Source organism: Chenopodium album, chromosome 20, assembly GCF_948465745.1.
Source record: "Chenopodium album chromosome 20, dcCheAlbu1.1, whole genome shotgun sequence".
Lineage (NCBI taxonomy): Eukaryota > Viridiplantae > Streptophyta > Magnoliopsida > Caryophyllales > Amaranthaceae > Chenopodium > Chenopodium album.
In genome coordinates, this window is record NC_137853.1 from 30744404 (window position 1) to 30816492 (window position 72089).

General features: G+C 39.2%; 2 protein-coding genes, 1 long non-coding RNA gene and 1 other non-coding gene across 4 annotated transcripts; 1 reads left to right on the plus strand and 3 right to left on the minus strand.

Annotated features, from left to right (window-relative positions):
- The first annotated feature begins 7349 nt into the window (after positions 1–7349).
- LOC145599406 (uncharacterized) lies at positions 7350–8008 on the plus strand. The gene is made up of 2 exons (XR_014103744.1): positions 7350–7522; positions 7772–8008. It is a non-coding gene; the product is annotated as an uncharacterized LOC145599406 (long non-coding RNA).
- A 25748-nt stretch (positions 8009–33756) lies between these two features.
- LOC145597018 (protein FAR1-RELATED SEQUENCE 5-like) lies at positions 33757–34841 on the minus strand. Its single transcript, XM_081653200.1, has 2 exons — positions 33953–34841; positions 33757–33863 (listed from the first exon to the last, which is right to left on the minus strand). Exons 1-2 carry the CDS (start codon positions 34839–34841, stop codon positions 33757–33759), a joined length of 996 nt encoding a protein of 331 aa, XP_081509326.1.
- Positions 34842–39446: 4605 nt separating this feature from the next.
- LOC145598251 (U1 small nuclear ribonucleoprotein C-like) lies at positions 39447–50718 on the minus strand. Its single transcript, XM_081654582.1, has 7 exons — positions 50584–50718; positions 50191–50275; positions 50042–50084; positions 49520–49561; positions 49127–49376; positions 40176–40514; positions 39447–39835 (listed from the first exon to the last, which is right to left on the minus strand). The coding sequence occupies exons 2-6, from the start codon at positions 50196–50198 to the stop codon at positions 40180–40182; spliced, it is 678 nt and encodes a 225-aa protein (XP_081510708.1). The 5' UTR covers positions 50199–50275; positions 50584–50718; the 3' UTR covers positions 39447–39835; positions 40176–40179.
- Positions 50719–57970: 7252 nt separating this feature from the next.
- Positions 57971–58074, minus strand: LOC145599882 (small nucleolar RNA R71). Its single transcript, XR_014104135.1, has one exon. It is a non-coding gene; the product is annotated as a small nucleolar RNA R71 (small nucleolar RNA).
- Positions 58075–72089: the final 14015 nt, after the last annotated feature.

The window sequence follows — 72089 nt, forward strand, 5'->3', positions numbered from 1 at the left end:
TTATTTAATATCAAATTCTTTAATCTTTATCTTTCAGAGAAAGGATAAATTAGAACCTTCTAGATGATTCTAGATGCTCCTCAATAATCCTAATTGGTTTAGGATTGGGATTAAAGTATTTGGACCCTCCACATGATCATTGGGTCGTAGGTAAGGTGGACCTAAGTCCGGTTTGGGCTCGGTTTAGTATTTTGGCCATAACTAATCCGTTTTAAGTCGGATTTGGGCTTATAATATATCGTTGGAAAACTCTTTTCAAGCCCCATCCAACTAAACAATAATTGGACCAGGATTATGGACCAAAATAAACTAGTTTTGACGTTTTTATGAGTTGGACACGAAATGAATGATTTTGGGTTTAAAGACACGAAATGAATGATTTTGGATTAAAAAAATTTAGTTAAGGTTAGGAATATGGTCAAGGCCTAAGGGAACTTCACGAGACTCTTCAACTCTTTACCGAACTCGTTAATCAAAGACGTGAAAGGTACTCATCACTGGGTTTGGTTTTTGGGAAGACACAATCAGGGTTCTACAAAAGCCCCTACTTTGACTGAGTTTGGAGAAACGCAAGTTTCGAAAACAAAAGTCAAAGTAGATCGAAAGGGACGGAGAATGATCTAGAACGTTATGCGATCCTAAATCATCCTTTTTAACGCCGATACCTGCAGAAAGTGTCAGTTCTACAAAAGGAGTTAAAGAAAAGAAACGCGTATCTAGGTTTGTCGAGCACACGTCTCTGGGTGACATCTTGTCGAATCAAAGTTGTGTTGTTTGACAACCTCCACATTCTCAGGGAGCGCTGTCGAAGACCACTACATCTTGAACCGTCTTCTCAAATCAAGGGGAACAACCTCCACATTCTCAGGGAGCGCTGTCAAAGACCACTACGCTTCGACCGGCCTTCAAAAATTGGGTGACAACCTCCACATTCTAAGGGAGCACTGTTGAAGACTACTTCGCTTTGAGCCGCCTTCAAAATCTTCTCGTCTTCACGCCTTGGAAGTGATAGCTTCTCATGTATCGGAAAATCTACCGTAAAACCTTACTCTTCAAGATCTTACCAAGCTTCAAATTGATTTTCGTAGAAATCCTCCATCTTAGAAATTTGTGACCATAATCAATCACTTCTCAATCAATATGCTCCATCAATACTCAAACGTGCTCAATCAAATCAATACATTATCAATAATGTGATCACCATCAGGCCGATCATCAATCAAATGTGATCGTAATCGGGCCGATTACTAATCTAATCAATTTATTTGTTCATCAATTGCCCATCACGAAGCTCAATAGATCAATTGCTCATCATAAGGTTTGAATGGATAATTATGGACCAACAATTCGACTTGTGGGACCCCCAAAATGCTGACGCAGCCACGTCAGCTTCCATCGCGCAACGACAGAAGTATCGCGCTGCGATACGATGACTCTGTCATGCCGTGATGAAATCGCGAATCTGGCTTTTTAAATCCTCCTTCTTCCTCATTTCCCTTCTGCTCATTTTTCGTTCGTTCGTCGCGGAACATCAAATCCTTTGTTCTCCTTCGTTTCTCAACCAAATCAACTCAAGTTTGCTTCAAATCTTTGCATTTTCAATCACCTACACCGATCTATGTAAGTTTTCTTTTCTCAATTTTGATGAAATTCAAGCATGTTCTTCGCGAATTTTCCGGAAATCTGAATTGGGTTTTCGTTGTTTGCTCAATTTTTGTTGAAATTCTTGTCATGAATTTGCTTATATATGTTTGTATGTTAGTTTGTGAGCAATTTGAAACTATAATTGCTTGATTTGGTGAAGAAACGAACAATTTGCCATTGTTGAACACCCTAAGGTCGCAAATACAATGTGGCTTATTCTTCATGATTTTTCTTGCTTCTTTGTTCTTGATTTGTTGCAATAATTGTCATAGATTTGCAAGAAACCATTTTAGCATGCAAAATCTTCGTTGTTGTGCGAATCAAAATCATGCTCTGTTTTGTATTTTCGTACTCTGTTTTTAACGAACATAGTATCATGCGGCTAGGCAATTTAGATACTCTTAAACAATTAATTTATTGTTGTTATGCCAAACAAATAGCATGCCTCGACGTCATGGCTCTGGTTCACGTTTCTGCTCTTCGCACCGAGAGGACGATCCCTTTGACGAGGGTGGCGCTTCTACCAGCCGGGCGTGGTCTCTTCCACCTTGGGACGAGCACGCTATGGCTTTCGAGCCTGCTCACCACATTTCGTAACGAGTTTTGCTGGGTTCGGCCGAGGAGAGCATGCGTTGCCATGGCTCGGGCAACGATATGATCTCATCTTTGTACCACCACCACATCGCCAGGGATGATGTGGTGAGAGCTCTTTGGGAGTCATTTGGGTTGACTTCCCTACTGCGTACTGCTAAGGCCTTCCAGTCTTTTCGGGAGAGCCGTTTCATTGTTCGTGGTGTCGTAGAGTTCTTCTGGGATACCACGAACACTTTCAACTTTCCACTTTCCGTAGGGTGAGATGACTATCACCTCACTTGACTTCTCAGTTATCAGCGAACTCGAGTTCCGCTCGACTCTGGTTCCTATGGATGAGCCACTGTCGTTGACGTCTCCGGAGACGACATTTCTTCTAGGTCCTATTGTTCATAGGGCCACTGCTGACGCGAGGGAGAAGAACTCGAGTATAAGATCATTTCGTACTCGGCTGCTAGCTCGCGCTTTTGACGATGCCGGGACTATGCCAGAGCAGCGGGTCCGCATTTTTGTTCTCATCCTCTTGTCGAGGACTATCTCTCCTGACAGGGGGAGTCGTACTTTGCTGCATTATCTGCCAGCTTTGCGTGATCTTACATAGGTCGGCACTTTTGACCGGGCCAGCATCGGTTATGGTGACCTTTTTCTGAGTCTACGGCAGGGATGCCGTTAGTAGCATAGCGGGGTGAAGATCTCCGTCTGCGGTCTCTGGAAGGTCGTAGAGGTATATCTTCCTCCAATCCTATGATTTTAACTCAAGTCTCGGTGTTCATTAACTCTTAGAATTCTTCGATCCTTCACAGGTCTAGCTCTATGAGTACTTTCCTTCACTGGCTCCGAAGAGACCTAGAGGCAGAGGGCTTCCGGTGACCGTATTGCTGGTCCAGTCTTTTCTACAGCTGCTGTTAGGGATGCCATTCTTGAGGTAAGGATATTTCTTACTCCCTGTTTTCTTTGATATTATCACGAGTTCTGACATGTCCTTATTATTTCAGCGCCCAGATGTTCGATACCGTCCATGGCTTGACTTGGGCAATTTTTGACGGGCTTTTTAGATGACAGCTGAGAGGCGCGTCTTTTGGGGCACCTTCTAGGCGGTGTGGTACCTGGGCAAGAGGGTGGCCCGCCAGCACTCTTCTGATGTTCCTCTGGTTCTTGAGGATCTGCCTTCTTCGATGATGAATCAGGAGGCGCTCAGAGTGTATACCATGGACGACGTCTTGGCTGCAGACTTTCAGGGGCATGTCTATCCTGATCGATCTTACGTGGAGGTGTTGCTCCCTCGACTGGCTCGTCCGCCTTACTGCGAGGAGGTTTGTGTATCATAATCATTCATTTTATCTTTTCTATAGCCCCCAGCGGTGCTAATTATTGGATCATCTTGCATGAGGCGAGGGAGCCTGAGGTGTTCGAGCCCCCACGCATGTCCATTCGTTATTAGGGGTTTAATGACCCCATCGAGGAGACGATCCCTCCAACTCCCGCGGAGTGGCAGTTGGTGGAGCGATCCATCCCTTGGTCGACGAGATGGGTGAGTGTTCATCTTTTCTTTAATTTCACGCACATGTCACTTTGTTTTCTGACCCTCTTTGGTCGTTGCAATTCTCTCGAGAGAGCATGGTGCGGATGGCAGCTGTTCTTGACGCCTATCGATATCAGCTGGAGAGGTGGAGCCACCGGGTGTCTTGTCGTCGTTCGGATGGCGTTGAGCCGGTATGTCTATATGCATTTTTTTTCTTATTTTTTCTTATTTATTTGTTTTTGATGACTAACTCATATTTCTTTGTATTTGTTTCAGCCGGGTCCTCGGCTCGAGAGAGACTGGAGCGAGGCATCGTCGTACCTCCTTGGAGATCCCGAGCAGACAGGAGACTGCTGGCCTGGCGGAGGGCGATGATGGTGATTGCCCGAGTCACGATTCTTCATCGACTGAGGTGTTCCCACCTGGTTTTGGTCCTGGGGTTGTATGACCTCATGTCGTACCGGATTCGTTCGAGGTTGGTTCATCGTCTCGGCACGTCAGGCCTCCTCCTCAGTTCACTGGTGGGACGTATGAGGTAGGCTCATCGTCGCAACAGCCTTTTGCTGGTGGGAGCTTCCACCACTACGGCTTTCATGGGGTCCCACGGTTGACACAGTGGAGCGGTCCCACTATTGTGGTCCCCGCGACGGGTGGTGCCGGCTCTAATCAGGTAGTGGCTCCTCGTACTCGGGAGTTTTACGAGTACCTTGGCCTTCCTCCGGAGACTCGTCTGCCAGCGCCCTAGTTGTACCTGCATTTCATCTTATTCTGGACTATTCGGACTTTTGCTTTGATGTATTTTTATATTTTATCGACTCTTATGACCCTTATGTACATTATTCAGACTTAAATCCATTTTATGTACTCTATTTAGACTAACTTTATGTGCGTATTGGTGTGTGATTTTGTGACAAATTTTGCGAAAAAAATCCGTCATCTTTATTATCATTGGAGGGTGTCCGACTTTCTCCCCAAAAAGAAAAAATGAAAAAAGTAATTGAGGAAAAAATAAGTGTGTAATTAATTCGAAATTCCTGAAAAAGAAATTCCAAATCAAAGAGGATTATATCAAAAAGGTTGAATTATCATAGGAAAAGGTGAATATTTTTTGGTTAAGGTAGGAAAACAAATTTGGGTCACAATCGAATTTATCAAAATACGAGTTTTATTAGAAGTCAAATCAAAGAGTGTTGTTCGCGGCGACTATATCGCAGACGCCAGGAACCATCGCGGCGCGATAGCTTTATCGCAGCGCGATGGTTCTGTCGCGGCGCGATGGTTTCGGGAAAATTGTCTCCGAATAAAAAATCAACTCTTGCTTCAATTTTGCTTTTAAAAAGCCCCCGAATTCATCACATCCGGCATAATTCGAGTTATTAGCTTTCATATTTCTCTAGCTTTCATATTCTAGCAATCATGTCTAAGAACTTTTGTGAAATCACTCGTGAGTGGTGTCGGTCTTTGACCAACAGTGAGAGAAAAAAGCTTGAATATCTCGACATGAATGGCCTATTGGGTATTAAGGGTGTAGATTTCGATAGTGATTTTATCCACACTGCAATAGAATATTAGGACCCCCACACTCACTGTTTTAGGCTAGGAAATGATGAAATTAGCCCCCTGCAGGAAGAATTTGGAGCTATTTTTGGCTTTCCCTCTTTGCACCGTAATTCCCACAATATGTGAATATTATTATAAGGATTTTGAGCGTTTTTATAATCTTAGGGAAACTGACTTAAAATCTATAGTTCATGGAAAAGAGGTAGATCTAAGAAAATTTGCATCTTTTTTCTTTAATAGACCTAAGTATAGTTCTTTTCACATATATAGAAGAAGAGCTTTTCTATTTTGCATGTTTAGTCAATTCTTGCTCACTAATGGTAGTAGCCATACGGGTTAAGCTATACTAGAATCAGTTATGGAGCAAATTGATGCCGAAAGAAATCCTATGCCTTTAATTGTTGGAGAAATAATGATGAGTTTAGATGAATTGAAAAAGGATCCGAAAGCACCAATTCGAGGATCTCCTATATTATTACAGGTAGAAAATCAATACTTTTAATTACAGAAATCAAAAATATTTAATTTTGTAATATAAAAACAATTAATTTTTATGCTTGCAGATTTGGCTAATGGAGAGATTAGGATTATTCAATCCTCCTGATGATGTTGAAAAATACACTCCCAACTGCCTTGTGAGAAGGAAGAGACGCTTTTCTATAAGGATGGGACGTTGGGAGTGGAGCAAAATATTTGAAACTCGCGATTTCTCCATCAAGTGGGTTGTACCATGGTGGAAGATTAAGAAGATGAATGGAGTCAATACTCAAGCTTTCTGTCGCATCCCAAGCCTATCAAAGTTGACTTTTTACTTCCCTTCTAGAGTGATGAGGCAGTATGGACTTGCTCAAACTATCCCTTCTGGTGATGACCGTCGTCCTCATGAGTACTCTTTATCAAAGAATGTTGAGAGGTTCGACGATTATTGGTACGGTAGACCATTATGGAAAATTGTATCTGATAGAGTTCCTCCTCCATTGTCTCGAGAATATAAACAATGGTTACTTGCTCGAAACCAAAAGGACAGAAACAAGACTCGAAATTCAAATTCTAAGGGTGTAGGGAAGAGTAACATAAAAGACCGCCTAAGGGACAAGAAGGCTCCTCCTAAAGATCGTCTGGGTTCAAGAGTTGAATTCAAGACTCCTATCATGCCTAAGAAAAAGGGTGTCATGGAGGGCAAAGGGAAGAAGAAAGCTACTCCTATAGAGAAGGAAAAGAAAGTTTGGGTTGAGAAAAAGGTGGGGGTCTTTGCTAAAGGGGAAACTTCTTCCTTAAGGTTTCAGTTCGCTCATCTAAGGGTTCACTTCTGGTAAAGGAATTATCAGACAATGAAGATGCAGACAAGAACTGGAAAAGGGCTCGAAAGGAAAAGGTGGATTAGATTTAGAGTATTGCTTTGCCTTTAATTTCTGTTAGACAATTTTCAATTCAAAAGTTACTTTTATTTTTAAGCTTTATGTCATCGATAATGTAATTTTAATTTCTAATAAATGCAATTTTCTTTTAATTAAATTGAGCTTGTGCGCGATGTAATTTTTTTATTAGAAACAATTTTCCAAGCAATGAAAACAACTTGAATAATTTCAAAATAACCCGAGTACCGAAGTCGGGAAATTTTTGAGCCGATTTAAACGCAAAATATCGCATTTATTCATAGCGGAACTCAAAATTTCATCGCGGCGCGATGGTGCTGACGCGGCGCTAGGGCTGGCAAAAGCTGACCCGACCCAAACCCGACCTAAAAATAACGGATTAGGGTTGAGATTTTCGACCCGAAAACTTAAATGGGTTGACACGAACCCGACCTGAAAATTAAATGGGTTAGGTAAAGGTTGAAAATTCCAACCCGAAAATGACCCACTTAACCCGAAATTATTTTCGGGATAAAATCAGGTCAGGTCAACCCGAACGTGACCTGATAACCCGAACATGTATTAGTTGGATAAAAAAAATAAATAAAAAAATAAATAAAAATAAAAAATTCGGCCCAACCTAATATAAGTTCTAATAATATCTTAAACCCTAAAATACCAAATGGCTTTCCTCACAGACACTCAGCCGTTTTAGGCTCTTTCTCACTTATATTTCAATTTTCTCTCTCTTCAACTTTCACCTTCTCAAGATTTCAAACCTTAAAATCCTTTGTGAGTCGCTCTCCATCTTTGGATTTCCTCTCGTTCACGGTTTAAACGTTCAATTAAGGTAATTTGCTGATTTCGAATTTTCTTTTATACGTTTTTGATTTTTTTTTCTTTCTAAAATACGGTTTTGTTTTTAGAATTTTGTTGTTGTTCTTGTTAATATGCTTAGAATTTATGTTGTTAATTTTTATTGTTGTTGATTTGTTGATATAAATTATACGGTCTTGTTCATATAATTTTTTATTTAATTTCTTTTATATGGTTCTGTCAAATTTTTCTTTGATAGTTATGTTTGATTTGTAATTTGAAGCTACTTTGTTGAAGAAGCCAGTTAGATCCAAAGGTAATAGGTTGATGCATGTGCGAAATTTGGGTCAGATCTTAAGCTACTTCAAGTGGAAGCTCACAAATTCAGAAGTTCTGTACATTAGAAGAATATATGTAAATTATTTATTTATTATTTGCTTTGAATAAATGTATGTAAATTATACGTATGTAATTTGTGAATTTATACATCTATGAAATTACCATATTAAATTGATTCTAATACGAATTAACAATGCCAAAACTGCAAAAAAAAAAATAAAAAATAAAAAATAAAAAAACAAAAAAAATAAAAAATAAAAATAAAATAAAAATAAGGTCAATTTAGGTAAAATTCGGGTTGACCCGAACCATAAAAAATCAGGTTCGGGTTGAGCTTTCTTACCCGAAATATTAAACAAGTCAGGTTCAGGTCAGGGGTTTTCAACCCGAACCCGACCCGACCTGATCTGTTTGCCCGCCCTACGCGGCGCAATGGTCCTATCGCGGCGCGTTGGAACCTAATGCGTTGCGATGCTGAAGCTTCGATTCGATTTTGCAGCTCTGTATCGAATTACTGTATTCAAAGCCAGAATTTAAGATTTTTAAAGTGGCCGCACCCTACGAAAGGGTTGCATTCGTATCCTTAGTATTAAAGAATCAGGCCAAACATAGCTCTCTTGTGTACGGAACTCATTAAATCATGGGTAGAACTTCTTGAGTTGGTCAAGGTTTTTCATATTTGAAAACTCATTGCCATCCATATATGTCAACTTAGCTGCGCCTCTAGACAGGATGGTTTTTACAATGCATGGTCCAGACCAATTAGGCCTAAATTTTCCCCTTGGATCTAGGACAATCTTTCTAAGAGCTTTAAACACCAAGTCTCCTTCGTTGATGTTTCTTGTCTTGACCTTCTTATTGAAGTGTCTAGCCATGCAATTTTGATAACATTGGACATGATGTAAGGCTTCTAGTCGTTTTTCATCGAGTAGAATTAGCTCTTCATAAATTGCTCTTGTCCATTCAACTTCATCGAGTTTACTTTCCAAAGCTATGCGCAAGGAGGGTATTTTTAACTCTACAGGTTGTACGACGTCCATTCCACATACTAGGAAGAACGGCGTGGTTCATGTGGAAGAGCGGATTGACGTGTGATAACCCTAAAGAGCAAAATGGAGTTTTTCAGGCCAATCCTTGTAATTTTCCGTCATCTTTTCAATGATTGTCTTTAGATTTTTATTGGCTGCTTCTACTGCACCATTTGCTTGAGGTCTATATGGAGAGGAGAGATGATGTTGAATACCATACTTTTTCAGTAGGTCTTCGCATTCTGCTTGAAAGTGAGTATCATTGTCACTTATCACTTCATGTGGGACTCCATATCGACATATGATATTTCTTTCGATGAAGAGTGCCACCTACTTTGCAGTGAGTTTTGCATAGGATGCAGCTTCAACCCACTTGGTGAAATAATCGATGGCAACAAGGATGTATTCATGGTCTCCTAATCCAGGTGGAGTGACTTTTCCGAAAATATCTATTCCCCAAGTTGAGAATGGCCATGGAGATGTGTAAGTGTAGAGAAGAGACGGTGGAACGTGTTGCAAATTGGCATATATCTGGCATTTTGCACACCTTTTCACATATTGATGGCAATCTCTTTCCATGGTAGTCCAATAATAGCCTTGGCGCATGACCATCTGGGCTAGCATTTTACCATTCATGTGTATTCCACATGCTCCTTCGTGGATAATTCTCATTGCCATTTGAGCCTCCTTTTTGCCTACGCATAGGAGAGCTCTACCTTTAGGTACTCTTTTTTGTAGTTCACCATCTATCAGTACGAATTGGGAGGCTAAGAGTCTCAAAGCGCGTTTCGCTCTTTTGTCAGCATTAGGTGGATATTCCCCTTTGGTGACATAGTTGAGAATGTCTGTGTACCATGGTTCTTCTTCGTCCTCCTGGACTTCTTCTTCATCCTCAAGAGCTTGAACATAGGTAGGTTCATGCCTTTTCTCTATGGTTAGAGGCATTTGCTCGACTTCCTTAGGAATCCTGACCATTGAGGCTAGTCTTGCTAAGGCAACGGCGAATTAGTTTTCCTCTCTTGGTAGGTATGTATATTCTACCTTTTCGAGTTGATCTGTGAGAGTTTCCAAGTAGGTTTGGTATGAGGCTAGACTTTCACTCCTCACCTTCCATCTCTTGGAAATCTGGTTGATGATAAGGGATGAGTCTCCGAATATTCAAAGTTTTTTGACTCCTAGTGCCACTGCTGTTTCAAGGCCTACCACGCATGCTTCATATTCTACAGCATTGTTGGTGACGTCGAAGTCAAGTTTTATTGAGATTGGGATGTGCTCTTCAATAGGTGACACTAATAAGACTCCTACACCACATCCCTTTTGATTAGATGCACCATCAAAGTATAGTACCCAAGTGTCGTCCTCAGTGACTTATAATTCTTCGTCTGGGAACTCATTTTCTTGTACTGGCGTTGAGTCTTCAAGTGGAAAGTCAGCCAAGAAGTCAGAAACAGCGGATCCTTTGATAGACTTTTGAGGCATAAACCTTAGGTCGAATTGAGCCAAGGTGACTATCCATCTTGATATTTGTAGAGAATTTTTCAAACTCAACCTTGAGCCCCACTGTGTTCATGCTTTTAGGCATGGTGGCGTCCAAAGGGAAGGAAGCTAGAGATAAAAGAGTCGTCAACAAGTTTTAGGAACTTGTAAACCGTTCACGGGTGAGAAGGTTACACCCCATTCACGATCACGGAGATCGCTAACTCCATAGTGGTCCGGAACCATGACTGGATATTCGGGGATGATGGTACGAATCCAACCTAAAAGAGACTGAACCCGCCCTAAATCGGCCTCTACTTAATTCTTATGATATTCATGTGCGCTTTCCGATCAACATACATACAATAAGTTAATCCTAAGCATATTTAATCTATGTTGGTTGATTATTAATGCACAAATAAATCTATTATTGGTGATCAGTTGAATTAAAATCATATTAGCCTAAAGCAAATCATTAATTATCTTATTAGGCGTGATTTCAAGTACAAATTCCTTTCAAACCTGCAAGAAGGGGAGTGATCAAGCAATAACAATAAATTATGAATAATCAAGCAACATAATTATTGACACAACAGTCATCATCATAATAACATCATCAAAACATGATTAATAGAAAGATCCTAGGCATGATACTAAACGGATTAATAACAAACCCTAGCTAGCATGTCACTAATAAAAATCATAATGAAAGCATTGGCCTGAACATGATACTAGGAAGCATAATATTAGAAATATTAATTAACACCCTAACATGATACTAGGAATCAAAATCAACATCCTAACATGATACTAGGAATCAAATAAGCATCCTAACATGATACCAGGAAATTAAAGTAATATTCTAAGCATGATCTCTATATCAAAGGAATAAATATTAGGGAGATCAAATTACTCACGTTGATGCCTCGTATTTCTTTCTATCAAAACAATACACACGTTAGTAACTTCAAGAAAGATTAAATCAAATAAAATAAATCAAATAAGAATTGTAATATAGATTTGGGACCAAACCCTCAGAACTATCAACCTTTCACGTCGAGGTCGAAGGCAACTTCGAGCTTGGCTTGGAGTATTCAAGGCTCGTGAAGGAGGTATTACCCCACGGGGGAGAAGTTTACAAAAAATCGGGATAGACAGCTTTTTACCCTTGCGCCCTGTGAAAAGGTTGGTGCCCGACAGTTAAGCTATTTCAAGTTTGTAATATTTTGAAATGTTTGTTTTGGAAAAGTATCAAAGGATGTGTGTTTGGGAGATGTTGGGATATGTTTAGGCTAAGGCTAGAAATCAAGAAAGAAGAGAGGGAGAAAAGCTTTAGCTTAGAGAGAGGATTAGATGATGATTGTTGGTGATCAAGCCTGTTGATGATTGAAAACGGGGTGAAATGACCTCTATTTATAGGGAAGAAAGAGGGTCGAAGGATAAGAAAAGAGTCAGAATCCGACTCAGAGTAAAACAGATTCCATCGCGGCGCGACAAGCTTGTCGCGGCGCGATGGTGCTGTCTCTGAGCGATTGTTTTTGAAAGATTGAATCCGTACGGAATTCTATTCCCAATCGGATTGGGTTAACCGAATATCCGTAAGTATTCTATTTTGACCCAGATTAGGATCATTAAACAACTGATGTTTATCCGATGTAAAATTTTTAAATCTTTATCTTTTCAAAAACTGGATAAATTAGAACCTTCTAGAAGATTCTAGAAGTTAATAATAAAATCCTAAGGGATTTAGGATCGAAAACAACCTTCTAGAGGATTCTAGAAGCTTGTAATAAATCCTAATTGGTTTAGGAATGAGGTTAAGGTTAATGGACCCTCCACATGGTCATTGGGTCGCAAGTAAAGCTTGGTTCGGGCTCGGTTTAGTATTTTGGCCATAACTTCTTCTTATAAGTCGGATTTGGGCTTATAATATATCGTTGGAAAGCTCTATTCAAGCCCCATCCAACTACACAATAATTGGACTAGGATTATGGACCAAAATAATCTGGTTTGGACGTTCTTATAAAGAGGACACGAAATGAATGACTTTCTAAGACATGAAATTAATGATTTTGGTTTAAAGACACGAAATGAATGATTTTGGTTTAAAACATTTAGGGAAAGGTTAGAAATGGTTAAGGTTAAAGGGAACTTCACGAGACTCTTCAACTCTTCACCTAACTCGATAATCAAAGACATGAAAGGTACTCATCAATGGGTTTGGTTTTTTGGGGAGACATTATCAAGTGTCTACAGCAGCCCCCACTTTGACTGAGTTTGGAGAAACGTAAGTTTCGAAAACAAAAGTCAAATTAAGTCGATAGGGACGGAGAATGATTTAGAACGTTCTGTGATCCCAAATCATTCTTTTTAACACCGATACCTGCAGAAAACGTCAGTTCCACAAATAAAGGTGTTAAGGGAAATAAATGCTTATCTTGCACCGTCGGGTACACGCCTCAGGGTGACATCTCGTCGGATCAAACTTGTTTTGACAACCTCCACAATATTAGGGAACACCGTCAAAGATCGCCATATCTCGTGCCATCTTCTCAAACCAAGTGACAACCTCCTCAATCTTAGAGAATGTTGTCGAAAACCGCCACATCTCGTGCTGTCTTCAACATCAGGTGACAACCTCCGCAATCTTTGGGAGTTATCGAAGACCACCCCATCACGAGCCATCTTTAAAAAATCGGGTGACAACCTCCGCAATCTTAGGGAGCTATCGAATACCACCTCTTCACGAGCCATCTTTAAAAAATCGGGTGACAACCTCCGCAATCTTAGGGAGCTATCGAATACCACCTCTTCACGAGCCATCTTAAAAAAATCGGGTGTTAACCTCCGCAATCTTAGGGGAACGCTGTCAAAGACCACCTCATCATGAGCCATATTCTCAAATCAGGTGACAACCTTCTCAATCTTAGGGAAAGTTGTCGAAGACCACCTCATCTCGAGCCGTCTTCTCAAATCAGGTGACAACCTTCTCAATCTTAGGGAAAGCTGTCGAAGACCACCTCATCTCGAGCCGTCTTCTCAAATCAGGTGACAACCTTCTCAATCTTAGGGAAAACTATCGAAGACCACCTCATCTCAAGCCGTCTTCTCAAATCAGGTGACAACCTTCTCAATCTTAGGGAAAGTTGTCGAAGACCACCTCATCTCGAGCCGTCTTCTCAGATCAGGTGACAACCTTCTCAATCTTAGAGAAAGTTGTCGAAGACTGCAGTGCTTAGCCATCTTCAAATCTTCTCGCCTTCACTCCTGGAAGTGGTATCCTCTCCATCTTTGGAAAATCTACCGTAAAAACCACATCTCTCAAGGTTTTACCGAGCTTTAAATTGATTTCCGTAGAAATCTTCTATCTTTGGAATCCTTTGTGATTATGCTCAATCACTAATGTACTCCACCAATGCTTAGGCAGACTCAACCAATGCTTAGGTGTATGGAAATGTACTTAACCAATGCTTAGGTGTTACTCAAATATGCTTTGCCAATGCTTAGGCGTACTCAATCAATCAATAAGATGATCATCATCAGGCCGATCATCAATTAAAATTGTAATCAGGCCGATTACTAATCACAGGTGTGTAATCAAAATGTGATCGTCATCAGGTCGATCACCAATCAAGTTGTAATCGGGCTGACTACTTAATCAAATCAAATCATTTATCGCTCATCACGTTGCTCAAAAGGCTCAAATGCTCATCAAGAGGCTCAAATGCATAATCATTTTCTTTGGAAAGAATCGATTGCTCATCACGAGGCTTGGGTAGATAATTGTCGTCCAGCAAATCGATCTGCAAGAATTCAAGTCTGACGTGCCATGTCAGGTTTCATCGCGCGGCGACGGTGCTGTCGCGCCGCGTTAGTGTATATCGCGCCGCGTTGTTTCTGTCGTGCTGCGCTGGAATCAAGGTCAGACTCATTCTGCCCGTTCGGCTTCGTTGCTGTTGCTTGTGCCTTTTTGCTCAATCAAATCGCCTCAAATCTCTTGTAAAGCTTACTCGTCCGTCAGGGACTTAGTGTACCTGTATCTACATTTTGGACTATAGGACTTTGCTCGTATTTATAGCTTTCTTGAGGTTGACCCAAGGCTTGGTGTACTCAACTCATTGTGGTTGACTCAATATACTCAACTTGACTCGATGGGTTATGACTTGATGTGTGCAAACTCAACTCAACGTGATGACAACCCAATGTGCATGACTCAACTCGATGTGATGATTGTGTTGTGATTGTGCTCTTGCAACTCGAAAATGCAGAAAAGCAAAAATTTTCCGTCATTTTTGTGGAGGGTACCGACTTTCTCCCGAAAAAGAAAGACGTGAACAGAGGATGAAGTGTTGGTGTAAGTGTTGGTGAAAAATCAAAAGGGGTGAAGTTTTCGAACTTCCTCAAGATGAATCAAGCAAGAGATGGTGCATGTTGAGTGAGCTTAATCAAGTGTATGTATTAATCATTGTATCTCATGGTGCAAGGATTGATGATTCGATGATGAAAGTATTTGGGTAACTTAGGCGCGGAGGCTAAGTACTTCATACTTTGTGATTCGATGATTATGATAATGAGTGATTCTAAGATTTCAAGGCGTGCTTCGAAGTTGTATCAAGGTTTCATGACAAAGGGTTCCTAAGGGAAGGATTATTTGGCTATGTATGTGTGATGTGTGTGAAAGTGACACTAAAGTTAGGCTGCAAAGGCTAAGAATGTGGAAAAATATTTTGAGAAGAGTCAAATGATGGTGACTCTTAAGCTGGGTAGGCTAATGAAGTAGGGATCAAGCCCCCAAGTCTAGCTTTAAATGGATAGGGATCAGCATTGGAGATTCTTGATATGATCACGCATGAATGTGAATATGAGTGAATGCATTTTTATTACGGCTTGATAGAGGTGTCTAAACACGTCGTTAAATTCTTAAAACCTTATCAACAAAATTTATAACACTCAACCAAACCTAAACCGAGTATAGGGTAAGTCGAGGGTCGATCCACGAGGAATGGGGGGTCAATCACTATAGTCTATGCGTTAAGCTACTTCGAAGAGTATATGAATGTGTAGTCAAATGAGCTAATCAAACAAAGCAAATTGGATTAAAAATCAATATCAAAAAGCACTAGGGATTAGGATCCACATACAATCATGATAGCTATGCTAATTGAAGGAAACTCAATCAATCAAATGTTGCAAAGGAAAAAAGCAATTGCAATCAAGAGAATCCAATAGGTTATCTCCTAGAAGTCAAGCTAGGTTTCCTCTATGAATGACTAGCAAGAAGAATCACAAATCAAATTCAATCGATAAAATTAATCCCTAAATCAATGGTTCGTGTCATTAGAGATCACAATGCAATCTAGCTTGAAAATCAAGGTTAGCTACTCCTTAACAATTCAAACACATGCACAATCCTATCAACTAATTTAATCACATCATTCAATCAATCAAATCCAACAATTAGCAATGATCCATCATTCATGCATGTTTTACCATCACCCTAGCGACGAATCTACTCACTAAGCATGGTGGAAATGAAGAACAAAACTAAACTAATCATCAATATCATCATCATCATTGCAAACAAACTATTAAGAATCAAATCAATCAATAAACTTGAAAATGCAACAAATGATCAAAATCAAATGCAAAAGATTGAATTAAGAAGAAGAAAATTCTTACAAACTTTGATCAAAACAAAGGAATTGTACTTGCATTCAAAGTAGAAGGAAATCAAATGTAGAAATCATCCAAATCTCTCAAATTTCTCTCTCTAAAATCTAAGAACTTTCTCTCTCTAACCTCTCTAATTCATTCTCTCTCCCCCTCCCCCCTTCCCCAGAATAACTAACTAAGGGGAAATAAAGTAGACGTCCAAAAGAAACCCGTACAGGCGCGCCCTCACTCCGGAATGCGCGGCCGCGAAGAAAAGGGTACGGAACTGGGAACTCAGGTGGCGCGCCCGCGCCTCACGCCTGCGCGCCCGCGCCCCTGAAGCAGGGGATCTCCTCCGTGCGTCCATCAATGAAAGAGGTGCGCTCCTCTTGATCGTCATTGGGGATGGCAGTCCCAAAATGAGTTTACGGTGGGTTCAACACCATACTCTCATGAGAGCGCAGCATGAGGGCGCAAGCATCAAGTCTTGGAGTAAGCCATCCCTTGCTTTGTGAGCCATAAGAGAGCATCCACCTTGCACCTTAAGCATGTTCTATCCCGAGGAATCACCATGAAGGGCCTTGGACTCCACCTTCCTCCTGAAATTAAAGAAAAGCAACCAAGTAAAAGGGAAAAGACGATAAAAACTACGAAACTACAAGAAAAAGGGAGAAATAACTAGAATGAGAGCAACTAGAGAATAAAAGACTAAAACTAAGGAAAAAGGCATAAAGAAAGCTATAAAATCAACTAAAATCATCCCAAAATAATGCTATTTGAGTGCCATAAATGGCACTCATCAAACTCCCCCAAGCTAAACTTTTGCTCGTCCTCGAGCAAAAACAGAGGCAAGTAGGAGTAGGATGAAAGACTTATTCAAATAAGAAAAAGGAAAGAAAAGAGACAAGAATATACACTAACTCACTTTCGTAGGAATCACGGTTGTTTTTAGCTACAACAAGCCCTTAAAACCCCAAAGTCTCCAATGACGACGAGTGAGGTCTCGTAAGGGTTTCCAAAGAGTGGAGGTTTTCTCAAAAATAAGCCCCCAAGGTGTGCAACCTTGCATCTGAATCTTGGTATTTGTATGCTTGAGGTTTTCTCACTTTTGAACTCTCTTTTATTTGTTTTTTGCATTTGTATTTTATATTTGAATTTTCTTTGGATAAGTGTGGGCAATCTCGATCATGCGGTCTATCACTCACTTGGCATTCATGTTTCTCAGGCACGGTGCTGAGCACTCGATAAGAGGCGCAATCCAAGACATGTTCATATCAAAGACATTCGAACACTTGCCCTTTTGCACACTTTTATTGTTATAATTTTTTTTTGAACTTTTGAAATTTTGGTAAAAATCACTCAAGCTTTTGCATTTGGCTTTGAAAATTGCATAAGTTGCACACCATCCCATCCCTAAGTTAGGTAGATGTGGGTTGAAAAAAATGAAAGGTCAATCGTTAGGCGAGGATCAAAGTGGTTTATCAAGAAAGGATTATATAATGAAAAAGGGAAATATGATATGATATGGCTACAAGAGGTGCCTCAAATCATTGGTATACATTGTGCTAAACTCAGCAATTTTTTTTTTTTTTTTTTTTTGGAAATGTAATGCTATGATCATATGCAAGGAAAGAAATTCTCATTTTATTAAAATGGAAAGCGTAATGAAATGGATCCTTTGATAGACTTTTGAGGCATAAACCTTAGGTCGAATTGATCCAAGGTGACTATCCATCTTGATATTTATAGAGAATTTTTCAAACTCAACCTTGAGCCCCACTGTGATCATGCTGTTAGGCATGGTGGCGTCCAAAGGGAAAGAAGCTAGAGATAAAAGAGTCGTCAACAAGTTTTAGGAACTTGTAAACCGATCACGGGTGTGAAGGTTACACCCCATTCACGATCACGGAGATCGCTAACTCCGTAGTGGTCCGGAACCATGACTGAATGTTCGGGAATGATGGTACGAATCCAACCTAAAAGAGATTGAACCCGCCCTAAATCGGCCTCTACTTAATTCTTATGACATTCATGGGCGATTTCCGATCAACATACATACAATAAGTTAATCCTAAGCAAATTTAATCTATGTTGGTTGATTATTAATGCACAAATAAATCTATTATTGGCGATCACTTGAATTAAAATCATATTAACCTAAAGCAAATCATTAACTATCTTATTAGGCGTGATTTCAAGTACAAATTCCCTTCAAACCCGCAACAAGGGGCGTGATCAAGCAATAACAATAAATTATGAATAATCAAGCAACATAATTATTGACACAACAGTCATCATCATAATAACATCATCAAAACATGATTAATAGAAAGATCCTAGGCATGATACTAAACGGATTAATAACATACCCTAGCATGTCACTAATAAAAATCATAATCAAAGCATTGGCCTAAACATGATACTAGGAAGCATAATATTAGAAATATTTATTAACACCCTAACATGATACTAGGAATCAAAATCAACATCCTAACGTGATACTAGGAATCAAATAAGCATCCTAACATGATACCAGGAAATTAAAGTAATATTCTAAGCATGATCTCTATATCAAAGGAATAAATATTAGGGAGATCAAATTACTCACGTTGATGCCTCGTATTTCTTTCTATCAAAACAATACACACGTTAGTAACTTCAAGAAAGATTAAATCAAATAAAATAAATCAAATAAGAATTGTAATATAGATTTGGGACCAAACCCTCAGAACTATCAACCTTTCACGTCGAGGTCGAAGGCAACTTCGAGCTTGGCTTAGAGTATTCAAGGCTCGTGAAGGAGGTAAGGTGTTTGTCTGGGAAAAGTATCAAAGGATGTGTGTTTGGGAGATGTTGGGATGTGTTTAGGCTAAGGCTAGAAATCATGAAAGAAGAGAGAGAGAAAAGCTTTAGCTTAGAGAGAGGATTAGATGATGATTGTTGGTGATTAAGCCTGTTGATGATTAAAAACGGGGTGAAATGACCTCTATTTATAAGGAAAAAAAAGGGTCGAAGGATCAGAAAAGAGTCAAAATCCGACTCGGAGTAAAACAGATTCCATCGCGGCGCGATAGGCTTGTCGCGGCGCGATGGTGCTGTCGCTCAGCGATTGTTTTTTAAAGATTGAATCCGTACAGAATTCTATTCCCAATCGGATTGGGTTAACCGAATATTCGTACGTATTCTATTTTGACCGGGATTAGGATCATTAAAAAACAGATGTTTATCCGATGTAAAATTCTTAAATCTTTATCTTTTCAAAAACAGGATAAATTAGAACCTTTTAGAGGATTCTTGGAGCTAATAATAAATCCTACGGGATTTAGGATCGAAAACAACCTTCTAGAGGATTCTAGAAGCTTGTAATAAATTCTAATTGGTTTAGGAATGAGGTTGAGGTTAAGGTTAATGGACCCTCCACATGGTCATTAGGTCACAGGTAAGGCTTGGTTCGGGCTCGGTTTAGTATTTTGGTCATAACTTCTTGGTTATAAGTCGGATTTGGGATTATAATATATCGTTGGAAAGCTCTTTTCTAGCCCCATCTAAATACACAATAATTGGACCAGGATTATGGACCAAAATAATCTGGTTTGGACGTTTTTATAAAGAGGACACGAAATGAATGACTTTCAAAGACACGAAATGAATGATTTTGGTTTCAAGACACGAAATGAACGATTTTGGTTTAAAACATTTAAGGAAAGGTTAGAATGTTTAAGGTTAAAGGGAACTTCACGAGACTCTTCAACTCTTCACATAACTCGATAATCAAAGACGTGAAAGGTACTCATCACTAGGTTTGGTTTTTTGGGGAGACACAATCAGGTATCTTCAATATTCTTCCACTAAGTGTGGATTTTTCGAAGAGCTATTTGAGAGGATCCATTCGAGACACCACATGGACTGTGTGAACAAGCATGTAATGTCTTAGTTTCATTGTGGCCTACACGAGTGCGAGGCACAATTTTTCAAGTGGTGTATAGCGAACTTCATATTCAAGCATCTTCTTACTTAGATAGTAGATGGAGTTTTCTTTGCCTTCTACTTCTTGTGCGAGCATAGCCCCCATTGTTTCCTTGAAGACTGTCAAGTATACACGAAGAGGAATGTCTGTTAGTGCTGGTGCTAGTACGGGAGGATTTGTAAGGTAGGCTTTGATCTTGTCAAAGGCTTCTTGACACTCATCGTCCCATACTACTGGTACATTCTTCTTGAGTTTCTTGAATATTGTTTCACATACTGTGGTGAGTTTTGATATGAACCTACTTATGTATTGCAACCGGCCAATGAATCCTCGAATTTGCTTCTCTGTCTTGGGCGGCGGCATGGACATGATAGCTTTGATCTTAGTGGGGTCTATTTCAATTCCTCTAGAGGTAATGACATAGCCTAGAATTTTTCCTAAGGTAACCCCAAATCCACACTTGGCTGGATTTAGCCTCATGTTGTATTTGCAAAGCCTTTCGAAGAATTTTCTCAAGGCTGTTTGGTGACCATGGCGATCTTTAGATTTTACAATCATATCGTCCACGTACACCTCGAGTTCTTTATGCATCATGTCATGGAGTAAAGCAGTTGCTGCTCTTTGGTATGTGGCACCCGCGTTTTTCAACCCGAATGGCATCACCGTGTAGCAGTAAGTACCCCATGGTGTTATGAAGGTGGTCTTTTCCATGTCTTCTTCTGCCATGAGAATCTGATTGCAACCTGCGTACCCATCCATAAACGAGAGAAGTGCGTGATTTGTCGTATTATCTACAAGAATGTCGATGTGAGGTAGAGGGAAATCGTCCTTTGGGCTAGCCTTGTTGAGATCCCTGTAGTCGACACACATTCTTACTCTACCATCCTTCTTGGGAACTGGTACCACATTAGCGACCCATTCTGGATACTTGGATACTTTAATAAAACCTGCAGTCATTTTTTTTTGAATTTCTTCTTTTATTTTAAGTGCTACGTCGGGTTTCATTCGACGTAACTTTTGTTTTACAGGTTTCATTCCCGGAATTAGTGGTATAGTATGTTGAGCAATTTCTCTGCTTATACCTGGCATAACTTCATATGACCAAGCAAAGACATCGATAAACTCAGCAAGTAGATTTATTAATTCAACTCTTTCCCCTTGATTTAGAGTTAGTCCAATTTTAACTGCTGTTTTAATGGTGGGATCCTTTGAGATGTCAACAGTTTCAGTTTCTTCAATTACTGCTATTTTATTCTCAAGTGCTTCCATTGCTTTACTTATTTCTTTGTCATTTTCATTATTATCAAAGCAATACTCGTCATCTTGGGTAAGAGAATAACACGAAGAGTAAGCGGAAGAAGTCATATTATTAAACTCTTGAACCATTACATCAAAAAGAGAAAGGTCTGCGGGGACCTGGCTACTAACTATTCTAGGGGTAGATTTTAAGCTAGGTTTGATGGTAGGAGGTGCAACTATAAGAGTCTTAGAAGACTCAAGGGTGGAAGACTCTAAAGAAGACTCAAACTCAGACTTAGACGACTCAGACTCATCAAACATGGGGCTTTCTCCCGTATTTATGGATATCTTTCTTCCACTTGACGTAGTCACTTTCACGGTCTTGCGCCATCCCTGGAGTAGTCCTTCCGCTGGAGTGATGAGCTTGGAGGGGTCGAAGTCTTCGCTTTGTAAGGCAGTCTGTATAAGTGTGGAGTTGTCGTCGACACACTTAGGCTCGATTTCTCATACCCAAAGAGGAGACCCGTGACGTTAAAGTCAAAGCATGGGAGTGTTCGTTCCTTATAGGTTGGATTGGGAATTTCTTGTAGAAAGTTGCAATCCAAGAAGATCTCGAACCCAGGTAGGCGTATTCCATTCCTGACGAGTGGTTCGGGGAATTCATAGCATGGGTAATCTTCTCCTTCTTTTATAAATTGTCCATTCAAAGTAGGGGATATGGAACTATTGGTATCGCGCCCTTCTGGATACGAGTTCTTCTTCGTGCATTGGACTTTTCCAAGGCTCGCTTAAGGTCTTCCGGAGTTGGGTCGAATCCAACCAAAAGTATCCCTCTTAGGGAGGCTAGGTAGTCCCATGTGCTTAGCTATTTCTTTCTTCTTTCCTAGAGTCATTCCGGGAAAGTGTCCTTGTCTTTTAAGAATAGCATTGACGACGAGATTTGAGTGGGGGTTATAGTCAAGAGGGGTCTTTTCATCTTCTTCGATAAAAGAGACCTCTTCGGTGTTAAAGCCCCACAAGTCTTCGTCATACTCATCGTGCTCCGCATGAATTATTGGTCTGTCAACCGCTTTGATTCTCATGGGGGATGCATCGATTGTGATAGGAATTCCTCCAATTATAGCCTTTACTTGTTGGTGGAGAGATGAAGGAACGGCCTTGAGGTCATGGAGCCAAGGGCGTCCCAACAATAGGTTGAATGAAGCCTTAATGTCCACTACTTGAAAAGTAGTGCTATGTTCAATGACTCCTGCAGTGACATTCATAGTAATGGTTCCAAGGCTTGGCGACGAGAGTTGTCATAAGCCCTTATGCCTTGTGTGGATGGACTCAAATCCTCATCCTTTATTCCCAACATTCTGGCAGTGCGAAGTAGGCATACATTAATTGCTGAACCATTATCTACAAGGGTCATTGGCACATTCATCCTTTTGCATACCACTGTGAGGTTTAAGGCTTTACTGTGTTTATCACCCTCTGGTTGTAAGTCTTTGTCAAAAAAAGTGATCAAATTATTTGGACTAGAGAGGTCACTTGTGAGGAAGTTGGCCAACCCTTCTGGAGTAGTTTCGGAATCTACTCCTACTTTTGCTAAAGCATCCATCACTGCAACTCTATGCTCATGACATGAGGCTAGAAGCTTCCAAACATTCATTTCTACTATAGTATTCTTAAGTTGCTTGACTATATCAATGTCTTCTATGATGGATGTTGGAGCTTGTTGAGTTGCAGGTAGAGGCACAGTTGTGACTGGTTGTTGCAACCTTCCGGACCTTGTAAGCACTGTAATTGAGGAACCTTCATCCCACATATCATCATTTTCATTGTATGGGTAAAGTGCAGCGAGGGGTGATTCAATCATGTCCTTGAGGTATACATCTTCATCATCACTGTCCCATATTCCATTGACAATGGTATCGTTGAAGGTTGGGATAGTGTCATCTTCTAGTGGAACATTTGTCCTATTAATGAAGAGCTTCTTTTCATCTATGAGCTTTTGGACATATTCTCTGAAGCGGAAACAGTATTCAGTTGAGTGGCCTCCAGATTGATCGTATTTGCAATAGAGGACATCTACCTTCATAAGGGATTCAAATGGTTTTGGTTCAAGAGGCTTAACCATACCCCTGCTATGGAGCATGTCAAAGGCTCTTTCATAGGTAGTGCCTATAGGAGTGTAAGCCTTTCTTTTCTTTCTCTCTTGTGGCTTAATAGCGTTGAAGGTGAATGACTTTCTTTCAACGGTATTTGGTTTACGAGAGGAAGATGGAGGGTCACACTGGCGTCCACGGTTTATCATTGAGTCTTGAAAGGCGGACTTTCTTTCATCACGACGGCATTCTATGATTGAATTCCGAGCAGGATTGCATCAATATGTTCACTGAGGTTAGCAATGTCTTTATTAGTGTCCTCGCTTTGGAAATCGGTCATGGCATCAAAGAAGAACTCCTCTTCTTCTTCAATGGCATCAATCTCTTCCATGGACATATCTTCAATAGGCTTAATAAGGAGTGATGGATTGAGCAAGATTTGATCATCAGAAATAGCCAAGGTGTGAGAAAGTGGAGAAGTGTTGATGCTTGGCTTTTTGCCTGCATGAGGCACGGGAAACTAGTTGTTATCAATCAAATATTGAATGGCTTCCTTTAGCTTCCAACAACTCTCAGTAGTGTGGCCCTTACCTTGATGGTACTTGCAATGGGCATTGGGATTCCAGTTAGATGACCTCTTCTCGGGTGCAGGATCTTGGATAGGTCCAATAGGAGTGATGATTCCCTTGGCATGGAGACGATCAAAAGCGGTATCATAGCTCATCCCAATAGGGGTGAACTCCTTCCTTAGTTGCCTTCTTGGCCTTGGTTATCCATGGCTAAGACATCATTAAGATTAAAGGTGCTAACATTGTTGCTAGAGTGGGTGTTCTTGGATGAAGAAGGATGGTCGTTCTTCTTTCCTTTCCAGCCACTGTTATTACTATTGTTAGCAGCTTTTGATTTTATAAGGTCATCTTCGATTTCAATGCCTACTTTATAAATGGCTTTGAAGGTACTTAAATTGCATTGATATTTAAATGCTTTTGATATTTCTCTTGAAGGTTTCGAATGAACATTCTCTCAGATTCTCTTTCATTTGGGACTTCAATCATTCTAGCGGAAGTTTCTTTCCATCTATTGTAAAATGCAGTGAAGCCTTCATTTTCTTTTTTCTTAAGAATTTCAAGTTCTCTATGATCAGTTTCTACTTGGATATTACAATTGTATCTATCGATAAAAGCATGTGTAATATTATCCCAATCGGCAATTTTCTCAGTACCTATAGAGAAGAACCATTGTTGACATACTGGTTCAAGTGAAAGAGAGAAGAGCGATGGGAAGACTTTCTTGTCGATGCCCTTGATCTCCATGATTGTCTCGAAAGCCTTCAAGTGAAAGTAAGGATTGTCAGTAGCTTTGAACATAAGGATGTCATTGGCAGAGAACTTCTGCGGAAGAAGGTCCTAGTCCAGTGAGATCCCTTTAGAGCTTATACCTAGGTACTTGTAGTCATTGGAGATTTGACTTAAGCTGTCTTCGATACGCTTGATTGTCCCAGTTGGTACTTGCTTATTAGTGTCCTCAGCCTTCTCCATTCGAGTGTTAAGTCCCTTGATCAGTTTAGCAAGACCTTCCACGGTCTTTTAGAGTTTGTCGACATCTTCTTGCTTAGCTGCCATTAGTTTTGCTTTGCTTCTTGTTCTAACCGGGCTCTGGAAAAGGAGTACTTGAACAAAAGTGTTGTCTCGAATCAAACGTCCTTCTTTCCTTGACCAAGTGCCGTAAAATTAAACCATTGACTCTTTTAATGACTTGACTCTAATTGACTCGTACTTTCATTGGGTTGAAAAACAAAAAAAAAAAAAAAAAAAAAAGATGTATATTTTGTGGGAATCAAGTAAGGGAGACAAGTTTTTTCAAACAACATAGTTAATGTTGAGAGGATAATATCCGACTTACCCCCAAAAAAAATGACGGAAAAAACGCACGCAAGACTCTAAGCATGGTCATGGTGAAAAAGGGATATGTACAAAGTGTGTGCAAAGACTCGTGAGTGTAAGTGATATTTACAAGACTCGCGTAATGACCATGGGACTAGACATGCAGTTAGACTCAAACAAGACCAAGGAAAGACCAAGTATGTACATTAAGCCGGTTAATCGTAGCAGTGAGACTCGACGCGAAGGCTCGAAAAGAATCAGCCGAACCATCGCATGGCGATGGAACCATCGCGGCGCGATAAGACTATCGCGGCGTGATGGAGACCAGCGTTCTACGCCATAGACCAAATTTATGCGTCGATATTGGAACGTCAATATGATCTATTTCAGTTATCCTTTCGAAGGTTTAAGCCTATAGTCTGCTAGGTCGAGTATAATTAGACTTCGTGGGTTCAAATTAATTAACCAATTTAAATAAGCAAAGTCCTTTTTAGTCCTTGGTTAGTTCATTAGACTTTATTTACAAGAAACAAGTCAACATAAAGGGTTAGTTTAATCACAAATATGGTATGCACAAATAAGAGATGCACAAGTAGTCAAGTAGTCACAATATGATGCAATGAGTTTGCCACCTAACCATGGCTCTAGTTCTCTAAGGTCAAGGATTATGGTGTCCAAGAGGGTCCATGGTTATGAGTCCAGATGCATCGCGCGAAAGCCTTACCTTAGAAGGGTTGGCACGATGGACGGGACACCGCAAGTTAAACTCGCTTCCATGGTTTGGTGAATTCACAAACTCTGATGCACCCATTGTTGCACTGAGCGTTCATTAGGGTGGATGGAGCGTTAATTCCCAAGGGCTAAAACCATATGTAGAACACATATGGGTTCAAAAAAGTCGAAAAAACTCAATCAGGAAGTAAAATCGTCGAGACGATACTAGAATCAGGCAAAACAGGAAGAGAAAATTCTGGCATAATGTCCCCAGATCACATCGCTGGACGGCAGGAACTATCGCGCAGCGATAGCTCCATCGCGGCGCGATGGAACTATTGTCTGGCGATAGTTTCTGACGTCCTTCGATGGTCCTGACGCGCTGCGGCAGTTTCTATGTTCATTATTTTTCTGATTTTTCGTAGCGTCTTTTCGATTCTAGTTGTGAAAGATATTTCCGGCCTTTCCTACGTGTATATTCCTATGTTTTTGACGCATTACGGATGATCTTTCCAATGCGAACCTTTTTATGCTTATGCCACAATGTTAATGAAAATTACACACAATGAATATCTAGAATCTTTCAAGTCTCATCCACTCATTCTAAATCAATTGCCAAACTAAATTTTAGGAATCAATATAGAAATCCTCCCCAGTGGAGTCGCCAAAAACTGTAGGGAATTTTTCAAACTCAACCTTTTGAGCCCACTGTGTTCGTGCTTTTAGGCATGGCGGCACTCCAAGGAAAGGAAGCTAGAGATAGAAGAGTCGCCAACAAGTTTTAGGAACTTGTAAACCGCTCACGGGTGCGAAGGTTACAACCCATTCACGATCACGGAGATCGCTAACTCCATAGTGGTCCGGAACCATGACTGGATGTTCGGGAATGATGGTACGAATCCAACCTAAAAGAGATTGAACCCGCCCTAAATCGGCCTCTACTTAATTGTTATGATATTCATGTGCGCTTTTCGATCAACATACATACATCAAGTTAGCCCTAAACCTGTTTAATCTTCATTAGTTGATTATTAATGCACAATCAAATCTATTATTGGTCCCCCCAAAAAAAAAATCTATTATTGGTGATCACTTGAATTAAAATCTTATTAAGCCTAAATCAAATTATTAATTATCTTATTAGGCGTGATTTCAAGTACAAATTCCCTTCAATCCTGCAAAACAGGGGCGTGATCAAGCAATAGCAATAAATCATGAATAATCAAGCAACATATAATTGACACAACAATCATCATCATAATAATATCATCAAAACATCATTAGTAGCAAGAACCTAAGCATGATACTAAACGGATTAATAACAAACCCTAGCATGTCACTAATAACAAAATCAAAGCGTTATCCTAAACATGATACTAGAAATCAATATAATACCCTAAACATTATACTAGAAATTAAAATAACATCCGAACATGATTCTAGGAATTAAAATAATATCTAAACATGATTTCTACTCCAAAATCAAAGAATAAAGATAGTAGATCTAATCACTTTGATGCCTCGGCTTTCTTGCTATTAAAACAATATACACGTTAGTAACTTCGAGAAAGATTAAATCAACCAATTAAATAAATCAAATATGAATTAAAATATAGATTTGGGACCAAACCCTCAGAACTATCAACCTTTCACGTCGAGGTCAAAAGCAATGTCGAGGACGGCTTGGAGTATTCAAATCTTGTGAATGGGGAATGGTGGATGATTTGGGAGAATATCAAGGATGTGTTTAGGCTAAGGCTAAGAATATGGAGAGAGAGAGAGAAGTATTAGAAAGGGTATTGATGATGATTGTTGGTGATTCAAAATGGGGTGAAACGACCTCTATTTATAGGGAAAAAAGAGAGTCGAAGAGATTAGAAAAGATCAGAATTTGGAACGGAATAAAACAGGTTCCATCGCATGGCGATAGACCCATCGCGGCGCGACGGGGTCTATCGCGGCGCGATGGGACTATCGTGGCACGATGGTTCTATCGCTCTGCGATTGATCCAAAGATGACTTAGCCGTACGGAATTTGATTCCTAATAGAACTGGGTTAACGCAATACACCCATACGTCTTTTAATTCGATAGGGATTAGGATTATCAGAAAGGGATGTTTTATTCAATATCAAATTCTTTAATCTTTATCTTTCATAGAAAGGATAAATTAGAATCTTCTAGAGGATTCTAGAAGCTCCTAAGGAATCCTAATCGGCTTAGGATTGGGGTTAATGTATTTGGACCCTCCACATGATCATTGGGTCGTAGGTAAGGTGGACCTAAGTCCAATTTGGGCTCGGTTTAGTATTTTGGCCATAACTTATCCGTTTTAAGTCGGATTTGGGCTTATAATATATCGTTGGAAAGCTCTTTTCAAGCCTCATCAAACTAAAAAATAATTGGACCAGGATTGTGGACCAAAATTAACTAGTTTGGACATTTTTATGAGTTGGACACGAAATGAAAGATTTTAAGGACACGAAATGAATGGTTTTGGGTTTAAAGACACGAAATGAATGATTTTGGATTAAAACATTTTAGGTAAGGTTAGGAATATGGTCAAGGCCTAAGAAAACTTCACGAGACTCTTCAACTCTTTGCCGAACTCGTTAATCAAAGACATGAAAGGTACTCATCACTGGGTTTGGTTTTTGGGGAGACACAATCAGGTGTCTACAGCGTAGCACCATGTCCATTAACCACTGTCATTTCGTTCGACAAATTAATAACAAAAAATTCGTCTCACTCCAATTACACCCCAAAAATTGCTTCTACTTCCAAACAATCAGGCCAAATAAACTTGAGCTCGACTACACAGATTGCAAGTACTATGTTAACGAAACAGCTGCTATGTTAGATGACGCCATTCTAGATGAATATGTCCGTGATGAAATGGTAGCGACGATGGATGGGAAGGATTTGATAAGGTTGTTTGGTAGGAGGGCCAAGTTCATGAAGACATGTGATGATAAGGTCACTCCTCCCCATGTACCACACATGGAGGACCTAGGTGATTATACGGGAAAACTTGTAGGTTTTTTTAACTGCTGCTTCGCTCATAATGTGGAGGATACTCTGGTTCCTAAATTTTGACTCCCTGTTTGATCTAGAGCCCGTAGTTCGACCGAAGTTGACTCCTTCTTACAGGTTACCTCAAGCGCCCGCTTATTTGTTCATTGGATCATTCATAGGTACGCTGCAAGTAATGGTGTTGGACACCAAGGTTTATGACCTGTACATCAAGGTGGAATCACTTGAACTGAGCAAGACAAAGAGAAGGTATTTTGCCATTGAGGTGAGTTCTAGTTCAGTGGTTGCAGAGAATAGAGACCCTTTTTAAATTGAAGACCACATTGTGTTCTGAAATGCTAGAGGCTTAACTAGGCGGTCTTTCGTAGACAATTTCTTGAAAATCGATGAATACTTCAACCCAACAGTCATTATAATTACAGTGAGCCGCTCTCCAGCTTCATTACTCAAGTGGTTGTAGAAACAACTACCTCCTAGTTATGATTTTCAAGCATTCGGAGATGATGATGGACCTGGAGGTGTTGTTATGGGATGGAATGCAACTGGTTTCAAGCTCCGGTACTTGCATCGAGGTTTTGGAATCACATTTGGTCTGCTGCTGGAGGTAGAGCTTAAGGTATTTGTTAATTAACATTTTGTTAGTTTATACTTTGAATCAAATTTGCTAAGTACGGCCATTATCTTCTAACTTTTTATTCATTAATAAACTGGGAAAGATACAGGATTACACTTAGATGGAGCATTACATGATGATGAGTTAATAACATGTTGTTAATGTTAGGTTTTGCGGTGTCCGACACCGCGTAGAAACAAAGTCCGATAACCGGATCGCATGCATAATAATTACAACATAAATAAAAGCACGCAAATATATAAAACACAAGAGAAGAGAGAAAAGAGAGAGAAAGAATACTCGCCCTAGATGCGTGCTTCGCTCAACCGATGAGCTCGGACTTGAAAGTTTTAAGTTCCGCAAATGCGAGAACCTCCGACGGCTCACACCCTCGCTACCGAACCGTAAATGGTCCCTACCCCGTAGCTTAGACGGGGCTAGACCAAAAATAACTTAGAGTTTACGAACAAAGGTTTTCTCGCTTTTGGAGATCCCTTAGAGATCACCAACTCAAGTGAAGTTCCCAATACCTAATGATTGGTATTTATAGGGAAATGTTCCCATGAATTCCCATCATCTTTCAATGTGGGATAGTTGGTAAAAAGGCAAAAGGAAGATTTAATTTAATTCTAAATTAAATTAAAAAGCCATGAACAATAATCAAATGACAAGTGTCATCACACAAGAGAGAGTAGTGGGAGGACCACCTTGACCTTGGAGAACTAGGCAAGGGGCTGCCCCAACTACCCCGGTCAGCAAAGGGCTGATGTACGGCCTTGGGCAGCAAGGCCAGCCACACTACCAGCCTTGCGCCACAAGGCTAGGCGTGCTAGCCTTTGCCGCAAGCCCACGCCTACAGCAGCAGGCCCATGCGCCTACCGTAAGCAAGCAGCAGCAGTGTGGCCCTAGCAGCAGCACGCAAGCGCCAGCCTTGCTGCTGGCCTTGCTAAGCAGGCCCAGCTAGGGCTGCCTTGGTGCGCAGGCCACTAGGCCACCCCAGCCAGCCCGCACGCAAGGTCAGCCTAGCTGGGCCTTGCGACGGTTGTAGTGGCTTGGTGGATTTAGTGCTTGCGGCCCTAGTCATTTGCCTTCAATCCGAGGCATGGCTAGGGCTCGTGCTATGCTTGTAATTTTAGCACGATACGTCATTTGATTATTTTCTCGTCTTTGTCGATTCCTAAAATCGACTCGACGCTCGGCTTCGACGCTCTAAGCTCGGAATCCGACGTCTTAGTTCGTAAAATCTCTATCGACTCATTTAATCCTTCTGATTAATTCGTCGCTTTGGTTCGGTTACACGATTGGGTGTGACCCGAAGGGTTCAGTCAAGAGCAAGGTGTAATATTAATTGTACATTAATATTACTGATCGGAAGCGGCCTCCAGCTGCATTCCGATCACTTGACCTCACTGAATAATTAGCTTTCCTAATTAATTCCGAACCCTCTATCAGAATAATAAACTTGTTCGAAGGACACCATTCCTATCAGTTAACTAACTAAAGAATAGTATTATGTTCCCTTGAATTTCTTATATATGAAGTGTTTGGTCTAATTTAGTAAATAGTATGTAAACATAAAGATGCACTAATTTGATATGTTAGCATATTTATGATCTCTTTTTTGGTATTTATTTCGTACTTGTTTTATTTTGGTTTATCACACAACTACGTTGGTATAATGTCCTACTCAGAGATCATAATATAAGGTCGTTGGTTTGATTTCATACTTCTTTACACTGGTTTTATTTCATACTATTTTTGCTCTTCCTTAATTGCAGCCATATCGAGCTGATGGCACTAAGGACTATAAGACAAAGCAAGATGATGCAAGGGAGATTATGCGAGAATTAGGTGAACGGAGTGGATACGACCCAATGCAATCTTTTTTTGAGAACAATGGATTGTTTGACGAGGAAACTGATCCGTTTGAACATGATCTTTGATTTATTGATGTATTTTAATGTTGGAAACTCTGCTGGTTGTATTGAACTATTACTACTACTTTAATATTGGAAATAATAATGGTTTCATAATGGTTTCCCCTCTATGGTATATGGTCAAGCCATCACTGCAATTCATGCCGAAAAACTTTACACGACTTATAGCTTTGCCATTTCTGTGTTTGTTTACTCATTAAATATACATTTACATTGTAAAACTACAATTAATAATTCAATCAAATACACTGTTCATCTGCTAAAATTATTCGTAAATTATTGAAGTGTGGCTGTGTTCAACAGTTGGATTCCTCCCACGGAAGAATAATTCATAGGGGTGCCTTGAACATTATTTTGAGGGGGTCCTTCAACATTGTGTTGAGTTAAACTTCCCTGCAAAATAAAATTTGCCAGTCATCAACACTATAACCTAGTTTAATAATCACAAACAACAAAATCTTCCAAGGAAATATACCATATTCGATGTACTTGCCGATAGTTGGTGATATTGGCCAGCCATAAAATTTTGAATTTTATTACACAGGGGGGACCCGGAATACGTTGGTTACGGTTACCAGGAGCCATAGGTATGCGTGGGTTGGGAGCCATTACACTATGGCTAGTTACTCCACCACAGAACTGCTACTGGTTTTGCTGTTGGGCTAAGACCTGCTGCTGGTGGTTCTACTGTTGGGCTAACACCTGCTGCTACTGGTTCTGCTGTTGGGCTAATATCTGATGCTGGTGGTTCTTCTGTTGGGCTAATACCTGCTGCTGGTGGTTCTGTTGTTGGCCAAAGACCTCCTGCTGGTTTTTGTTGTTGGCCACAAAGCTGCTGGTTCTGTTGTTGGGCAAAGAGCTGCTGATTCTGTTGGTGAGCAAAGAGCTGTTGGTTCTGTTGTTGGACAAAGAATTGCTGGTTCTGTTGTTGGGCATAGATCATTGAACGCGTGACTGCCATCGAATTCTGATTCAAAGCAGGATCCATAGACAATGGTTGGCCAGTTAATCCACCCCACTGCATTCCCTGTGCTGCTGCTGCAACATTAGGAGGCTGTTGAAAACAACAACAAAATAAAAAATAATTAATAAGGAAGGAGATATTCCAAGGTCCAACAACAGCATCCAACAACAATGCCAACAATGCAACACCATCTCAAGCAATAACAGAATTATCATAACAAACACATAAGGGGGTTTTTCTTTAGGTTGTCCACTTGCGCTGTTGTCAGAGTCATCACTGCTTGAGCATGAACTTTATTTTTTTCCTTGCCCTTTCCTTTGCTCGGGTTCTTCTTCTTATACTTGGCTGACTTCTTCTTATCGCTGCTGTCAGCTTAATCACTGCTTGAGCTTGAACTTTCCTTCCTTTTTCCCTTGCCCTTTCCTTTGCTCGGGTTCTTCTTCTTCATATTCTTGGCTGACTTGTTCTGGTTTTTAATGGGTGCATTCTTCTTCGCTCGACTCACTGGGTCTTTTACTATATAGTCTTCTGAGGGGGTAAAGGTACAAGTGTTACTTTGAGGTGAGTTGGGAGTGGTGGCAGTTGGCCTTGCTGAGTGTTATTGCCCCCCTACCACAGACTCCCCTCCCCCTCAAACCAATTTACCTTCCTTCTCATCTAGTCGCAATGCCATTACTCGAATTTGGTCCAACAGCACCTCAATCAACTCTTCAGACGTACTGGCTCTAAGTACAACAGGTTCAAAAGCAACCATAGCCATATCATACCGCTGAACCTCTTCTGTTTTAGAGGGATCATGGTACGCAATCTTTACCATGGTATGCTTCCGGTGAATATCTTTCCGCCACCTGTCAAGAAAATATTTTTTTGGTACCTCTTTCACCGAATGTAGATCCAACATCTTAACAATATGACTACAAGGTATCCCGTGGCATTCAAAGTGCTTGCAATCACACTACGCAAACGACATTTCCAAACATAAAGTAACCACCACAGTGCATTTCTTATCTGGAACAGGAATCTCTCTCTTTAGGAACTTCGACCGACTCCAAACTCGGTCCTCCATGACATGTTCAACTAAACTCTCCGATACGTTCCTTCTGGAAAGAGGAGTCAAATACATCGGTCTCAGGCATTGAACCTGAACATCCTGAAACTTTACGTTCGTGTACACTTTCTGGAACAGACGCTTCAGAGCAAACTCAGACATTAAAGGACAAACAAACCGTCTAGTGTTTGCATTAGCCTCTTGCCCATCCTTCACTCTACTCTCCATAGCCTTGCAATATTTGGGAGCAAACTGGAACAGCCTCGTGCTCTTCCTTACATACCCATCAAAGAAGCTGTTCATGTTTTCCACTCTCTGGGTTGTTTGCATTTCGGCCCAAAAAAACATGTTTCAGATATGCCGGGATCCAGATCTCACGCTCCTTAAACAAACCTGATAACGTTTTTTCCAAACTGTAAACAATTACAAAAGTGAACATCGGAGATGAAATTGAACACAACAAAAACAACTACAAATCTAACCTTCCAACCAAGAGTAACATTCTTTTTTCTTCAGCTTGTACTCCTCCATGACACCCATCCAAGATCCCTCAAACTCCTCCGGCGTCAAACTGTTGTATATAACATGCTTAAGCACCTCCTTAAGTTCTTGATATGTGGACAAAGAACCAAGCTTGTGTGCAAATTTTTGCATTATATGACACATGCATCTCCGGTGATACGTAGTGAGCATGGGAAATACCTCAGCGATTGCCTTCCTTATCGCTGGATCTTGGTCAGTCATGATGGCAGCCGGGGGTTCCCCCCCCCCCCCCATACAAGCGAGCCAAGTCTTAAACAACAACACAAATGTCTCCGCATCCTCATGAGACACCAACGCACAACCTAATAGCACACTTTGACCGTGATGGTTAACGCCTACAAAATTTGGAAAGGGCATGTGATATTTATTGGTCATGTACGTTGAATCAAAGCAAACCACATCACCAAAATACTTATACGCAACTCTACTACGCGTATCAACCCACATGACATCCTTCAACCTGCCCGTTTCGTCAACCCGATGCATATGGTAAAAATTCTGGTTATCTTCAGTCATTTTCTGGAAATAATCAAGCATAGCCATCGCATCTCCATACTTCAACTTCAATCGTGTCTTCCTATTCACAATATTGTACATATCTTTTTTAGAAAACCTTATGTTTTCATAACCATTTCTTTGGTGTGCTAGATTATTGTAAATATGAGGAATAGAAGATCCAACCCCATAATCATTGTCAATTCTCTTCTCCACCGCCTTGGTAATTTTTTCTTTTTTGTACATTGAAATGTGATTAGAATCTTGTGGTTTCACAATGTGATTATGATCATTATGTATATTAACCACCGTCCATTCTCCAAGCTCATGCATTGACGCATACAAACTAACAGGACACTCACACTTCTTAGACTTTCTTTTCATCAAAGGGTCGTGCGTGACAGCCACCTTCTTCCCATTTACTACCTTCCTATACTTTGTTGTGCCATAGGACTCACACTTTCACACATAATTGCGGATAGTTTTTTATGACGACCCATCCTTGTTGGGCTTCCTACCACCAGCACACACCACACCAAAACCTTCCTGCTTCCCATACTCCTTATAGTAACAATACACTTCTTCCCAAGAGGAAAACACCATTCCAACTGCAGGTGCATCCACTTTCTTAGAATGGCAACCACCATCCTCATCCACAACATTTTCCCCTTCACCACCTAGTTGCTGATCATTAAAAGCCAGTAACACCTGTAACCATACAGTCAGCCTCTTCACCACCTTCATTAAAACCAGTAATCATACAGTCATCCTCTTCACCACTTTCTTGCTAATCATTTTCTCCAATTAACACCTTAGAGTCATCATTCTCATCCTCTAAATCCACCTCAAACTCCTCATCGTCATCAGCCAACTCATCATCATCCAAACAACAATCACCCTCCATTAAACTCATATCATTATCCAAATTTACTTTTTCTACCAAATCAATGTTCTACATACATTACATTTCACTTATTCACTTCTTCTCTTCTCAGATAACAAATAAATTATAACAACAGACCTTAATAATATACCATGTAATTTGTACCAAAAAACAAAATAACAACAAATTGCAAAATTTAGCCAACAACATACTGAGCACTGTCAATCGGGTTTCCAGTCACATCTCCAATGGAGTTATCCACACATCATTAAATAACGCAATTACATAGACCTTAAAAATTCTTCAATCAATTCTTAACAATTAACATTTACCAACAACAAACATTGCAAAACAAATTCACTCACACAAATAGCATTTACAAATTACAGCACATTCACTCACATTTAAAGCACATTCACTCACAATTACAGCACATTCACTCACATTTTTGCAGATTTAAAGCAACTACAAATTCCATAAAATAAATCCTAAATTGTAATTCTTTGAAACACAACGACTTACAAGATCAAGTGGATGCTTGACGTCTTGAACATCACCCTACTCCATTGCCAGCTATTCTCCACCAGCCGGAGTACTGCAAGCCCTTTTGAGAACTTTCTCGTCGGAATTCTGCGTTGTGCAAGCTCTTTTTCAGCTACTTCCTCACTCCTCTTCTTGGCGCTAAAACTCAACAACATCAATGAGGACAATCCCGTTTTCCGTTATTCTTTTTCCTTATTATTTCTTCAGCACGTGACCCCTTTTCTTTTTCCCTATTTTCCCTTTTTTTTTAATCATACACGCGAAATTCCCATTGTGCCCCTGCTAGAGGTTTTGTAGCCTCTAGTAGCTAGAGCTTGGGAACCCCGCACGTTTGTGCGCCTTAGACAATTAGGCTACCAACTTAAGAGTTCGATTCCAAGTGCATCAGTTTTAAGCCTATAGTCAAATGGGATATTGTTAGATTCGGCTCGAAATATTTTTATATGATATCAACTATTTCTAATTTTTAAAAGAAAATAATTTAAGATATTTTAGTTATAGAATGTGCATTAGTAAGCGTGAAATCACCAACGTTGCAATTAGAAAAAACGAAGGACCTATATCTTACTCCATTTTTAAACTTCGAACCCACACTTCTTACGCCACTGTCTGTAGCGGTGCAGCTTATACACGGGAAACAATTCCAAAAGGGGAGGATGAGAAACGTATTTAATTTTTAATTTACTTTTAATGACATAGTTTGTCAGAATAATTGTACAATCAAACTTGGCATACATGTCAATGCAATTTTTTGACCTTAAATATAGTACTCCATTCGTCTCATACTCTCATATTACAAAGCCAATATTTCTTTTTAGGTAAACCAAAATTAAAAGCCTATTTCGATTTAAAGTTTGTATTTTTTGACAATATTACCCTCTTTTTTGATGAGTTGTCATCTTTTTCTTTTTTGTACCAATGATGTCTTTTGACATCAATTCCCAACACTTTTTCTCTCCCTCTCTTTAATAATTTCTAAATATTTTTTGTTTCTCTCTATCTCTCTTACACCACATGCACATTTGTACTCCCAATCATTAGTTTTAAGGAATCTACAACCTCCTTAATTCTTGTGAAAAAAACCCAAATAGGCTTTGTAATATAAGATGGAGGGACAAATAACCTACTTTTTGAAATTACCAACCATAAAAGATTTTATTTTAAAATACCATAAAAAAAAAAAGTTAGATTTCACCACCATAATAGTTAAATTTAACGTTTTTAAAAATTTCTTCGATCTTCATGCCAAAAATATGTTATTTTGGGGTCATTTTTGTTCAAAGGGTCTGATTTGAGGTCAAACATGTGAGTATTTTTTGCTTTAAAAGGGAGAGTAATTTAAGAGATTTATTTAATGTAATTGGGCTCCACACATTTGGGTTGTTTTTGATAAATAAAAAATGAATAAAATTTTGCTATAAAAGAATGAGAAGGTTTTGTCTGAGACCGGACTCACCGTGAGTCCAATATGTCTGACAATAAAATTCTAATATATGACATTAATATTCTAATATCTGACAATAATATTCTAATATATGACATTAATAATCTAAAATCTGACATTAATAATCTAATATTCTAATATATGACAATAATATTCTAATATATGACAATAATATTACAATATCTGACATTAGTAATCTAATATCTCACATTAATATTTTTAGGGGCTTATTCATTTATAATCCAATACTCTCCACTTCCCCACACTATCCTCTCATTTTCTCTCTCCTCAACCACCCACGTAAGACCACCACCATCTCCTCCTCTCTTCCTCCAATAAACGTCTCTCTCTTTCTCTCTCCTCCCCCTCTGAAAAAACCCAAACCCTCTTTTCCCTCTCCTCCACCGCCGCAACCCATTTTCTCCGACGACATTCTCGACGCTTTCTCAATTGACGATGACGACAAACCAGAACTCCATCAACAACTACTCATCTTGAATCTTCAAATATTGTGATCGAATTGGGGTCGTTTGTGGGCTGAGTTCAGCTTGCTGTTGTGCGAAATTGGGGGAAGTGTGTTCGGGACATAATGGCAGCAAGGTGGGTGGCTATGGCAATGGAGCGGTGGCTGAGAAAGCGGAAGTGGGTGGTGGAAAAATGTAGCGGAAGGGGTGTGTATTTGTGTAGGCGGACTCACGGTGAGTCTGTTCTACACAAATTTTTTTCGTAAAAGAAACAAAGTAAAATTGAGTAAAACATAATTAAAAAAAAAAACGGATGAAAATGGAAAGTGAGTAAAACTTAAGCAAAAAGGAGGGATGAAATATTAGTTTTATTATATTAAGAAATATTATTATTATATTAATTATTGTTATCATCATTAATTATTTTTATTTTTATTATATATGTTATTAATTAATACTAGTTATCATTATTAATATTAATTACTGCTACATTGCTACTACTACTACTATTTCTTAATTTGAAATTTATATATATCTTCATATAATTATATGTTCATAAAAAGAAGACGAATGTTCATAATCATCACAATCACTACATTTTTAACCTTCCTTCTTTAGATCAAAAATACTCTTTTGAAAAGAGTATGTGTAGTATGTGTCCTCTAAAAATAGCAGTCAAAAATAGCAGTCAATTTCAAATCCGTTTTTATTAATAAAATATGTCATTTCAATTACAAAAAATTAATTTAATTAATTAAAAAAAGCTATCAACTCTTTATACCATTGGATAATTATAGTTAATTAAAGTTTACCAAGAATAATATGAATTTTTACAATTTACCACTGAGAAAATTAAAAAATACAGTGTTACCAAAGAGAATTTCCGAATTAGTTTATGTAAAGCAAAATTTTAAAATTCAATGTTCTTATCAAGATTGTGTTGTGTCCAGTTTATATATTTACATTACGTAGATTATTTAATTTGAATAGAGATAACTTATTATCAATTTGATGTTCATATCAAGACTGTGTATGTTCATTTTAAATACTTCGTAAGTTGTTTTTGTTCATTTGTAGAAGGCTAGGTTCATATCATGATTTATGCACACAAATTACGCCAATCATGATGAAGATAGTAGGCAAGAAAGAAACATTTCTATCTACTAGGCGAAAATTAATCAAAGTTCTTCAAAAAAAATATGGCTATTTTCGACCCTTTTGTTATAATTTTTCGAAGTTGTCTTTTAAAATCTCAATAAACTAACTGACATCATTTTAGTGTAGTGACTTCCCTTGTGATGGGATATTGGAATTAGTTGAGTATTTGGTTTTAATTTAGTGTTTGTGGAGTATTGTGAATTTGATTTGTTGGTAAAGAGTTATGTAGGATTGCAACAATTATCAAATTTTCATTTTTCACTGAAACACAAATAAGATGAAACTCGTCCTCACGGTTATAACATATTGTTAGGCCGTCTCTTGCAGTTATAGATGTCATATGGCATTTTATTAAAGAATTAAATTTACTATAACAAGAAAAGTAGTCTTTTTGATTGTTTTGTAGCAAAAAACAGTAAATTGATTAAATTTAAAGGCAAGAGATGTGAAATATAATTATCTAATACTTTCATTAATTGTGATGCCACAAGCTACAAATGTGAAACTGGTAAAATTCAGCTGATCACGCCTAGATAATTCGCATATTTCAAAGCACACTAGCACATCAATATGGTAGAAAGGACCAAAACATATTAATTGCTCTAGCTACTCCATATGTTTTACATGTCACAGCAAATTGATTAGAAGACAAGGGCGCAAAGCTATACTACAATATCCAGCCAATTCCTCCACACCTCCTCATGTTAACAAGTACGAGTAATATATCGATGCTCCCTAATCTCCATATTGTTAAAGAGTTCAAAACAAAAAACACACAGGAGCCCGGCATCTACAACCTTGAGGTATAAATGCATCTCATGCTGAATCCAATGTCCTGCATCACCAAGGCATTTAAAATTGTAATTGTTCTGAAATGTCTTTGAGATGTACTTATTCAAATATAGAGACTAAAATGAAATAAAACTACACATAAACAAAAATGTTTTCTCAAATCATCACACTTTGGACTAGAGTGTGGCCTCCAACCAGTTTGTACAGGATTTGAAATCAACTATCAAAGCTTTGTCACTTGTTTAATACAGAATACCCTATTATTCAATGAGACAATATAAGAAAATAGGAAGCTTCATGTGAAAAAAAAAAAAAAAAAAAAAAAAAAACAACTAACCAATACAAAGTATATTATGCAAGTTAGCAATATGTTCCAGACATACCATTTCAGTTAGATTGAAGACTGTTGTTCGGGGCTTGACCATAAGTAAATCCGTCAGCACCTGAAGTTGCCGGATAAGAAACATTTCCACCAGCAGAAGGAAAGCTAGAGACAGCAGGCATATTTGTCCCTCCAAAGCTCCCGCCAGCAGGAGCACCCTGGAACCCAGGCTGTGAAGCCTGTGATGCAGTTGGAGCACCACCATTAGTAACAGGAGGCGTTGCTCCTGGTACTGATGTTGAGGTATTCAAAGGAGGTGGCCCAGGTGGACCATTTGCTTGCACTGGTGCACCAGGAGCACCTGGTTGTCCCACAACTTGTCCTGGAGGTGCCCCATAAACTGTAAACAATTTAGAGCTGTTAATTAACTAAAAGAATTTAACCCAAAAATAAATAAATAAATAAATAAATAAAATAAAAACCTTACTGTACAGTAAATGATGAGACAGAGAAAATAGCAAAACAAAAAATAAATACCCTCCTGAAATGCAATCAAACTTATGCTCATCTTCAACAACTGATGCAACAAAGAAAATGCAAAACCAAGAATATACAATACTTCAGGTAAGCGACATAAGAGCATCAATTTACTAATGATCTCCCTCGAAAGATAGGGTTTTGCTCCCTTGCGAAAAAGGATTGTGCCTCCGTTTCGAACGACTGATCTCCGGTGTAATGGCGGACGATTTGGTGGATAAGTACTCCTCTTTGAAAATAGAGGAGGATGAAGGAAGCGTGATTGATCTAGGTAGCATAGAAAGTACAAAATCGGATGAAAATCTAGCATTGCTTTTGGTTGGACGATTGTGCACTTCTAGGCCTTATAATGTGGAAGCCTTTAAGCGCACGATGATGAAGGTTTGGGCGCCATCGGAAGGGATGATTATTAGGGTTTTAAGCCCTAACTTGTATGCCTTTCAGTTTTTTCATTGGCGAGATAAGGAGAAAATTATGAAGGGAAGACCTTGGTGTTGGGACAACCATCTTCTGATATTGAACGAAGTGCAAGGAGATGAGCAGCTTGACCAGGTGATCCTTAATCATTCGCCTTCTCGGGTTAGAATTTGCAAATTGCCTTTTATCTGTAGATCGAATGAGTATGTTGAAGCCCTTGTTGCGGGGCTAGGGGAGGTGATTGAGATAGAGGAGGATGCCCTTGGCTTGAACCGTTATAGGAAGGTGCGAATTTTGATTGATGTTACCAAACCCTTGCGACGCTTTCAACGCATTAAAGCCAGGGGAGGGAACGAATTCAAGGCGGAATTTAAATATGAGAGGCTGCCCTATTTTTGTTTTGCTTGTGGAGCGATCGGGCACTCAGAGAAAGACTGCCTTGCGGTGACAGAGGAGGAGAAGGAGAAAAGGCTGGGGTGGGGCATATTCCTTCGAGCCTCACCTAGGAAGGGCCATGCTAAGGAGGTGGAGGAGTTTGCCCAGATCTCTAAAGGGAAACGCCAGTTGTTCGTGACTAAAGAAGGGGAGAAGCAACAGGTTGAAGAGGTTGAGCAGGGGCGGATTACTTGCGGCGATTCAGAGTCGATTTTGAGCACTGACATTTTACAGATAGCAGGGGAGGGTGGTGTGGTGGCAGATGTTGATGGAGAGAATGCTTTGCTCGGAAGTACTGAAGTTAATAAGACTGCTATTTTTACCTTTGATGCTGCTAAAAATTCTCCTAGTAAACCCCAAGGTGTAAAAACTTGGAAGAGGCTTGAGAAGAAGGGAGGTAAGGAGATTGGGGATTCTGCTCCTTTGCTTCGTAAGAGGGATGCTAGCTCTCTAGTGGAGGAGTTGGTTGAGAAAGGTGCTGAAGGTGAGGGAAAGAAACCAAGAATGAATGCTCTTGATTATGTTGATGAAGAAATGGCGGAGGTTGGCTTGAACCAACCCCGCCAAGTCCAATGAGTCTACTTTGCTGGAACTGCCGGGGATGGGCAGTAGACTCCGTAAGTGGAGCTCTCTTTATGCCCCTGATCTGGTTTTTATTTCTGAGACCATGATCAGTAAAGTGGAGGTGGAAGGTATAAAAGATAGAATTGGTTTTTCGAATTCTTTTGGTGTGTCAAGCCATGGTAAGTCCGGAGGGTTGTGCCTGTTTTGGAATGATAACAAGGTGGATTTCTCTCTTGTTTCTTTTTCTCAAAATCATATTTGCGGCGATGTTGTGCGAGAAGGGGTAAAATGGAGATTCGTTGGAATTTATGGCTGGCCGGATTCTTCACATAAACATTGCACTTGGAGACTCATTCAGACTTTGTGTGAAGGGATTAATATGCCTGTTATTTTCGGTGGCGATTTTAACGAAATTCTCTCGCTTAGTGAGAAGGATGGTGGCTCGGATCGTGACCGTAGAGAAATGCCGAACTTCAGAGAAGCCTTGAATAATTGTAATTGTGAACTCAGAGATCTTAGGTTTAGAGGTCAATGGTGGACCTGGGAAAGGGGGGTATCCGAAGCTACCAAAGTTCACGAAAGGTTGGATAGGTTCGTTGCCTCTCCCTCTTGGTTTCGCTTGTATCCTGGGATTTTTGTTGAGCACCTCCTGAAGTACTGCTCTGATCATACCCCTATTCTCACCCGTTTTGAGCAAAATAAAAAGGAGAAAAAGAGCAAGAAGAGATTTAAATTTGAACTGCGTGGCAGTTGGACAAGGCTTGCGAAGCTACTGTCCACAATGCTGGAGTGCGGCTGATGGAGAATGTCATGATTAAACTTATGGTTGTGGGCCGTAAGCTCTTAGATTGGAGTAAGGAGAAATTTGATGATCTTGGTAAGCAGACTTAAATGTGTGCAGCAAAAAATCATGACCCCCGCAAGCTGTGATGAATGTTCGAGGCTAGAAAAAGAATTGGATAACTTACATGACAAGCATGAAGCTCACTGGTATATGAGGTCGAGAGTCGCTGAAGTGCGTGATGGAGATAGAAATACCAGTTATTTCTACCACAAAGCTTCACAACGAAAGAAGAAAAATCAAATTAAAGGGCTCTACAATTCTGATGCGGTATGGCAGGAAGATGAGCATTGAGTTGAAGGCATTGTTTCTGACTATTTTACAAAGATCTTTGCGTCTAGTATGCCTTCCGATGAAGAGTTGAGTGAAGTCCTGAAACATGTGAGAAGTTCTATTTGATGAAGCCTTATACTAAGGATGAAATCTTCTCTGCTCTTCAACAAATGCATCCTTGTAAGGCCCCGGGCCCTTGATGGTATGCATGCTATTTTTTATCAGAAATTTTGCCATATTGTTGGAGATGATGTGACTAATTTTGTTAGTGTTGTTCTTCATGGTTTTGCCTCTTTAGAACATGTTAATATCACTAATATTGCTTTAATTCCGAAAATTAATTCTCCGACTGTGACTTCTGAATTTAGACCTATTAGCCTCTGTAATGTGCTTTATAAACTTGTCTCAAAAGTGCTTGCTATGAGACTTAAGTTGATTTTGCCTTGTGTGGTTTCGGAAAACCAAAGTGCATTTGTTCCAGGGCGTCTTATTTATGATAATGCCCTTATAGCCTTTGAACTATTTCACACGATGAAGAAGAGGAGTAAGGGTAAGAGGGGTACGATTGCTCTTAGACTTGATATGAGTAAGGCGTACGATAGGGTTGAATGGGGCTTTTTGAGAAAGTTGCTGCTTACTATGGGATTTGATGGTCGATGGGTGAACTTAATTATGCAGTGTGTGTCTACGGTGAAGTACTCTTTCATTATTAATGGAAGGGTGTGTGGGGACGTGGTTCCTTCTCAGAGACTTCGTCAGGGGGACCCTCTCTCCCCTTATCTTTTTATTCTAGTAGCAGATGCTCTCTCCTTTATGTTACAGAGTAAGGTTCAGAGTGGAGATCTTCATGGTGCCAGAGCTAGTCGCAGAGGTCCTATTATTTCTCATCTTCTTTTTGCGGATGATAGTCTTCTTTTTGCTAGAGCCAACCGCCAAGAATGCGAAGTCATCATTGATATTCTCAACCAATACAAAGTAGCATCCGAACAGAAAATTAATTATGAATAATCGGAGGTCTCTTTTAGCAAAGGGGTTCGACATGAGCAAAAGGATGAAATATGAGCACCTTGAATATGTGACAGGTTGATAGACACGGCAAATACTGTTATAGGACGATCAAAGAAGGCAATTTTTGGGGCTCTGTTGGATATGATTTGGAAGAAATTGCAGGGTTGGAAGGAGAAGCTTCTTTCTCGGGTCGGGAAAGAAATACTCCTAAAATCTGTCATTCAAGCCATCCCGACTTACTTGATGGGGGTTTATAAATTTCCATGCTCGGTTATTGATAAGATTGCGAGTGCTATGGCAAGATTCTCTTGGGTCAGCAAGGTACTCAACGCAAGGTTCGTTGGAAGAGTTGGTCCTCTCTTTACACGCCTAAGTGTTTGGGGAGGATGGGATTTAGAGATCTCCGTGTCTTTAATGATGCGCTTTTTGGAAGGCAGGCTTGGCGGCTTGTGCACAAAGAGGAGTCCCTACTTAGTAAGGTTATGAAGGCAAAATACTACCCAAATTGTTCTTTTCTTGATGCGGCTTTTGGGTACGGGGGCAGCTATTCTTGGCAAAGTGTATGGAGTGCAAAAGCTTTGGTGAAAGAAGGGGTGATTTGGAGGATTGGGACGGGTTCCAATGCTAATATAATGGAAGGATGCTTGGCTGCGGATGAACATGGCAGGTTTGTTACATCTAGCGAGAGTAGTGCATTTTCTCAGGTTAGTGAGCTTATTAATTTTGATTGTATGGAATGGAATACTGATTTGATCTCTAGACACTTCAATGAGAGAGATCAAAAATGTATTTTATCGATTCCCTTAAGTTTGAGGGAACCCACGGATACTCTCACTTGGGCTTTTTCAAAAGATGGATTGTATTCTACTAAGACAGCTTACATGCTTGGGAAGGGGTGTAATTTTGATGATTTTCATTAAGTGTGGATGTATATTTGGAGCTTGAAGGTTTCACCTAAGGTCAGGCACTTTCTCTAGCGCTTTTGTACGAGTTCGCTGCCCACTAAAGCCCTCCTCCTTCACCGCCATCTTATTGATAATGTTGTGTGTCCTTGGTGCGGTGTAGAAGAGGAATCAAGCTTTCATGCCTTGTTTACTTGTGTTCGAGTGCAGGAACTATGGGAATTTGATTGATGCGAATTTGATGAATGATCCTCGTGATTTCTTGGCTAGTTGGAAGAAAGGGAATGCGAAGTTGCAGCAACGTGCAGCCTTCCTTGCCTGGTGTATTTAGGGGGAGAGAAATCAAAAGGTTTTCAATGATAAAACTACCCCAAATCCTGTTCTTTTGGCACGAGCTAATAGATTGAGTGAGGAGTATGGTTTGTATAGCAAGAAGGTGCATATGAGCTTTGGGGAGAAGCGGCCTCGCAGTAGTAAGTCATGGAAAGCTCCTCCTGAGGGAGTTATCAAGATCAATGCTGACGCTTCTCTGGCGGAAGAAGGCTCGGTTGGGTTAGGAGTTGTGGCTCGTGACTGTGTGGGAGGGGTTGTTTTTGCTGCAACACGTCGAACAAAGGCTTGGTGGCCTCCTGAGATAGCAGAAGGCAAAGCTATTTGCATGGCAGTTTGTCTCGCCAAGATATGATCATTGAGTCCGATTGCCAAGTGCTTATTGATCGTCTGTCGAAAGTTGTGGTGTTCTTCTCTGACCTTGATGGTGTACTACAGGATATCTTGTTTTTAAGTTCCTTTTTTAATTCTTGTTTTGGGCTCATGTAAAAAGGGATGGCAAGTTGCTCATCATCTAGCTAAGCTCTTACCTTTCGGTGTAGAGCGAATTTGGGTGAATCATTTTCCTGCGGAAATTTCACCTTATGTACTCTCGGACACTTTGTCCCTTAATTAATACATCGTTCGGTTTTTCTAAAAAAAAAAAAAATACTTTAGGTAAGATCTGCTGCAGACAGTGGCGGAACCAGAAATCTTATATTAGGGTGGCCAAGATCAAATATGATATATATTTTTTTTATTCCACAATATAATTTTCCATTTCTCGTTGGATCATATACAACCCTTTTTGAGAATTAGAGCTAAAACTTTATGGAAAAAAAATTATTCTAACTATAATATATATGTATAACTTCTTCATACTACAATTCTACCATGTAGTCATATAGCTTAAGAATTAAAATATATATAATGATATGTAAAAAAAAAAACTAGTCATTGTGTTGAATTTTACTTCCGTACTGTATGTAATACTAATGGGATCTTTTTTTCAAGAAAAAAAATAATTAGATTCCCAAAATAGAGCAAGCCCCACTAGAAAATAATGTGAGCATAGGTATTAGGTGGTGTGTGCTCGTGTCAAAAGAAAAGCAATGCAGCATCAAGAATCGAACTCTAAACGCGCGGATTTCGTAACTCATTTACTAAACCAATTGAGCTGTGAAGCAAAGACACATAACATATGAAAAATTAGTTCTTATACTGAATCAAGGGGGTGGCCATGGCCTACCCCAGCTCCCCCTTGATTCCGCCCCTGGCTGCAGAAACAACATACTTGAGAACACAAAGCCAATTCTATAGTATTAGTCAACAAGTACAGCATATCAGTATATCACCAAAAAGTTAAAACATCTGTGCTAATCTTGTATAGTTTCAGTCTGAACCGGCACAAGGTCTCCCTGTCCTCTAATCCCAATACAATTTCCACAAACCATCGTACATGATCATTTGTTCAAAATAACAAGAATTGACCAGTATTACCTCATCTGCAGATTGCTTCAGCACTTAGAACAGGAAGTCAGGAACAGGATTGCAATTTCAGGTGGGTGATTTTATAATTCGTGGGTGATCTATTGGGTATCCTTTTTTGGATCATTATTGGTCATAGGTATGAACTCAATTCACAAAATTAATAATTCTAAGGAAAAAATGATACAGTAATACATAAACAGGCACATTTATAATTTTCCCCAATGATAAATCAAAGCCACTCTACCATCACCAAAGCAGACAACTAATCTCTCATGACCGACCACACTAATGACAAAATAACCCAGATATTCTATTCCAATGAACATCCCTAAAAAAGACCCGACATTTTTGAACAATATATTTGACATATTTCACTTTCAATAAACATAAGTAGGGCTCATTTCTCAAACTCTAGATCTCAAATTTCCCTTGATTTGTGTTCCCTTCATTGCATTTAATCTACCGTCTACAAACAGAAGGTGACGACTGCATGTTTAGTACTGTCAATTTGGACAAACTAGCTCATGCACCTGACTAAATTGGCACCTACGAACTGCGATTTGGAACAAACAACTTAAAATGTACTTTGTGGGGGGAGAAAGATAATTAGGTAACACAGGGATTGACTATCGGCATAAAGTTATCCTTCCAAACCCTGATTAGCAAAGGCTCAAAACAATACCATTGATTTAAAAGTCCATTGACGTCTATTTAACAACACTTGAGTCAGAAGTGCCATTGTACATTGAATGTTCACAATTATTTCCTTTGTTCTTAAATTATTGCAACACTTCAGTTTTTAGGAGGTTGCAAAAATAAATATCAACATTACCCTCTACTGATAATGGGTTTCCCTATTTCTCCCCTCATCACATGGGTCCCTCTATGTATTTCACTCTATCAATCCACTCATCACATGGGTCCCTCTATGTATCTCACTCTATCAATCACCTCATCACATCGGTCCCTCTATCCAGTTCTCTCAATCTATCTCCTCATAGCATTCCCTCTATCCAACTAAAGGAAGCATTTTGTTGGATAAAATTACTAAGTAATTTTCTATGCACTTGAAGAACACAAAAGGAGAAAAAAAAAAAAAAAAAAAAAAAAAAAACCTTCCATCTCTGTGAAAAAGCAACACAGACACCCCCCCCCCCCTCTTCCTCTCTTTATCACCTCCTTTAACAATACCCTATTCAATCTAAGTTTCTAGGGTTTAAACATTGTACAGTTCATGAATCATGACACACTCAAACTAGATCATTTGATACACATATCTTGAGTTGCATATAAACTCATGCCATAGGTTGCTATTGAGAAGGGATTCAAACCCTAACACTGCGATTTGAAGCCACCACTAATCCACTGAGTCCTAAGCCACACCCAGATAAAATTGGTTCCAACAAATGTCCTCAAAGAAAAGAAACCTTTCCTCTCCCAATCACTTCGGATTGTTTCTTTCTTAAAGACCAAGGTCAGTGCATTATTAAGTTTATGTTTGTGTAAAACTGACCTACAATAAGGGACTTAGTGAGTCACTACCAATGAATCCATGCCCATATGTTAAATGTACTTCCTAAATTTCGACACAACCTAGTTAACTAGAAGTGCTACAACATTTAGCATTCAACTTGAAAGCTGAAACCAATCTGAGATCCACGGTCAAATTATTCTCTAGTCTAATCAATCAAAAAAAGGTCATAGTGACCACAAGATAGCAATAAGATAACCTTCAAAGAAATATTCTAATTACCGTAGAGCCCTAGCTGAAGGAAATAATATGTTGTAAAGCCTATAAATAAACGGAACATTTTCTGGTAAAAATATGCCTCTCATAGGGACAATAATCAAGAGGAAAGAAAGCCTATTCCTAATCTAGGAAAGCACACAGGATCCTTTCCCTATTTTCATGTGTATATATAGTTCTTTACTTATTCGGATCCTTGCTTACTAAACAGGTGCAACTTTCATGTCGTTTTGTTTTACATTGTTTGATTGTCCAGCTACTGACCTACATATCCTGATATCTCATCAGTGGTATGATTCCATTTGAATCCTTAAGCATCATATGGTGATTAGTTAATTGGTTATTTAGTTATGTTTTCACTAAGCTCCTGTGATTATCTTACAGTCAGAATTTATTAGGAAACATGCAATTCAACTGAATATTCTGTAATTTAAGATAAAATAATTGATCACATAAGAAAACAATAAAGATTGAAAGCATCAACTTACCCGGAAAACCAGGAGGTCTAGGAAAAACAGGTAGCCTGATCCCTGGAGCCATTTGAGCATTAGGGGGAAGGGAACCTGGAATCGGCAATGGTGCAGGAAGAATAGGTGGTCTAACACCAGGTCTCCATGCTGCATAGGCAGCACCAATTTGAAAAGCACCTTGGCCACTAAGATGCTCCTTGATTCTCTGATCAATCAAACTTTGCGTTTGTTGCTCCTCAAATTGTTGATAGTATATCCGTACATTTGCCTGAAATCGAATACAAATAACCATCACAAATAATTTGCCGAAAATGATCAAAGCATAGGTTAGTCATTTAAGAATTTCGTACAAACTGAATCAAATTTTGAAATAAATTCTTTCCAATGCCTACTGAGGCAAAGCTAGCTTACCTTATGCTTATAACCTGCATTATGTTGCTTCCTGACAGATGGCTGAGAGCAAACACAGTATGTCAGTCAAACAAACAAGGCAAATGAAATCCAGAATAATTAATAAAGTCTTGTATAGGCAAATGAATCAGCTACAAACATAAGGTTGATACATATATTTTCTCATATTCTACGCCAACAAATGAATATGTCTCTCACATTTCTTCTCCCAAAAACTGAAATAAAATCATCACTCTAATCTTTCACGTGGAACAAACACAGGAATCAAATTATACAAGTGAAATGCCAAGTAAATATTCTAGCCAACTCCTATATGTTTTTTTTACCACGCTTACATTGGAATTCATTATCAGAATTAAAAATACAAACAATCAGCATAAATCAGTATTCGAGAAAAGCAAGACAAAAAAAAAATCGTAGGATTACAGATGTTAATTACTTATATCAAAGCAACGAAAAAATAAACACATAATTAAACTTTGAAGCGCAATAAATTTGATACGGAGTAAAACAAATACTTACAGAATCATGTGTCAAGTAAGTGTCGCAGTAATCACAATAATACCTGTCAAAAATTCAACAACACATTTAGGTTAAAAGTAAAAAAACCTAAATAATAACTTTTCGAAAAAAAATTCAATCCATATTTTGAAGAACAACACATACACTACCTAGGCATTGGGTTGAGTTATGTTGTTTTATTGAATTTATACCACCAGCTTCTGCTCAAGGGAGTCCAATTTGTTGGCAAAAACCCTATAGAAAATTTTGAATTCGATAGAGTTAGCAATGAAAGCAATTGAGGCAACCAGTGATTTTAGAGCGAGCGAGTCACTCTAGGCTCGAAAAATCACCTTCAATTCTTGTAGCCTAAGAATGTGATTAGCAAAATTCGAGCAACAAACGATCTTTCAGTAAATAAATTATAACCAATAGTCCAATAATCCACTTTAAAGAACCCTAAATTGAGTAAATTGACAATTAAATTAACAAAAGTGTGGAACTAAACCCTTAGATTTAGGAATTGATATTCGAACAATTCGATGGTTAAAAAAACCTATTACCTCAGAAGCTGCCTCAATGGAGGAGAGAGCTCTCAAGCCGCTTCAACGGAGGATTCAGAGTACGTTTCAATGGAGGTGAGAGAGAGAGGTGTGCAGGCGTGCAGCTACGCAACTTAGAGTAAACTCAAGTTTCTCTGTGTGAATATATATCCACTCACGGCCTAATCATTTTCTTTTATATTTTAAATGATAAAAGTAAAATAATAATGTGGCACAAAAATCAATGCATAATGTTGTGAGAGGAGATTAGTTGGAATGTTAATCTTTGAGATTAACTGGGGCTCCCTCCGCAAAATGTTTCGAAGGGGGGAAAATTAGACGTAAGAGAGGTTTATTGAATTTACACTGAGTCACATAGTAGAGACTAGAGAATTTATATTGACGTCTTGCTTGTGCCTGATCCACTTCATCTGCCCATAAATTGGTGTCAGGCTTCACCACTTGAGCTCTAAACCTCTGGTAAATTCACGGTATTGTAATCTGCCTTGCAATCCTCCTCTGAATACTTTGCCAGAAACTCCAAATCTGACTTTGAGACTTCCAAATCAAAACCCTCAAGATCAAGGTCTACTAACTCAAGTACATGTTGATCCGTGGCCATCAGATCATCGCCCAAGCTTCCTTCCTTGTGAAATTCTGGTCCCTGGTCCTTTTCTGGAATGTTTTCCATCAATTCTGGATATCGTCGCTAGGCATTTTAGTAAACTTTTCACCACCCACCAATTGTTCAATTACAGTGTCAACTCCTATTTGAACAACTTGTGAAGGAATGGTTTTTAAGATTCCCTTTTGCAAGGCATCATCATCTAACTGAACCGCCATCGCTTGAATTTGGCTGCTCAAACTTCTTCTGACTAATTTCGCCTTTTTCATGGATTTCCTTTTCTCCTTAAGCTTCACATTATCACTCTTAGTCATCCTTTCTTTCAGCACTCCTTCTGTCCTTTTCATTCTCACCTGTTCTTCCTGTTTGACCTTAGCCAATGCTCTACCAGGATTTTCTTTCCCTTCACTCACCTTGTATTTCCCAAGTCTGTTTAGAACAGATGTTACGGGGTGATTCAGGAAATCTCTGTCTCGTCTTCCCCTATGGTGGAACCTCTAATGTCTAGGTATCCAATTTGGGTCATTTGGAATGGTTTTAGTCTTGACCAATTCAAAATGCAACAAGAGTGCACATGAATGACAAAGATTGTGTCGCAGATTCTTAAGTCCTTCAACAGCTTTGGCTTGCAAAGGAAACTTTTGAACTGCCTCTTTGTATGACTGTACCTTTTGTTGTTTCTGGTCGCTCACCTTATCAGGTGACTTTTGAACCTTCTGGTCAGTGTCTAATGGTTTTTCTTTATCCTTCTTTTCTTTGGGATTATACTCAGCTTGGTTCATCACCTGATATTCCTGCTTTGAAATCCTTACTGCATTTATTCTGATCTTCTTGTTCAGAAACCCCTTAAAGACCAAACATTCATTAGTGGCATGGACAGAACTAAAGTGCCATTTGCACATCATCACATCTTCATAATCATCATCCTGGCATTGTGGTGACACAATTACCCCTTCTTTGACTAGCTTTTCATATAATCTAACCGCAGTAGTAACCTCCTTCAGTTCCTGTACATTATCCTGCACAACATCCATGTCAGTGCTTACCATGAAGCAATTCATTTCATAAACTTCATACTCAAATTGAGACTCTGACTCTAATTCACAAAAGCTGACTTTCTCATCAAGGAAGTTTATATATATGTTTTTTTTTTTATATATATATATATTTCATCTTGAATCTTAATTCTGAATATTATGCAATCGCTAGTCTTATGAGTAAAAGCATCATGCCATTTACAGTAGTTCTTTCCTTTAATCTCTTCAGGATTCCTAGTCTTGTGCCTCCCTGCTAACTTAATTTTCTTATGACTCAGCAGCCAATTAAAAATTTCATCACACCTCCTAGTATCAAAGGTATACTCTCTTTTCTGGTTAGACTTTAAGTTTTTCTTCTAAGAAAACTTCTTGTTAATTAAGAGTGGACACTTAAATGAAGGACCTTGTACAAACTCAACTATCGCTGCATCATACACATCATCTTCCTGGTCACATTCCTCTGCCATACTAGCATAATATTTATGTTTAGACCTAAACTCTTCTTCTAAACACCTTTCATAAGCCATAACAACACTAGATAATGCAACAAAATCAGGAAAGAATTGCCCTTCAAACTTCTTTCTTCTTTCTAAAAGGAAAGGACAAACCCTTTTGGACGATAGACACAAACTCTAATTCAGGTATGTTTAAGTGATATCTGATTTTAGTATTTTTGAACCTAAGAATGCAATCTCCTATTGGTTCTCCCTTTTCCTGTACAATCTTTGCCAAATCACCTATGGTAACCCTAGCTTCAACCCTAGTAAAATGGCTAAGGAATTGTGTTTGCATATCCTACCAACTATGGATTGAATTAGATGGTAAGTGTGTAACACCCCAAAATCTCCCTCTACGGAAATACTAGTATAATATGTATAATTATACCGTAGAGATAGACTTAGGCGTATTACCGCCGCGTGATTACGCAAGGCTACTCAAAACTACTACAAACCAAAACTTTGCAGCGGAAACTCAAACTCTTCTTTTATTAATACTTAATAGAAATAGTAACCATTGTTATGAGTACTCAAAAATAGAACAAAACCAACATTCCTAAAAACTAGGTGAATCATATCCCGGGACTCCCAAATGCTCAATTATTGACTCCACCTGAAAATAGTCAACATTGCTTACCATTAAGGTAAATAGGGCGAACCAAAACCAAAACAAATACGAATTAGCAAAATATGCCAAGTACATTCAAGTGCAAGATAAGTAAACTCAATTTATTAGCAAACATGCTTTTAAAACCTAATTCCAGTAATTCCAAACTCATAATTCAAAACCAATTCTCAAGATTCTCAAAACAATTTCAAATAACTAAATAATTCAACAATAATGATTATTTAAAATCAATTCCTCTTTTCAAAATAAAACTCAATTCCTCACCCAAGTGTGCACACCCCTCAAGTTAGTGTCCTTATGTAGAAGGCTATCCTTGAGGAAAGACTAGGTCATACAAAGTCCATAGTCCTATCAACCAAATCCGCATAGTGGGATTAATATAATCATACTTATAAAGCTTAAATAATTCAATAATTCCTCTTTAAATCACTAATTCAATCCTTTATAATAAATCAACTCAAAACTCCTCTTTATTTAATTCAACAAGCTTTCAAAATCAAACCTTTTAAATATGATAAATAATTCAAACCATTCAAAACATGATATTTAAAACCAATTCTTCAAATTCATTTATTGAAACATATATTAAAATCAATTCTTCCAAACATACTTTATTTCATAAATCATAATTCAAATCATCATAGAAATCATACAAAACATGCTTATTCAAATCAATCACTTTCAAAGGTATCTAGCCACCTAAACATACCTTGATCCTCGCTTAGCAAAACACACAAAGAACCTTAAGAACACTTGTAAAAAACACCCTACAATTAAATATAACCTTAATTAATATAAGGTCATCAAATAATCACAGCAATTTAAATAAAACCCCCCAACTATATGTACATGAACCTTATAAGAATTCTTTTCATAAACTTGAAATAATAAACTGATTTTATTTAATCAAAAATACTCATAATGTTTTTTTATAAAACCCTCATAATAATAATAATAATAATAATAATAATAATAATAATAATAATAATAATAATAATAATAGAATTAATTAGGAGAAGAGAAGAAGAAGTAGAAAACCGAAGAAGAAAAAGGAAGAAGAGGCACGGCAAGGTGGCAGCAGCTCGCTGGAAAGTGGCTGCTGCCGGCGAGAGGGGTGGCTGGTGTCGGGGACTAGTGGCAGCCGGTGGCTAAGGTGGTTTGAGGTGGTGGTTGGCGCAAGGAAATAAGAGAAAGAGAGAAGAGAATTAGAGAGAAATTAGAGAGAAAGAAGAGAATTTTACTTGAGTATTAGCATTGGTTCAAAGGGTATTTATAGGCTAGCTCATGCAAGAATTAAGGTAAGAAAATATAGGAAGAATTATGGCAAATTTGGTTTAAGGAATTACTTGAAAAAGAGAGCTAAAGAATTATGGAAAGTTTAGTTTTATGGTGATTAAGCAATTAAAAAATAAGGTAAGTATGTAGTCATGAAATATTAAATGGTAAGTGGCTTTGCTTGGGGAATAATCAAGAATGGTTTAAGGTAAATAAATAAGATGATCAAATATTTGTAAGGTAGAAAATAGGAATTAAGGAAATAATTGGATTTAAGGTGGATAATTAAAATACAAGAATTACCAAAATAATTGGCTTAAAAATACCATAACGTGGCCGAAAAATATTGAGACTTATGTGCTCATATTTTCGGACCTCCCTATTGGTTCTTAAGCATTATTTTGCTAGATTTTAAGGAATAAAAATGATTGTGTAAATAATATATTTTGTATAAAATAATTAGTTAGAAAAATACCAATTAATCACTAATTTATTTAACTAAGAAAATCAGATTTTCTACACTTAGAAAATCCAAAAATCCTAGCTAAATCATTAGGGAAATTCGGCCATATTAAATAAATAAGAAAATATAATTTTTTTCTTAATTAAAATATCCAAAATATATATATATGATCCGGTTTTTAAAATAAAATAAATGGATAATAAATCTTATCCAAAACCCAAAAATAATAATTAAGTTTTAAAATGTTTTTGGCGCCAAAGTTCAAATATCATTTTGGCTCCAAAATTCAAATAGTAAAATAAATTACTAAAATACCCTTTTTAGAAAATAAGAATTAATTAATTAAGAAGAAAATAAGTTTCAAAAATACGGGGTATTACAATCTACCCCCCTTAAAAGAAGTTTCGTCTCGAAACTTAGCCAAAGGAAATACGAAAATCGTTTTAAATCGTTATAAGTTATTGGTTCATGCACATCCTAATCCGACTCAAGACTACAGCTAACTCAGGAAAGACTCAAAAATCACTCTAAAACGACTCGAAACGCAAACGCGCGAAACTCTATCGCCTCTACCCCCCCTTAAAAGGAGTTACTCCCCCGTAACTCGACCACTAACCTTAGGCAAACAGTTCTGGGTAACGTTTTCTCATATCAGCCTCAGCTTCCCATGTAGCCTCCTCAGTTTTATGGTTCGACCATAACACTTTCACAATTCTTACATCCTTGTTCCTTGTGCTTCTCACTTTAGTATCCAAAATCTTCACTGGTCTTTCCTCATAGGTCAAATTCTCATCCATCTAAATGGTTTCAGGTTGTAACACATTTATATATGTGTTTTATATACTATTTTATCCCCCGTCCCATGGTCATTTTTATGCATATTTGAGCTCTTCGGGGCTATTTTTAGTACTAATGTGTGGTTTCGAGTGTTTTGTAGAGTTGGCATTTGTTTTGTAGGAATTTCCCCGATTTGTTGGTGATTTCTATGGTTTTCCGGCCACTACGAGATATCGAAGCTATGATCACACATGACCGTCATTTGTAGCCCAAGACCGATTATTTCGGTGACTAAGGGCTTGGTTCGTGGAATTGGTCCAAGTAATGGACCAAGGAATAGGATTTGGACCACAAGTAATTGAAGCCCAAAAGAAAAGAAGAAAAGAAGACTCGGCCTAAGAAAAAGACCGGGCCCGATCGGGCGGCCTATGGCCCGATTGGGTGGATGCCCAGAAAGGCGGTGTGAAGAAAAAGGCGGGCCCGATCGGGCGGCCCTTCGCCCGATCGGGCGCGGGTTTCTCCAGGGGCGTTTAGGAATCATGTTTTGATTTAATTTTGGGTTGAGTATTTAAACTCTTTTGTAAGCTTTATTTGGGACGTTTTTTTTAGATTACAACTTTCATTCTTAATCTTTTAGAGAGATTTTAGAAAGAGATTATTGTTGAACTCAAGTTTTCCCCTTTTAGTGCAATTTCATATTTCCTTCATTCGGTATTATTTCTCGCGCCTTTTATCGCTTTATATATTGCTTTGATTTTAATTGCTTTGTTAATTTGTGTTTTGATTTTAAACATGTCTTCCATATATGCTTTGATTAGTTTAGATTTAATTATGTGCGAGTAGTTTAATTCTAGGGTTCTTGGGGGATTCATAATTAATATGAAGGGAAGAATTGTTTTGGTTGATTTTTGATATTGCATGATAATCTCTTATTGAATTGTTTTAATTCTTTACAATTGGATTATGAATCGAGCAGATGTGATTTGATTGTAAAAGTGTAGCAATATTGAATTGATGAATCGAGCAGATGTTAATTTGATATTAAAGGCTATTTTCAATAGGAACTTAGATCTAGTAAATTGCGAGAGCCTGTTAGATCTATGTTGATTAATAAATTGCGAGAGCCTGTTAATCATGTTATATGTGCAATATTAATTGTTGATTGTTATGTTTTATCCCGGAGTATTAATTATTGGTGAACCTGCGACCCTAGGCTTTTTATTATTGATTTTACCCTTAGAATAATTCACATAAACCCTTTTTGCTCTTTGGTAATTTAGATTATAATAATTAATTAGGAATAGAAAGACTTGTTTCCCTGTGGATTCGACCCTACTTCCCTATCTGCTTTAGTTAGAGGACTTAGGTAATTCTTTTTGATTAGGAGATTAGACTTTATCCTGTCAAAATTTGGCGCCGTTGCCGGGGAAATGGTTTTATTTTTATTTCTAATTGTTTTTGTAGTCTAGATTATTTTCTTTTGTTTCAGAGAACGCAAGTTCTTTGAGACAGTTTCTCATATTTGTTTGTTTAGTTATGTGTTTATGCCCAGGAGTTCTAAATCAGGCTACATTCCATTCGATCCTGAAATCGAACGCTCTTTTCATAGACAAAAGAAGAATCTTTTCAGACAAGTACGAGCTACTTCCGAGGGTAATACACCTTTGGAACCTCCATCGGATTCTAGTGATTCGGAAGTTTCTTTAGACTCAGAACCAGAGATGAATCCACCACCTCCACCTCGCAAGCTCAGCGATTATTCGCAGCCGTCCCTGACGGATTTTCCACATCTTGCTCCTACACATAATCTCGAGGGAGTACAATTCGAGATTAAACCCCAATTTATTACTATGATCGAGAGAAAGCAATTTAGCGGAGCTAAGGGTGAAGATCCAAATCTTCATATCTTAGATTTTTGCCAATATTGCAACACTATCAGACAAGCTGGGGTCAGCAGGACCAAATCAGGGAGATTCTTTTTCCCTTTTCTTTATGTGGTAAAGCTAAATTATGGTATAATGGATTGAATAGAACTGCCCTTGGTATTACTAACTGGGATACTCTTGCTTTGAATTTCTATAATAAATACTACCCTGCAGAGAGGACAGCTTTATTAAGGAGTTCAATCCAAAATTTTAAGCTGATGAAAGTCTATATGATGCATGGGAGAGATTTAAGGATTTGCAGAGAGAATGTCCCCTTCATGGATTAGCGCAGTGGCAGATAATCCAAGCCTTCTACAACGGGCTTGGAAATTCATCTAGATCAATTCTTGACTCAGCAGCCAATGGAAGATTTATGAATCTTCAAGTAGATCTCGCAGGAACAGTTATTGAAGAGATGGCAATTCATAATTCCCAATACGGGAATCCTAGAGGTTTTGCAAACAAGGGGAAACATAAAGTCGATTCCGTATCCTTTGTGCAAGCCCAATTAACCTCTATTTGCCAAAAATTAGATAATATTAGTATTGCTATTCCTACTTCTATAGCTAATGTTTCTGCTGTCAATAATACTAACGATGCTTTTTGTGAAAATTGTGGAATTGTAGGTCATTGGGCACAAGATTGTAGGAGTTCCATGGAGCAAGTTAATGCCTTCCAAGCTTATAGGCAAAATAACCCATACTCCAACACGTATAATCCTGGTCTCCGGAACCATCCATATCTTTCCTACCGGAGTACCAATGTGCAAAACCCTCCACCTCCACAACAACCACAACAACAAGCACCACAGCAACCACAACAAAAATATTATCAACCACCCAACCAAAGGACCCAACCACAAACTCCACCTCCATCTACTGACCCTGCCTTGTCAGAAATTAAAACTATGTTGGCCAGTATGCAAAAGCAAATGCAAAGTAGAGATGCGCAAATTGACTCATTGATAGCACATAATAAAATTATAGTTAATCAAATTGCGCAACTTTCCTCTACTCTACAAGTTCGCTAGCAGGGAGCCCTACCATCGCAGCTAGTACAACCTACAGATCATGCAAATTCAATTACTCTGAGGAGCGGTTCACACTATGATGGGCCTCCTATGCCCAAAGATGATGAACCTGTTTTAACAAAAATTGCTAATCCTGATTCTGTTATACCAAATGGTGTTGTTACTAGCCCTGCAGGGCTCCAGGGTAAAACTAACTCTTCTAATGATTCTTTGCAGGGCAAAACTCAAGACAAGAGTGGAGATGTGCAAGAGCGGTTCACAAGAGTGGGATGACAGTAATAAAGAATGATAAAAATGAATTAATTCCCACTAGAACTGTAACAGGATGGCGGATGTGCATTGATTATCGTAGATTAAATACCGCCACTAAAAAGGATCACTTTCCCCTTCCCTTTATTGATCAAATGTTGGAAAGATTGGCTAACCATAAATTTTTCTGTTATTTGGATGGGTATTCAGGATTCTTTCAAATCCCAATTCAGCCTGACGATCAGGAGAAAACCACATTTACATGTCCTTATGGTACTTTTGCTTATCGTAGGATGCCCTTTGGACTATGTAATGCACCTGCCGCTTTTCAGCGTTGTATGATGAGCATTTTTTCTAAATTCATAGAGTCTATTATGGAAGTCTTTATGGATGATTTTAGTGTGTATAGATCTTCATTTGATAATTGCCTAGCTAACCTCGCTAAAGTTTTGAAAAGGTGTGAAGAATGCAACTTGGTCTTAAATTGGGAAAAGTGTCACTTTATGGTGACACAAGGTGTAGTATTGGGTCACATTGTTTCTGACCAAGGTATACAGGTAGACAAAGCAAAGGTAGAAGTGATTGAACAATTACCCCCACCAGTGAATGTTAAAGGGGTAAGGAGTTTCCTTGGTCATGCGGGGTTTTATCGCCGTTTCATCAAGGATTTTAAAATTGCCAAACCACTAACCCAACTTCTACTTAAGGATGCTCCATTTGATTTTACTGACGAGTGTCTTGAGTCTTTTAACAGGATCAAGCAAGCCTTAATATCGGCTCCTATCATATGTGCTCCCGATTGGAACCTTCCATTCGAGATCATGTGTGACGCTAGTGACTATGCAGTAGGCGCCGTGCTAGGCCAAAGAAAGAACAAAGTTTTGCACGCTATTTATTCTGCGAGTAAAACTTTAGATGAGACTCAAGTCAACTATGCCACCACAGAGAAGGAGTTTCTTGCTGTGATTTATGCTTTAGAGAAATTTAGATCATATTTGGTTGGTTCTAAAATTATTGTTTTTACTGACCATGCAGCATTGAAGTATCTCATTGCCAAGGCAGAGACCAAGCCTAGACTTCTTCGTTGGGTGCTCTCGCTCCAAGACTTCGACATTGAAATTAGAGATAAAAAGGGAGCAGAGAATGTATTTGCAGACCACTTGTCTAGGATCAGGTATGATGGAGGTAAGGACTCTACACCTATTGATGATTCACTTCCTGACGATAATCTCCTTGTAGTTGTGTCACAAGGACCTTGATATGCCGATTATGCCAATTATTTGGTGGGTGGTATACTACCTCCGGATATGTCCTATCAACAAAAGAAAAGGTTTCTCCATGATGTTAAATATTATTTTTGGGATGATCCTTTTTTGTTTCGTGAGTGTGCAGATGGACTATTTCGCAGGTGTGTCCCCGAATGGGAAGTGAATGGCATCCTATAACGTTGCCACAACTCTCCATATGGTGGGCATCATGGCCCTTCTAAAACCATAGCCAAGCTTAATGAGTCAGGCTTCTTTTGGCCTACTATGTTCAAGGATGCGCGGTTATTCATCATGTCTTGTGATTCTTGCTAGAGGACCGGCAATATTTCGAGAAGGCACGAGATGCCCCAAACTGGGATTCTCGAAGTTGAAATTTTTGATGTTTGGGGTATTGACTATATGGGACCATTTTCGTCTTCCAATGGGAATTGTTACATACTCGTGGCCGTTGATTATGTGTCCAAATGGGTCGAGGCCATTGCTTCACCAACAAATGATGCCAAGGTGGTCATGAAGCTTTTCAAGAAGACCATATTTCCAAGGTTTGGTGTCCCACGAGCTATCATTAGTGATGGAGGTTCTCACTTCCATGAAAGACAATTGGACAACCTTCTAAAGAAGTATGAAGTCTACCATAGGACCGGACTTAGTTATCATCCTCAAACAAGTGGTCAAGTTGAGGTCTCCAATCAAGAAATCAAGTCGATTCTAGAGAAAGTGGTAGCTAAGTCAAGGAAGGATTGGAGTATGAAGCTAGATGATACACTTTGGGCATATCGGACCGCATTCAAAACACCAATTGGTACCTCTCCTTATAGACTAGTGTACGGTAAGGCATGTCATCTTCCCGTGGAGTTGGAGTATAAAGCTTTTTGGGCAATCAAGGAGCTTAATATGGATTTTAAAGTTGCAGGTGAGAAAAGACTTCTCCAACTCAATGAGTTGGATGAGTTTAGATTGTCGGCATATGACAGTGCGCGAATTTACAAGGAGAAAACTAAGAAGTGGCACGACAAGAAAATCCTACCAAGAGAGTTCGCACCGGGAGACAAGGTTCTACTCTTTAACTCTAAACTAAAGCTCTTCCTAGGAAAGCTAAAGTCTAGGTGGTCGGGTCCCTTTACTGTCACTAAGGTGAATAAATTTGGTTCGGTTGAGCTAGTAAACAAAAAGGGTGAAGAATTCAAGGTCAATGGTCAACGATTGAAGGTGTATCATGAAAGAGCTACCGTTGGAGTGGTGGAGGAAATCCACCTAACCCCACTCTCATCTTAGTGATAAGTTACAAAGGTCGTGCGGGACCTTTATAAACCAACGCTTCGTGGGAGGCAACCCGTATTTTATGCTTTTTAGACTAGATTTATTTTATTTCTTCTTAGTGAGGTGAGGAGAGTGCAAATTTTACATATGTGAAGTGAGTTGTGCAGGTTTTGAGCCATCAAGTAGGGAGATTTAAAGAGAAAAGTTGAAGAGGACTATAGTCCCGAACTGGGCAGTGGCCCGATCGGGCGGAGCTCGCCCGATCGGGCGCGCAAGCAAGGCTAAAAACGGGCTTTTTCTAGCCCGATCGGGCGAAGCTGCCTGACCGGGCGCGTAACTCAATGAAGATCGAGCTGTTAATTCGCCCGACCGGGCGCGCAAGCAGATGAAGAAAGCTCGCCCGATCGGGCACATTTTTGGAGAAATCGAGCTAACTCAAAAGATTTCCCGGGCGAAGCTCGCCCGATCGGGCGAGCCATCGAGATGAAACCAAAGGCTGGGTTCGCGCCCGATCGGGCGGAGATCGCCCGGACCTTCTTCTTTTTCTTTTCTCCTTCTCTTTCTTTCACTTTTTTCTTTCTTTCATCTCTTTCACCCTCACTTTCTCTCTCTAAACTCCATTTTCAAACCTTTAACTACATCTTCCAATTAAGATCTTCTCCAATTCTCTCATCAAAACTCAAATTTCTTACCATATTCTTGATCCTCTCACCTTCCTCTATATTTCCAACCCAATTTCTCTTTGTTTTCTCATACTTTTAGGAAACCCTAGAGAGAGAAAATCTCAAGTTCTCCAAGAAACATCACCCAAATGGCTTCCAAGAGATCAAGGGGACAAAGAGGAGAACAATCAAGGCAACAACCAACACCAATGGTCGACCCGGAACTTCAAATTCCGGGATGGAAGGAGGTGGTGGTCACAAGCCAAGAGCAAAAGGAGAGGATGCTCAACCTCGTCTCACAGCAGGTAATTGTTACTTGCTTTGTTCATCATCCTACTTTAATTCGTTTGGGTATTGATAAACAAGTGGAAAAATTGTTCAAAGGAATTGGCATGTCTAGCTTTTTCAATATGCATAGAGACACTTATGATTATCTAACAGTAGAATTTATCTCTAATTTTAACTTAATAAAATCGAACTCAAATGTGTATCATGTTCAATTTCGCTTGCTTAATAATGATGTGAGATTATCTTTGAAAGATTTTGGTAAAATTTTTGATTTGAAATCCGATAGACCATCCGATCCACCTAGGGATTTTTGTGCCGAGGTTTATTTGGCCCTCACGGGGGAGGTTTTGGGAAACCTCCAACATGCCAAAGGCACCATCATTCACCATCCCGTGCCAAAGTTTTGGCAAAGAGTTGTAGGCCTCACCATCTTTGGAAGGCATGAACCGGCTAATGTTAGGAGGGACGAACTAGAACTTTTAGCCTCCTAATTGCATTCCGAGTGTGGGAAGCTAAACATCCCACTTAAGATGGCCCAACACTTCCAACGTAGTGCTAGGGCATCCGAGACCTTGAGGGCTAGAACCCCTATCTATTTTGGTGGGTTAGTAACCCACATTGCGGTTAAATTGATGGGTTTTGAGCCTAATGACCATAGGAGGATGAACGGCCCTACATTGATGGACCTTAGCTATTTAGGAGGGCTTAATTGGATCCAACCTACCCATAGCGTGAGTCGGCCGAATGAGATGTGGTGGATTATTCATAGAGAGTCGGGTAAGAAAGAACAAGCCTTCAAATTGCCTAACCCCGCTTTGACTAAGTTTGATAGGGGTAAGACCACCTACACTTTTGTGTTAGGCAATGATGGAGAAGCTCAAGAAGCTCCTCAACCTCCACCACAATTCCCACCTCAACCACAACCTCAATTTCCACCCCAACCTCAACCTTACATGCAGGACATCCCCTCCTCTTCTCATGACTATAACATAGATCCTAATGCACCTTATAACTTTTCGGCTTTTAGGAGCCAACTTGATAGGATCGAGATGGGGCAAGGAAGGGTAGAGGGAATGGTCCAATCCCTTAACACTAGGGTGGGTCTCTTGATAGGAGGGTTGGCTATGTTGAGCGAAACCTAGGGAGAGGTTTATACCCCATGTATGATGATTATGCACGCCGAGGGGCTATTCCCCCCGAGGCTATGGTCCCCGATTGGTTTCAATATCCTCAAGGAGGATACACTACCCCCGGTGCTTATGGTACTTATGTGGACTATTCTTCCGTCCATGGTTATGGGGCCGATGTTCCTTTCGGTGGGATAGGTGGGAATGTGGATCCTAACTATTTTGCAGGTAGTTCGGGCCAAGGAGGTGCCGGTTCTAGCCACGGAGGTGGAAGTGGCTATGCTAGGATGGATGAGGATGATGATGAGGAGTAGCTTTTTGTAGCTACACTCTCAAGTCAATGAGGGCATTGCTTGATTTGGCTTGGGGGGAGATGATTTTGTATATATGGTATTCTTTCTCTCTTCTCTATTCTATTGTTTTCTTAGGTTAGATTTAATGCCTTTAAAATAAACAAAAAAAAAAAAAAGCAAAAATACGTTCCAATGAAAAGATGAATCATGTTTCCCTGTGCCCCTTGATGAAAATTGTTTTGACTCTTGGTTATTGATGATGAACATTGTGGATTAGTTGGTCATGATTTGATGTTTGATTGCCTTGAGATTTTATCATGCGTCAATTTTGCCCAACTACTTGTGAATATAGTGCTTGACTAGTTGATTTGGTAAGGAATGTGTGTTAGTTCCTGGTATATCAATGAAGTTGAGTATTGGTTTTTAACTATTAGTAACGTTTATATGATTCACTATTATGCACAATGAGGAGGACGAAGGCATTTGTTCTTTTAGGTGGCCTTCGGACGATATAGATACATTTGTTCCCTTCTTGCTACCCATGTTGTTGCCTTGACTTTTCATTGTTTCTTTAGCCACATTACAAGCCTATTTTGCCCCATTGGTTACTAGTCCCAAGCTTGGCTTGGGGGAGCTATTAGTTAGTGAGGTGAGGGAGTTGTAGTGTGCTCATCATTTGCACAATGTGGGTGAATATGAGGAGTAATTTGTTCTTTTGATATTGTGATTGGAAAAAATTTGAAAAGGTGTTCAAAAGTTGAAAATTCCAATGTGGGATAAAAAGAAAGAAAAAAAAAGAGCAAAAGAAAAAAAATTGTTTCAATGTTCAAGTGTTCTAATTGAAGGTTGCTCAAGAAAAAAAAAAAGAGAAAAAAATTCAAAAGGAAAAAATTCCAAGTTGCAAAGAAAAAAAAAATTCAAAGTTTGTTTGTTTCACTCAAGTTCTATAAAGTCGTATTTGTATGAGTGATTTATTGTAAGTGTTGAAAAATTTTGTGAAATATTGGATTGGTTGTTTGGTGAATATTTTGTGGAAGTTGAGTGAGTTGGAGATGATTTGGTCATTATTTATTTTTGACCTTGGTTTTATTAGGAATTTGGCTCCCTTAAGCATGGCTTAGCTCTCACATTTTCCCAAATATTATCTTACCCTTTACCTAAGCCTTACATTACAAGCTTTGAAGACTTTCCGACCTTTGTGCATAGAGTTGTGTGAATGTGAAAGTAGTTGTTTATCAATGCAAAGAATGATTTGATATATTCCGAGTCGACTACCAGGTTGAGTGAATGTCTTTTAAACACACGAGTACGTGAGTTGGGAGGGCATTGTTCACATATAAAGGGGTTGGGATGGACAGCGATCGAGTACATTTTTTACTCGCCACATAAATGAGAGTTGAGTGTGTGAGCACTAGTCTTGAATTCTATATGCTCTTGTGGTTTGCTTTTGACAATTGTTAGGGAAGATTGGTAATTGGATGGATTTGAGTGATTGATTATGATGCATGTTTGTTGGATTGGCTTTGAGTTGTATTATGGATTTTGAATTTGATTTGGGGTGAAGTTTTGATTTGTTTGATTCATTGCTTTGCTTAGGGACAAGCAAAGGTTTTGCTTGGGGGAGTTTGATATATGTGTTTTATATACTATTTTATCCCCCATCCCACGATCATTTTTATGCATATTTGAGCTCTTCGGGGCTATTTTTAGTACTAATGTGTGGTTTCGAGTGTTTTGTAGATTTGGCATTTGTTTTGTAGGAATTTCCCCGATTTTTTGGTGATTTCTATGGTTTTCTGGCCACTACGAGATATCGAAGCTATGATCACATTCATGACCGTCATTTGTAGCCCAAGACCGATTATTTCGGTGACTAAGGGCTTGGTTCGTGGAATTGGTCCAAGTAATGGACCAAGGAAGAGGATTTGGACCACAAGTAATTAAAGCCCAAAAGAAAAGAAGAAAAGAAGACTCGGCCTAAGAAAAAGACCGGGCCCGATTGGGCGGATGGCCAGAAAGGCGGTGTGAAGAAAAAGGCGGGCCCGATTGGGCGGCCCTTCGCCCGATCGGGCGTGGGTTTCTCCAGGGGCATTTAGGAATCATGTTTTGAGTTAATTTTTGGTTGAGTATTTAAACTCTTTTGTAAGCTTTATTAGGGACGTTTTTTTTAGATTACAACTTTCATTCTTAAGCTTTTAGAGAGATTTTAGAAAGAGATTATTGTTGAACTCAAGTTTTCCCCTTTTAGTGCAATTTCATATTTCCTTCATTCGGTATTATTTCTCGCGCCTTTTATCGCTTTATTTATTGCTTTGATTATAATTGCTTTGTTAATTTGTGTTTTGATTTTAATCATGTCTTCCATATATGCTTTGATTAGTTTAGATTTAATTATGTGTGAGTAGTTTAATTCTAGGGTTCTTGGGGGATCCATAATTAATATGAAGGGAAGAATTGTTTTGGTTAATTTTTGATATTGCATGATAATTTCTTATTGAATTGTTTTAATTCTTTACAATTGGATTATGAATCGAGCAGATGTGATTTGATTGTAAAAGTATAGCAATATTGAATTAATGAATCGAGCAAATGTTAATTTGATATTAAAGGCTATTTTCAATAGGAACTTAGATCTAGTAAATTGCGAGAGCCTGTTAGATCTATGTTGATTAATAAATGCGAGAGCCTGTTAATCATGTTATATGTGCAATATTAATTGTTGATTGTTATGTTTTATCCTGGAGTATTAGTTATTGGTGAACCTGCTACCCTAGGCTTTTTATTATTGATTTTACCCTTAGAATAATTCACATAAACCCTTTTTGCTCTTTGATAATTTAGATTATAATAATTAATTAGGAATAGAAAGACTTGTTTCCCTGTGGATTCGACCCTACTTCCCTATCTGCTTTAGTTAGAGGACTTAGGTAATTCTTTTGATTAAGAGATACGACTTTATCCTGTCACACATGTGTCACATCAGGTACATACGTTCGAATTAGACTCACATGGAACACATTGTGAACCCTTTCCAGCTCATGGGGCAAATCCAAATTATATGCAACTTTCCCTACTTTCTGGATGATCTCATATGGCCCTATGTACTTTAGGCTTAGCTTCCCTTTCTTCCCGAACCTTATCACCCCTTTCATGGGTGAAATCTTTAACAACACTTTCTCTCCCACTTCATATTCTTCGTTATCCCTTCTTTTCAAATCAGCATAACTTTTCTGTCTATCTTGGGTTGCCTTTATCTTCTCTTGGATCAACTTCACTTGTTTCACCATATCCTCAATCATCTCAGGCTCATGTACCATTGTCTTACTTATATCATTCCAACAAACTGGGCTTCTACACTTCCGACCATATAAAGCTTCAAACGGTGCCATTCCAATGCTTGCATGATAACTGTTGTTGTAGGAAAACTCGATCAAATCCAAGTGGTCTTCCCAAGACCCTTGATACTCCATCACACACGCTCTCAACATATCTTCTAATGTCTGAATTGTTCTCTCAGTCTGCCCATCCGTGGCAGGATGAAATGCTGTGCTCATTAGCAACTTCGTTCTCATCGCCTTTTGCAAACTTTGCCAAAAGTTAGACAGAAATCTTGAATCTCTATCCGAAATGATGTCCGTGGGGTACCCCATGGTACATCACCACAAACTTCACATAAGCTTTCCCTAACTGATCCATAATCTAAGTACTTCTCATGGGTATAAATGCTGCTGACTTCGTCAACCTGTCCACTATTACCCAAATAGTGTCATTTCCCGCCTTTGTCTTAGGCAATGCTCCAACAAAATCCATAGAAATCGAATCCCACTTCCAACTCGGCACTTCCAAGGATTGGACCTTTCCTTGGGGCCTACGATGCTCAATCTTCACTTTCCGGCATGTCAAACACTTTGCCACAAATTCAGCTACATCTCTCTTCGTATTGGGCCACCAAAACGTCTTCTTCATGTCCTTATACAATTTATCCCCTCTAAGATGCATTGAATAAGGAGAATTATGGGCTTCTTCCATTAGCCTTTGTTTCAAATCTCCATGACTCTGTGGCACACACCATCTTCCCTTAAAACGAATACTCCCTTCATCATCAATGGTGAAATCCAACACCTGTCCTTCATCGATCTTTTTCTTTATTGCCTTCAACTTCTCATCCTCCAGTTTACTTTCCCTTATCTCATCATAAATGTATGGTTGAATCACAAATGCATTCAACATCCTAGTCACTTCTCCATGTTCCATCACCTCTAAATTCATTTTCTAAAACTCCACACACAACTGATCTGGTACTACCATTACATTCATTGAATGTTTTGACTTCCTACTCAAAGCATCTGCCACAACATTAGCTTTTCCTTCATGATATTGAATGTCCAGTTCATAATCACTAAGAAATTCCAACCATCTCCTCTGCCTTCCATTCAGATGCCTTTGAGTAAAAATATACTTCAAACTCTTATGATCCGTGAAAATCTTACAAGTCACCCCATACAAATAATGCCTCCAAATCTTCAAAGCAAACACAATTGCAGCTAACTCCAAATCATGGGTTGGGTAATTCACTTCGTGTGGTTTCAGCTGCCTTGAAGCATACACAATCACTCTTCGACTCTGCATTAAAACACAACCCAATCCAAACTTCGATGCATCACTATACACTTCATATAGATTGCTTCCATCAGGCAAAGCCAGCACAGATGCTGTGGTTAACCTTTCTGTCAAGGTCTGAAACGCCTCTTCACATTCCTGCGTCCATGAAAACTTATGCTCCTTTTTCATCAAACTTGTCATGGGCCTCGAAATCCTTGAAAAGTCTTTCACAAACCTTATGTAATAGCCTGCCAAACCCAAGAAACTCCTTACATCCGACACATTCTTTGGGGTTGGCCATTCACTGACAGCTCGAATCTGTGCTGGATCGACTGAAACTCCTTCCTTAGAAATCACATGGCCCAAGAATGCCACTTTTTCCAACCAAAATCCACACTTGGACAACTTAGCATACAACTGATGCTCCCTCAAAAGTAACAACACTTGTCTCAAATGCTCCTCATGCTCCTCTTTATCCTTTGAATAAATCAAAATATCATCAATAAACACCACTACAAACTTATCCAAGTATGGCATGAAAATCCTATGCATCAAATCCATGAACACTGCTGGTGCATTGGTCAAACCAAACGGCATAACTGTGAACTCATAGTGACCATAACGGGTCCTGAAAGCACTCTTTGAAATATCTTGCTCTTTAATCCTCAACTGGTGATAACCTGACCTCAAATCTATCTTCGAAAACACTCCAACCCCTTTCAGCTGGTCAAACAAATCATTGATCCTTGGTAATGGATACTTGTTCTTCACTGTAACCTTATTCAACTCTCTATAATCAATACACAATCTCATACTTCCATTCTTTTTCTTTACAAACAACACTGGAGTTCTGGTGAGGAACTAGGTCGAATGTAACCTTTCTCCAACAAATCATCCAACTGAGTCTTCAACTCTTTCATCTCAGCTGGAGGCCTCTATATGGAGCCGTAGAAATAGGTCCAGTACCAGGCACTAGGTCGATAGTGAACTCCACATCCCTCACTGGTGGCATACTAGGAATCTCATCTGGAAATACATCAGGAAACTCTTCTATAACAGGAATACTTTCATTACTCTTCTATTCCTCACTTCCAACTTCTTGAACACTACACATAAACAGAGGATAACCATTCTTAACAAACTTTTGTAGTTGCATTGCAGAAATAATTCTCAATCCCGAACTCTTCCTTTCCTTTCTGTATGTCACTCTAGTCTTACTTGGGCTATTCAAAGTAACCTTTCAGCTGCACAGTCAAACTTGGCTTCATACTTTCCCAACCAATCCATACCTAGAATCACATCGAGATCCTTCAAATCGAAATCGATCAAATCCGACGGAAATTCTACCCCAGAAATGGAAAGAGGTACACTCCTAAACAACTTGGAACAATTTCTCACTTCCCCAGACGGAATAGACACATCTAGAGAAACTGACTCAAGACTCACTAACCCAAGACTTTCAACTACTATCTTAGAAATAAAAGAATGGGATGCACCCGAATCAAACAAAACTTTCACAGACAAAGAACTTATGAGGAAAACACCAATTACCACATCATTAGAAGTTTCATCCTCACGGTTGTTCATCACGAATACACGACCCTTTGGGGCACCTCCCGCACCGCTACTAGATCCAACCTTGGGTGTAGATCCACTAGGCTGGGATGGTTTACTAGGAGTACTAGACTCTTTCACTTTTCCTGACTTGACGTCAGCCTTTTTCTTGAAACACTCATACTCACGGTGTCCCAACTTCTGGAAGTAACGACAAGTCACTGGGTTCCCCTCACAGTCCTTCCCAGGGTGGTCTTTCTCACATCGCTTACATAGATACTTTCTCTTGGGCTTCTCACTCCTTTGGTTTCCATTCCCTCTAGAATTGGCCAATTGGCCTCCATTCCCTTTCCTAAAGTTCCATTTATTGTCCCTCCTATCTCCAGAATTCCCTTTGTGGTTACCGTTGGGCTTATGCCTCTTTTCACCCCCGTGAAAAGAGTCAAGGTTCTTCCTTTTCTCTCCAGGATGCTCCATCTCTCTCCCCTTAATCCCAGACAAGTGGGCTGCACACCCATAGACTTCATCTAGGGTCTCAAAAGTAACTCCCCCTAGCTTCCCTTGGAGGGTCAAGGTCAGGCCTTGCTCAAATCTCTGAGCTTCGATGGTTTTAGTGGGAACTACTTCCGGGGCAAATCTTATCAACTCAATGAACTTGTTGTAGTATTCATTGATAGACATGTTCCCCATTCTTAGGTTGGTAAACTCCATACATTTCTACTTTCTCAGGTCGGAAGGGTAAAACTTCTCCCTCAAAGCTTCCTTAAACTCATCCCACCCAAAGTTTGGTTTCTTCAACCACTCATCTTTTCTTTTGGCCCACCATAAGTCAGCTTCCTCCCTTAGATAATAAACTCCATTGTTCACCCTCAACTCACTTAGGCAATTGATAGCCTCAAACAACTTGTCACACTCCCTAATCTAGTTTTCAAGACTGGCTGGGTCCTCTTTTCCCAAGTAAACAGGTGGTTTGGCTGCAGCAACTCTCTTAAAAACTTCACTGTAAGAGTCAAGGTCAGAATGATGGTTTCCTTGGTTCATCACTTTCGTGATGTTTTCAGTGATATTTGTTAACTTTCTAAGGACCTTCTCTACTTTGGAACCAGTGCGCCTATTTCCCATTTGGTTTCTCATTCTTGCAGACATAATTTCTGGGTATATGTACCATACTTTGAAAATTAAAACAAGTTCTACTCATATAAGCATTCAATTCACTCAATAACATAAGAAAAATTCAATAAAAATAACTTTATTTCATTAATAATCAAATTGAAAGTACAACTTTGCCATCTAAGGCAATTATTAAAAGCAATAAACATAGCATAGTTCAATCATTCATGCAACACTCTCAGAATAGTCATCCTCATTGGGATCATAGTCAGGATCATCTTGCTTAGCCTTCCCCTTATCATTTGGGTCAGTCATGATAGTTGGATTATATCCACTGTAACTTGGAGTATGGCCTGAACTTGAATTTGAACTGTAGTTTGGGCTTTTGTGTGGACTAGCACAACCACAAGTTGGCTTTGAAGAAGCATTGGGCTTTTGTTGAACTTTTGGTGAAGATTGATGGTATTCTGGACTTGGTGATTTTGGATCAATTTCTCGGTTAAGATTTCTGGGCCTTTTGGCAATACGAAAAATGGGCTTTTGGACTTGGACGCTTTGGAAGTTCATAGGTGTCATAGCTTGGAGTAGGTGAAGGAGAAGGGTAATTCTTTCTCCTCCCAAGAGGTGGTATGGACTCATCAATGGAGGACTCAAACTCATTGTGGCGCTTTCGATACCCAAAGGGTAGTTGAGCATTCAAGTGGTACATTTGGTCAAGTTCTTTCAAGGTAGAATTCTTCGAAAGTTTGGTGTTCTCACAATTCTCCTCCTAGGCTCATAGTCACGTTCAACATAGTGCAAGTCTCTCTTGAAGCCAAACATGGTTGCTAACCACTTCCCTTCATGATGATGTCTTT

Coding starts and splice junctions, on each gene's coding strand:
- LOC145597018 (XM_081653200.1), bottom strand. CDS start 34,841: ATGCATGAGCTTGGAGAATGGACGGTGGTTAATATACATAATGATCAT. Junction 33,864..33,952: donor ATGTTACTCTTGGTTGGAAG/GTTAGATTTGTA, acceptor AAACGTTATCAG/GTTTGTTTAAGGAGCGTGAG.
- LOC145598251 (XM_081654582.1), bottom strand. Junction 49,562..50,041: donor CTTACTTGACACATGATTCT/GTAAGTATTTGT, acceptor GTTTGCTCTCAG/CCATCTGTCAGGAAGCAACA. Junction 49,377..49,519: donor ATGCAGGTTATAAGCATAAG/GTAAGCTAGCTT, acceptor ATTCGATTTCAG/GCAAATGTACGGATATACTA.